General features: G+C 36.2%; 6 protein-coding genes across 6 annotated transcripts in view; all 6 read right to left on the bottom strand.

The window, feature by feature from the left end:
* Window positions 1-10,618: 10,618 nt before the first annotated feature.
* LOC100024712 (olfactory receptor 1013) lies at window positions 10,619-11,726 on the bottom strand. Its single transcript, XM_001375859.3, has one exon. The coding sequence runs from the start codon at window positions 11,724-11,726 to the stop codon at window positions 10,797-10,799; it is 930 nt and encodes a 309-aa protein (XP_001375896.3). The 3' UTR covers window positions 10,619-10,796.
* Window positions 11,727-23,658: 11,932 nt separating this feature from the next.
* LOC100618138 (olfactory receptor 1013) lies at window positions 23,659-24,588 on the bottom strand. The gene has a single exon (XM_007497679.2). It carries the CDS (start codon window positions 24,586-24,588, stop codon window positions 23,659-23,661), a length of 930 nt encoding a protein of 309 aa, XP_007497741.2.
* Window positions 24,589-33,426: 8,838 nt separating this feature from the next.
* On the bottom strand, window positions 33,427-34,579 carry LOC103101087 (olfactory receptor 1013-like). The gene has a single exon (XM_007497460.3). The coding sequence runs from the start codon at window positions 34,442-34,444 to the stop codon at window positions 33,515-33,517; it is 930 nt and encodes a 309-aa protein (XP_007497522.2). The 5' UTR covers window positions 34,445-34,579; the 3' UTR covers window positions 33,427-33,514.
* Window positions 34,580-48,161: 13,582 nt separating this feature from the next.
* Window positions 48,162-49,249, bottom strand: LOC100618174 (olfactory receptor 1013-like). The gene has a single exon (XM_056801751.1). It carries the CDS (start codon window positions 49,224-49,226, stop codon window positions 48,303-48,305), a length of 924 nt encoding a protein of 307 aa, XP_056657729.1. The 5' UTR covers window positions 49,227-49,249; the 3' UTR covers window positions 48,162-48,302.
* A 15,054-nt stretch (window positions 49,250-64,303) lies between these two features.
* On the bottom strand, window positions 64,304-65,242 carry LOC100618211 (olfactory receptor 1013-like). The gene has a single exon (XM_007497680.2). It carries the CDS (start codon window positions 65,225-65,227, stop codon window positions 64,304-64,306), a length of 924 nt encoding a protein of 307 aa, XP_007497742.2. The 5' UTR covers window positions 65,228-65,242.
* A 6,038-nt stretch (window positions 65,243-71,280) lies between these two features.
* Window positions 71,281-72,089, bottom strand: part of LOC100024791 (olfactory receptor 1013-like) — a 933-nt gene continuing 124 nt past the window's right edge. Inside the window, exon 1 of the mRNA XM_001375901.3 lies at window positions 71,281-72,089. This exon is cut by the window's right edge and continues 124 nt beyond it. Within this exon, the coding sequence (XP_001375938.2) occupies window positions 71,281-72,089 (809 nt within the window).

Raw genomic sequence — 72,089 nt, 5'->3', positions numbered from 1 at the left:
TGTAAATCCACAGTTGCAGTTCTTAATCTGCTCCTAAATATCTGTGTGATCTTGGGAAAGAAACTACTCCTTTCTGGACAAAGAGTATGTGGATGTGTGAAATAACAAGATTAGACTAGATCTGAGATTCCTAACCCTTCTTCTGGAATGGAACCTCATCTTATGGTCTGGAGGGGCTTATGAACCCCTTCTAACAATGTTTTGAATTTATAAAAAAATCATTAGATAAAAAAATCAAATACATGGAAATATAATTGATGAAGTATTTAAAAGTGATATTTTAATGTATTTAGCAATTATTCATTTAGTAATGAATTTAATGAGTATAATTTAAGGGTAGTGATGAATGTAAATGGGATTTTGAGAAAATTGCTACAACTGTAATGTGATATAAAAATATCTATGATTTATTTTAGTGACAAATTATGTTTTTTGTTGCCTAAAGAAATAGCTGAAGGAAATTAAGCTTCAATTATACATTCGTGCACATGTAAAACCCAGTGGAATTGCACATCAGCTACGGGAGGGGGTTAGTGAGGAAAAGAGCATGAATATTGTAACCAAGAAAAACTATTTTAAATTAATTAAATATAATTTTCCGAATTCAATTACACATTAATAAAAATAAAAATGCATTTTCCTTCAAATTAAGGGACCCCTAATATTTATTAACAGACTTAGTCATCAAAATCCCTTTTAGAAGAAACTCTATGTACTCTAACATTTTATGTCCTGTCATCTCAGTACCACTCCCAGTTCAAGCATTTTTCCCTTCTTCCATCATTCTCTCTGTTCTATCTTCTAGGAGTCTCAGTTTTTAGATTTTAAGTCATCAAGTTCAGTCTGTGTCAGATATTATGTATTCTAAGATATCTTACAAATGTTACATTCTATCTTCATTAAAATATGTATTATTTTACTGAATGTTATTATAAAAATATAACCTTGTGGAGAGAAGATCAATTAAACTGAGTAAAATTTCTTCTCCCTCTGAAAAATTACCCAACTTAATAGGATTTGTGCATTTGCTTGCTTTTTCATAGTTTTATTATTTTTTCTTCCATCCTTCATTCCTTCCTTTCTTCTTTTCTTCCTTCCTTCCTTCTTTCTTTCCTTCCTTCTTTCCTTCCTTGCTTCCTTCCTTCTTTCCTTTCATCCTTCCTTCTTTCCTTCCTTCCTTCCTTCCTTCCTTCTTTCCTTCCATCCTTCCTTCTTTCCTTCCCTCCTTCCTTCCTTCCTTCCTTCTTTCTTTCCTTCCTTCTTTCCTTCCTTTCTTCCTTCTTTCCTTCCTTCCTTCCTTCCTTTTTTCCTTCCATCCTTCCTTCTTTCCTTCCTTGCTTCCTTCCTTGCTTCCTTCCTTCCTTCCTTCTTTCCTTCCTTCCTTCCTTCTTTCTTTCCTTCCTTCTTTCCTTCCTTCCTTCCTTCCTTCCTTCCTTCCTTCCTTCCTCTCTTCTTTGCATTCATTTTATGAGTATTCCTGTTTCTCTGGTTATTTATCCTCACTGTCAATGTGAAATAAAATGCTGCCCCAATTTTACTTTTCAACTGTGGACACCATTCCATTTTCTATTTTTAACTTCCTCTAGCTCAGAAACCAAAAGCTCGATGCAGTTAGAATTATACATAAACTAGATCAAAACTCTTTGAGCTAAAATCTAAGAACATTAGTGCATAGGGTTTGATACAGAATGTTCGTCCCTTAACATACCCCTTTCACCAATCTCTTCTGAGTTTGTAACAATATCTAAGGGTGAAAATTCTATTTCCAGGAAGATGAGAGGAAACTGCAAGATTTCCCTCTCAGCAGAAACTGCAAAGTGGAAAAAAATTACATCTGAAATCAGAAGACCTTACTTGGCCACTTGCTTATTGTTTCATGTGGTTTTCTTCTCTGTAAAATGAAAGGCTTAGATGAGATGACTTCTAAGATCCCTTACAAGCTAAATCTCATGCATTTTCCAGACAATTTTTCAATACAAATAAAAATATATTATGTGAGGGATTTCAAGCATGGTCAGAATTCTTCATGAAATAGCTGGGGACAGCTGTGTGGGAACTGAGCACATTGTAGGGAAAGTCACACATTACAGGCATCCACATATATGTACCACAAAACAGACTATCAGCTTATTTGTGAGGATAAAAAAATCTAGTTCATCACCATTTCTATATCATAAAACTTACCAAAAAAACCAGGAGTGCTATCATCTCAATTGAGTTCTGTTCACTCAGCTGATCCTGGAATCTTTAGTACCTGCTTTGGGCTCTCCTGGGTCTCCAGTACAAAGAAGAATCACTTGACCAGGGAAATTTCCAATATAGCAATTAAATCCATTTTTTCTGTAGATTGTTTTGGTCTTGTTTAGTTCCATAGGAAGATGGAATCACACCAGGGAATCATGCTTTCCAAATTAATTCATCCATGACTCTCTTCTTTAATTAGACATAGAGAATACAGGGGGAAAATAATAATGATAAGCTTCCTTTTCACTGAAACCCATTAGAATCTGTAGCTGGGGATTGAGATGTGGAAGACTTTTCCTTAAATGCAGGGGACACAGCTTTCCAATCGGTTTCATAAAAAGGTGGAAAATTTTAATGTATTTGAGAACTAAATGGCCTCTCTCCACTGAATAAACTGTCCATAATTAATGTGCAAGAAGAGTTACTAAAGTAACAAGGTCTATTTCTATATCTCTTTAAAGTTTCTAATGCATTTGCAATTCTATTCCCCAACACTTATTAGTATTTACTATGTGCAAGGCACTGTACAAGGTACAGTGTACACACTGTACATTTTGTACACACGTTCAAAAATAAAGAATCCTCTGATCTCTAGAGGTTTCTATTCTACAATAGGGTAATAACACAACACAGGTAAGTAAATCCCATATAAATTTCACCTGGAAAGGACTCAAGGCCTGAGGTATGTGCCATGCCATGTTCTGTTGGCCATTGTGATTTGTGGACCAATTCATTGCTAGTAAGTGTTGGTTCTGGTGAGATCAAGTTCCATCTTTTCACACTTATTGGCTCATGAACAAATCATAGCTCAGGGATAAAGTGGATAGAGCACAGGGCACATAGTAACTGTGTGATATTGGCAAGCCACCTGCCTTCAGATGCATTATATATAAAAGAAGTAAAGTAGTGGAACTCAATGATCCTTCCCCAATAATAATCAGTCTCATTTGGTCCAGGTATATCTACCTATGTCAAAAGTAGGGAGTCAGAGGGTCAATCAACAACATTTAATAAGTACATACTGTATCTCAAACATTATGCTAAGTGCTGGGAAATAAAAATAAAACAAAATCCCTGCCCTCAAGATGCTTTGAAAAAAGAAAACATGTAAATAGAAAGTTTTTAGATAATAGATTATCTATCTCTCTATCTCTCTACATATTTATGTGTGTATATATATGGAGCTACATATATATGCATGTACATGCATATGTAAGTATGAAAATGCTTGTGTAATTTATACATGTATTACATAGATACACACACACATATATATATATGCACATATATATATACACACATATATATATATATACATATATATGGAGTAGATAGGTCATCCAGAAGAGGAGACAGTAGTAGCTGAATCACATCCTATAGAAGTTGAGCTTTGAGGCAAGCTTTGAAGGAATCCATGAAAACTAAGAGGGAGAGTTGGAAGTAGTGGCATGAGGTAATCGTTTCAGTGCCTACTCTGTGCCAGGAACTAAGCTAAGCCCTGTACAACCATCATCCCAGCCTTGAGGTAAGTGTTATTCTACTAGTAAGGTAGAAACTATGATGATCTCTCTTTAGCAGATGAGCAGACTGAGGCAATGGTTGGATAAATAATTTTCACAGGATCACATAGTTACTAAATATATGAACCAGGAGTTGACTCAGGACTTCAGGTCTTCAGGGCCAGAGCTCTACACACAGCATCACTCAGCTGCTATTCACTGTCAAAGGTCAAAGAGACACTACTTTCTTCCTCTTCTATTTGTGCAGTTGTTTTGCTAATGGTTGGACAGGTGTGTCTGGGGACAAGATGAGTGAATTCCCCTCCCTGGAGATCTTCAAACAAATACTGGATAGTGACTCCGCAGATATAAGAGAGTATTATTGTTCAGGTGTGGGTGGAACTGACTTTTTTTTCTAGTTCTTCCATTCAGGCCCAGGGACAATGGACAATGCTAGTGTGTATCTTCTTAAGGTCATTGCTTTCATGGTTTCAGGTGTTCCTTCCACTGGCCTGAATCACTACCCCTTCATAATTGAGTAGATTGATCTTCCAGAGATGAATGTCATCACACTTAAGCATTCTGCTCTTTGGGCAATAGGTAAGACAATATGGAGAAAGTACTCCAAAATTTCCTGACTTGTTCTCTCTGTCTATAGCTTGTATACAAGTCTTCCAACTTTCAAAAACCCATATGCCTTTAGGAGATTTGAAGTAGGATATTTATGGAGTATATTCTTATTTAGGTATCCCAACAAAAATTTATCTGGCCCTTTGAGCAATGGGAGTTACTTGGGAGACAGGGGAAGAGATTCACCTGTCCTCCAGGAGCCTTTACCCAGAATTCTACAAGTTCCAATGATCTTTAACTATTAAATGGAATGTATTTATATGAATAAGAAGGAGAAGAAGGGCAAAAAGCCTTTTCAATTGTGGCCAGCATGCCAGGAGTTATGGCCATTCTTCATCAAAGATGTCATTAGAGGTTACAGGGGTTATTCAAGCATGTTGCAATGTGATGAACAAACAGGAGACAGAATGACCTGTGACGAAAAGCCGTAATAGAGCTCAGCTTATCTGAAGCCTACTTTATGCTCATGGGCAGAATGAATTAAAATAATAAAAATGACAATCCTACCCAAATTAATTTGCTTATTCAGTGCCATAACTATCAAACTACAAAGAAATTGTTTTCCTGAATTAGAAAAAATATTATAAGTAAATTCATTTGGAAGAACAAAAGATCAAGAACATCAAGAGAAATAATGAAAAAAAATGTGAAGGAAGGTGGCCTAGCAGTACCAGATCTTAAACTATACTGTAAAGCAGTGGTCATCAAAATAATATGATACTGGATAAGCGACAGAAGGGAAGATCAGTGGAATAGAGTTTGGGTAAAAGACCTCAGCAAGACAGTGTACAATAAACAAGAACCCAGTATTTGACAACAACTGCTGGGAAAACTGGAAAACAGTATGGGAGAGCTTCAGTTTAGATCTACATCTCACACCCTACACCAAGATAAATTCAGAATAGGTGAATGACAAATATAAAGAAGGAAATTATAAGTAAATTAGGTGAACATAGAAGAGTATAGTTGTGTAAAAATGGAAATTTGAAACCCAGACTTCAATCTCCAGAAGCCCTTGGTACTTCCCAGAATTCCCTATAATCTCACCTGAGTCCCAACCTCGTGGAGAACAGAATTTGTATTTAAACTGGCTCTAATGCCTACTTCCTTCTCTTCCTCTACTCAGAGATTGCAAGGATGTAGGGAGTAGACTAAGCATGGGGCTTCTGAATTTGTCTGAATCAGTCATGGGCACAAGGTTTATTATTTTGTATCCTTGATTTCTAATAATCTTAATAAACCTCATAAAAATATAATACTTTTTTTTACTAGAGACTAAATTAACTGTTACAGTTGTAAGATTTGTGGGAAAGGAAAGATTTTAATACCAAGCAAGAGAAAGATGATATTACAAAATATAAAATGAACAATTCTGATTACATTAAAAGTGTTTATAGAAACAAAACCAATGCAATCAGAATTAGAAGGGAAGCAACAAATTGGGGAAAAATTCTTTATAACAAAAACCTCTGACAAAGTTCTAATTATTCATATTTATAAGGAGCTAAATTATTTCTACAAAAAATCAAGTCATTCCCCAATTGACAAATGGGCAAGGAATATGAATATGCAATTATCAGATAAAGAAATCCAAACTCTCAACAAGCACTTGAAAATGTGTTCTAAATCTCTTGTAATTAGAGAAATGAAGATCAAAACAACTATCAGGTACTACCTCACACCTAGCAGATTGGCTAATATGAGAGCAAGGGAAAGTAATAAATGTTGGAGGGGATATATCAAAATGGGGGGCACTAATGCACTGCTGGTGGAGTTGTGAATTGATCCAACCATTCTGAATGGCAATTTGGAACTATGCCCAGAGCTTTAAAAGACTGTCTGCCCTTTGATACAGCCATACCACTGCTGGGTTTATACCTCAAATAGATAATAAGAAAAAAGACTTGTACAGAAATATTTATGGACATGCTCTTTATGGTGGCAAAAATTGGAAAATGAGGGAATGCCCTTCAATTGGGGAATGGCTGAACAAATTGTGGTATATGTTGATGATGGAATACTGTTGTGCTAAAAAGAATAATGAACGGGAGGAATTACATGTGAATTGGAAAGACCTCCAGGAACTGATGCAGAGTGAAAGGAGCAGAACCAGGAAAACATTATAAACAGAGACTGATACCCTGTGGCACAATCAAATGTAATGGACTTCTGTACTAGCAACAATGCAATGACACAGGACAATTCTGAGGGACTTATGAGAAAGAACAATATCCACAGCCAGAGGAAGAACCATGGGAGTGGAAACACAGAAGAAAAACAATTGATTCATCATATGATTCAATGGACATATGATTGGGGATATAGACTCTAAATGATGATCCTAGTGCAAATATTAATAATATGGAAATAGGTCTTGATCAATGACACTTATAAAACCCAGTGGATTTGCTCATTGGCTACAAGAGGAGTTTGGGAGGATGGGAGAGAAAGGATATGAATCATATAACCATGAAAAATATTCTAAATTAATTAAATGAATAAATAAAATTTAAATTAAAAAATAAGAAAAGACAAGGTACTGTGAAGAACAATTGTTACTGCATGACTGATTAATAACCCTGACTGTTACCTGAAATCAAACAGTTTTATAATTTTTCCCTGCTTTTTCCTTTCAAAGCAAATCTCTATAATCAAAACAAAAAAGTGAGTTTGTAATTGAATTCCCTGAAATTTGAATGTGCATAGCAATTAAATATGTTCCACTACTTAAGAAACTGAACCCCACCCCAAGTTTTTGTTTCAGTTAGCGTACAATGAATCTTTTATAAGTTAATTCATATGAATAATTACTGAATATGAGTTGGAGATACCTATCTACAGGAACCATTAAAAAAAGGGAATACCATGCCATATTTATATTATACGATATTTGAAACAAACATGATGACCCCAACCTATCAACTTTTTATAGAATTATAGCATGAGGGTCGAGGTTCTGCTTTATTTACACGAGAAATGAACAATCCTGTATCTAAACCAGGACCAGGAGTAGAAATCAAAATGCTGGGAAACACACAGCTAGTAATCATAACTCTGAATGTGAATGGAATGAACTCACCCATAAAACGCAAGTGAATAGCAGAGTGGATTAGAATCCAAAACCCTACCATATGCTGTCTGCAAGAAACACACATGAGGAAGGTAGATACACATAGGGTGAAAGTAAGAGGATGGAGCCAAATTTATTGGGCATCAAATGATAAAAAGAAGGCAGGAGTAGCAATCATGATATCAGACAAAGCCAAAGTAAAAATAAATCTAGTTAAAAGAGAGAGGGAAGGTAATTACATCCTGATACAAGGCAGTATAGACAACGAGGAAATATCTGTACTCAATATGTATGCACCAAATGGCAGAGCATCCAAATTTTTAAAGGAGAAACTAGAGGAGCTTAAGGACGAAATAGATAGAAAAACTATACTAGGGGGAGATCTGAACCTTCCCCTATCCAAACTAGATAAATCAAATAAAAAAAAATAAACAAGAAAGAGGTGAGAGAAGCAAATGAAATCTTAGAAGAACTAGAGTTAGTAGACATATGGAGAAAAATAAATAGGGACAAAAAGGAATACACCTTCTTTTCAGCAGCACATGGTACATTCACAAAAATTGACCATATACTAGGGCACAAAATCATTGCAAACAAGTGCAAAAGGGCAGAAATAATAAATGCAACCTTCTCAGACCACAATGCATTAAAATAATAATTAGTAAGGGTACATGGAGAGATAAATCAAAAATTAATTGGAAATTAAACAATATGATTCTCCAAAACCAGCTAGTTAAAGAACAAATCGTAGAAACAATTAATAACTTCATTGAAGAAAATGACAATGGTGAGACATCCTTTCAAAACCTATGGGATGCAGTCAAAGCAGTACTCAGGGGGAAATTTATATCCTTGAGTTCATATATAAACAAATTAAGAAGGGCAGAGGTCAATGAATTGGGCATGCAAATTAAAAAACTAGAAAGTGAACAAATTAAAAATCCTCAGATGAAGACTAAATTAGAGATCCTAAAACTCAAAGGAGAAATTAATAAAATTGAAAGTCAAAGAACTATTTATTTAATAAATATGCCAAAAGAATAGTTCATGTGGCAGAATAATCCCTGGAGGTAGGAAGTCTCCCCAGGATTCATCAATCTTAACTAAGTCACTTCTCCAAAACACATTTCCCAATTTTATGTTAAGAAGTGGTTGTCTCACCCTTTGTTCTAACCCCAGTCCAACTATTCCAAAGATCCCCATCCATTGCATCTGTAACTGGTTGTATCATTCCCCTTTCCACAGCCCCTTCTCTTGTCATTCTTCCAGTATATGCTCCCAGGCCCTGGTAGTCAGATCCAAATATCAATACTCTACTTCTACTTCAGAAAACAAAAATTGATATCAAACATTTATTTACTTTAGCTTCATTCATCTGATTTAAATAATAAAGGAGCAGATATGAAGACAGCCTAAGACCTCCACTGAGCAAAGCTCTGGAGAAATGGAAGTCAAAGCCTAAAGGCCCCCAAAAGCAAAGCTCTGGAGGTAGCCATGGTTCAGCTCAAGTCAGACACATAACCCATTTCTCACCTGAGGTTTCAAACCTCTCATTTTTCACCCCTCCCACTGAAACTGAATGTTCCTACAAAACCTACTGATACATGCATTCTCTGGGAATCTGGGGTAGATGGTTACACACTGACATATTGATTTATTAACCTGTAGAATACTCTATCTAGATTCAATGAGGTAAACCAAATGCATTGCACCACCCTGTAAATCATTAGTTGATCATTACTTTTCATTGTGTATGTGAAAGCTTACCTAAGCTCTCAACTTGATTCCCCCCCCTATAAAAATAGATGTAACTTTCAATTAAGTGCTTCTGATTGCTTTCAGCTCTGCTAGTTCTCCTGCCCTCCCCCCAGTGGTGTCTGTGTCATTTTCCTTGCCACCTTTTGGGGACCCTTACTGATTATGTCATGATGGTCATTGATAGACTTGAAACCATAATGCCAGGGTTCCGGCTCCCTAACTAACGAGACTATTAGAAGGGAAATACTTCATAAATCTTGAAAGTCATCTATGTGTGTGCATATATCTGTGTGCATCTGTGACATGCACATATATATACACATGTATGTACATATATGTATATGGATGGACAAAGAATTTGTGACAACTATTTTAAGGTGATGATTCTATAGGAATTTATTGCGCTAATGAATATCACAACCTATCTCTGCTTTTGATAAACTTTGATGGGTTGTCTTGTAATCCTTGATAGTGTGTTAGACTTGAAGGAAAAAAGATATAGGTTCAAATCCAGTAGTTGATGCTTAACTATCTGCCTGACTGGGCAATTCATTTTACCTCTCTGTTGATCAAGCAATTCCTTAAAATTCATCTACTTATAATAGAGAAATGAAATCCAGTTATTCATGTATATGCAAAAAATGATATGGAGATGATATGTTCATCAAAGGATATGTATGAGCACTAAACTTAAATAACTAGCAGGAATTTCAACATTTCTTAATATTATGACGCTTTTGTGTTGTTCATGCTCTTGTTTTTTATTTATTGTTTTTTATTTTTATTCATTTATTTGTATGTTGGTTATATTAAAATTTCCAGTTTTCCCCCTTCCTTCCCTTCCATCACAGAAGGCAATACCTGACTTTAAAATGTAAAAATAAATTATGTCTTTTCATTTTTTAATCTTTTCTTTCTCTGGAGGGAGACATGAATTATTCCTCACATATGAATTCTATAGCATTATATAAATATAATGTTCTCTTGGTTCAACTCATTTTGCTTTTCATAATTTATCGTAGGTATTTCCCAGCTTTTTAAATTAAACTGCTCTTTATTTCTTATGATGCAGAAGCATTGCAACACAATTATTTAGCACAACTTGTTCAGACATTCTCTAGCTGATGGACTTCTCCCTCGTTTCCAAGATGCCAACACAAAGACACCTGCTATAAATGTTTTGGAAGAAACAGGTGTTTATTGCTTCTTTTTTTGCTCTTTCCCTGATCCCCTTGGGAAACAGATCCAACAGTGATATTATTAGGAATGATGGACTCTTTTCAAGAGATACCTACTCTCCTACAATTTAGAATTATAGCATGACTACAATTCCTGTGAAATAACATGGTCATAGACAAAAAGAGATACTTCTCAAGTGGATATTGAATGGTGTTTCCTTAATAGCACCTAATTAGACAATTTTTCTTTTTTAAAATTTCTATTCCTATTTCATTCTCTGCTATATACAAGACTTTATTTCACTACCTAAGTTTACAATAGGTAGTCAATGTAAAGAACATTACAAATTAGTTTTAACTTTTAAAAATTGAAATGAATCACTATGAGTTTTTGGTGACATAAAGTTTTCCTTTAAATCATGAAGTCATCTTCATGAAAAGCTTCTTCAGAGCTTCTTTCACATCCTTGTTCCTCAGGCTATAGATCATGGGATTCAACATGGGGAAAACCACAGTGTAAAATGAGGAGACAATTTTGTCACGATTTAGAGAATAACTAGAACTTGGGCGAGAATAAATGTAAAGAATAGAGCCATAGTATAAGGTAACAGAAATCAAGTGAGAGGAACAGGTAGAAAAGGCTTTTTGTCGGCCCTGGGTAGAGCGTATCCTCAAGATAGCAGAAATGATGAAGAGATATGAAGCCAGAATGAATACAGTGGGTGTTATGACATTAGAAGCCAAGAGGAAATAGAGCAAAATATGGTAACTATCCTTCACATCACATGCCAACTTCACAAGGGGTGGTAGATCACAGAAGAAGTCATCAATCACATTATCCCCACAAAAAGTCATGATGAATGTTTCACGTGTAATGATGGCACAGTTAGTGAAGGCTCCAAGGTATGAAGCTGCCACAAGACCTATGCAGACCCTTGGTGACATGGCCTGGGTATAGAGTAATGGTTGGGAAATGGCCATATAACGGTCATATGCCATGGCAGCCAACAGGTAGCATTCACTATATGCCAGTGCACCTGAGAAGAAGAACTGAGCCACACACCCAGCAAAGGAGATACTCTTGTCCTTAGATACACAAGTTACCATGATTTTGGGAGTATAAACAGTGGAATACCAGAGATCCAAAAAAGATAGGTTCCCAATGAAGAAATACATGGGGGTGTGCAGCTGGGAGTCTGTACAGATTAAGACTAACAGAGTTATGTTCCCCACCACTGTCATAGAGTATACCATAAGGAAAAACACAAAGAGCACCAGCTGCATTGCAGGGTCCTGGGTGAAGCCCACCAGGATGAACTCAGTCACAGTATTATTAAACTTTTCCATTACTTCAGCTCATCTTGTCTATGTTTGATGTGAAGTAACTATAAGTAAGCATTTCAGAAGTGCAATGACCTGTATGGCTTGGAAAAAAATGAAAAACCAGAGTTGATCACTAGATAATTCATCATCAGCATAGTGGTGAACACTTTTTACTTCTATGTCTAAATTAATTTATATTTATTCATTAATTCAAAAATTTTATTTAGTGTTTACCATGTCCTAGACATATAGAAGGCTACCATGCTATAGAAATAAGAACAAAGTAGTCAATAATTTCAGACATTTAAATGCTAATATCTGCCATGAAATCTGTAATCATCATATAAGTCAGTCAACTGGTATAATTAAGCATTTCCTATGTTCTAGGCAATTCACCAGGTAACTACTGAGAATACAAAGAAATAAATGAAAAAGTCTTTGATGATAAGGAATAGCTTATTTATATAAATAAGTAGATATGTAGGGGTTTATATAATATTTTTAATAAAAAGTATGCATAAAATACATTCAAGCTAAATATAAGTTAATATGTGGGTATCACATATGAACTGGGGGCACAGATAGAAGGTGTTGATTGTATTGAGTTGTAAGAGAAACTAGGGATTTGGGGAAAGAGAACAGTGGAAGCTATAGAAGGGAACTCTGTGGAAAGATAGGCATATAGGTGATGCAGATTCAAATGAGCCCAATTGATAAATGGGCAAGTTCCCCCAAAGGGCTTTAAAAGAGTGCATGCCCTTTGATCCAGCAATTTCACTACTAGCTTTGTATCCTAAAGAGCTAAAAATGAAAAAAAAATATTTGCACAAAAATATTCATAGCTGAGCTCTTTGTGGTGGCAAAAAATAGAAAATGAGGGAGTGTCTCTTATTTGGGAAATGGCTGAATAAATTGTGGTATATGCTGGTAATAAAAATACTACCATGTCATAAGGAATGATGAACTGGAGGATTTCTATATGAATTGGAAGAACCTCCAGAAACTGATGCAGAGTGAAATGAGCAGAACCAAGAGCACATTATACACAGAAAGTGTAACATTTTGGAACAATCCAATGTAATGGACTTTGCAAATACAAGACAATCCCAAAGGACTTATGAAAAAGAACACTTGCCACATCGAGAGAAAGAACCATGGGAACAGAAACACAAAAGAAAAACAAATGATTTATCACTTGTTTATATGGATATATGACTTGGGATTTTTATTTTAAATGATTGATGTATTGCAAAATGAATAATATGGAAACAGGTATAAGTGATAACATTTGTATAACCCAGTTGACTTGCTTGTTGGATCCAGGAGGGGAGAGGGAAGAGGGGAGGGAAAGAAAATGAAATATTTAAACATGGAAAAATATTTTAAAATTTAAAAATTAAAAAAGAAAGGACTACCTGAATACTCTTGGGTTATAATTATTTTTGCTCACACCTACACACACACACACACACACACACACACACACACACACACACACACACACACACACACACACAAATTCTTAATAGCTCCATATTGCCTCAACATATAACTCCTCTGCATGGCATATATGACCCCTTACAATCTAGAAACAAGTTATATTTCCAGCCTTTGCCTAAGATCACAAAAGTAGTCCCTGTCAAAGGCTGGTTTGTATTATTAGGATTTGTAATACTTGCTTCCATATATTCTGTGCATTAATCAAATGGGTCTGATCTCTCTATGCTCTCCAAATACGTGATAACTTGATACCCCTGTGCCTTTGTTCCAATTTTCCCCTATGCTTGTAGTTCCTCCTTCTGCCCTCCTGAATTCCTCTCTTTTAATGTCCATTTCAGAATGTGATCTCCCCTCATCCTCTTAGTACTAAAGACTTTCCTATTAGACCACATTAACATTATATTTAGTAAAAATAAACATTTGGATTTATATCTTTCTGTACACATGTCTTAACGATGTTGCTTGAATATAAGCTTCTTGGATGCAAAAGTTTAGCTAACCTTCTCTCTCCTAGTGCTGAGCATCATAATAGTTGAATAAAAATTACTTTCTGTACGGCATTTATTGTCTATTTTAGAAGAATCATTGAAACAGTAACAAAAGCCTTTGAACAGTGAATTGAGGAATCATCATGAGCTCAGGCAAGACTGAATTCAAGTCTTACATCTTACTCATAGTAATTGTATACAACTGTAGACAAGTGACTTAACTTTTTAGTTACCTAGGAAATCTTTAAGCATCCTAACTGCATCAATGGAAAGCATGTGCCTGTTCTATGTCTAGAGCCACCTATTGAGAGTTAAAATATATATTAAGTCAAACAGTTTAAGGCAGATGATGAAGAACAATCATGAATTAAGCCAATAATCTGTTTTGCTTGCTATAGACTAGCTCAAAACCCAACTTTACCAATTATAGAAGGTTGAAATTATTCTTAAACCTGGAAAAGAAATCTAACCATCCCCTGGCTTAGGAAATCTCCCTGTATTTCCTGAAAGTCAGACAGAAGAAAATCATAGAGTGTGATAGATATCTATCTGTTCGGCATAGAACAAGTAATCTGTTAATATTTAACAATTTATTTTTAACAGTTAATGTATAAAATTAATATAAAACAATGAAGAATAATTCTGGGTTCATTTCACTTTTAAAATCAAATTCCTAATTTGTTTTACCTCATGTCAAAAGTGGTGAATTCAATATAGCCTCAGGTAAAGTCCTTGTAAAGCCTTCTAAGGAAACAAAGAGTGAAAAGTGTAGTCTGTTTTCTCATCTGATGACACAGAATTTCTGCTTAATAATTGTAATAAAGAAATACCTAATGATCCTTAGAGCTGGACAATCCCCTAGGCAGGCTCAGAGTTCATTTCACTCTCTAAAGGTCCAATGGATTTCTGAAGCCAAAAAAGATCAAGACAAAATTCAGATTCTTAAAGCAAGCACCTCATCTTGATCTGCTTCATGGATAGAAGAGACAGCCTGAGGTGATGGAAATAGAAAATGGGAGGCCAGATAGATGCCTTATAGTCCTTGCCCTGCTTTTAGATTGTTATCTGACTTTGGGTGAATCTCTTCTCCTTTCTAGGCCACCATATCCTCATAAATAAAATTGTAATATTGGAATAGATGGTCCTATCCTTTAATGTTCTAAGTTCCTTTCAATTTACTACTCTATATCCTAAATACTCAATTATCTAGATTATTTATACATTATCTAATTATCTAGAGAATGTAGATTCCAGGTTCCCTTCATCTCTAACATTTTATTAGCAAAATTTCTTACCGTCTAACATTATGAATTCTAGCTTCTAAAAATCCTTCTGACTTTGTCCTTTATGTCCTAAAATTAATTCTTTGTCAAGCATCCTATATTATATTATTGTTGGAATCTTGATCATAGGATCTTTATCAAATATGTTAACTATCTCACTGGATTATAATATCCTTTTTATTAGCACAGGATCCATTAAAATGTATAAGATTGTTTGACTTGAAATGTTTAAAGATAGCAAACATGTTTTCATTCTATTCCAGCTTTATTTTTGTTTTAATTTTTCACTTCCTCTTTAGTATTAGCTGTACTTTCTCAGAACTCTCAGTGAGAAGTCAGTTATCTCTTCTCTCCATTAATTGTTGTCACCTATTAATTGTGTCTGTTTAAGCTATGTAATGGGGAACCAAATAGTTGGAATTGCATTTCAAACAGGTAGCATTGCCCCTGTGTAGAAGTAATTCCATGTGCCAGTTTTAAGGTAGATCAGAATTTATAGGACTCTTCTCTTCCCCATCTACTCATTTTCTGATTTCTTGAATAAGTTCCAGAGTTAACATCCTACAGCTCAGATCTCAGGGAATATAGGATGTAGCTGCACTATTTTATTCAGTGGATTCCTTTCTGCTTTACCCCTTGTTAGCACCGTGCCCTTGTATAAGTCACTTAATAAACTCCCAACATCTCAATTACAAAACTATGTGGCCAAAGTAGATGTTTTTAAGGTCCTTTCCATCATTTAAAAGTTAAATCCCAATGAGTTTAATGCCTTACTGTAAAAGCAATTACTCAATGGTGAGACGTCAGGCTTTGTAGCAGCATGGTACATGAGCAAATTGGATTCAGAGAGACCTCTGTTGGACTGCTACATTCCATCATTCAGGCAGCTACCTGCTTCACTTAATCAGACCATTCATCCCACTGTGAGAAAGGCTTCAATCATACAACTTACCAATACTTCCAGAACCACAATCATCCCAAAGAAGCCCAAGTCAATTAATCTTGGAGTCTTTTCTATCTGCTGTGGACTCCCCAGGGTACACAATAACACTGGGCTCTCATGGCCTGGGAGATTTCTCTCTGAGTGATTAATTGTACAAGGGGCTCATGAGCCACTCTAGGGAATCATTCTCTCCAAAACTGGTCTCCCTATGATTTTCCTTCTCTTATTGAAATCACGAGAACTCAAAATAAATTAACTCTTTTACTTTACAATCCAATTAACGTGGTAATTCTGGTGTGGGAGAATAGATTCTCTGTGTACTAAAGGAATTCTTAAAACTTAAAGTGTTATCACCCCCTACAAATTTATTTCTCCAAGTAACAACCATGGAAAAGGGATGTTGAAAAAGTGAACAATTTCACCTCTTTGAGTTTCTTTGGACCTCTTTTGATTTTATATGTACCCAAATATGAATAAACCAAGTTTCTCTCTTGAAATGGTTTCCATTTCTATATCGCAGAGAAGCAGTGTTTATAAAGAGAACTAAACTTAAGAGACCTAGGACCTAAGTTCAAATGATGATTCCACATTTTATTACCTGTGTGACTTTTGGTCATTTGCTCATACTCTCTGTCTCGACTTCCTCATCCATAAATGAAGGAATTGGCCTTAGTGGGCTATTAGGTCCCTTCAAACTCAACATCTATAATGCTACAATTCTTCACTTTTAGTTCAATAAAAAGCACCAAATTTAAGTCTCTATTTTGTGTGCTAGGCACTGAGATTATGGACACAGAAATAAAGCTGGAAACACCCTCAAGGGGTTTACATTCTAATGGCAGGTTACAACATGTACATCAATCAATAAATAAAATGTATATACAACATATTACAAAATCAGTAAATAATATAGAGGAAAAAATATTTCCTCAGGCCCAAGGAAGTTAAATCACTTGGCCAAGGTCATATAGGCAAAATAGTAAATCTTCCACTGAGACACAAGTATTCGGTACAATTACATGTTAATTTCCACAAGATCAGAACTGTGGGACCCCAAAGCCCACTGGAAATGTCTTATGTAGAAGTGGCACTTGTGCTTGAAGTCAGTGAGGGGTTATGTGAAATAGAGAAAAAGGGGAAATAAATTCCAAATATATATGTGTCTGGGGGAGAGGGTACATCCCTTTGCAAAGGCATAAAGACAAAGAGATGGAATGCCTGGTTTATATATGAGAAAGAGCTTTCCTTAAATCCCTAATGAAATCATTTTATCTCTATAAATCTCAGTTTCTTCATTCATAATATGGGGAAGATAATAGTATTTATTTCCTATAATCATTGTGAATGCTGAAACTATATGATATAGCTAAATAATGATGAAATTTCAAAGTTATATAAATGTTAGTTACTGTTATTACTATTTAGCTTCTTTAATAGAAAATATGAGAATGATGAGAAGTGATTTAAGAGATAATACAAGCCAACCTCTCTCTTGGTAGACACACCTTCACTCCATCCTACCCTTTGTCTAAGGACCACCATATATGAGAAACTCAAAAACTCATATAAAAGACAGTAACCTGAGAGCCAGAGAGATATTCTTTGGTTCTTTATTTCACCAAAGTCACATAGGTAGCAAGGATCAGAGATGGAAATTAAAATAAATAAAACCTGTAGTCCTTTCATACTTACACAGTACCTAATGGTGGAGGCGTCCTGTGTGTGTATTTGTTTGGATATTTACGTGTAATTAAGGAGAAAGATATGGAATTAGTGGAAACTCAAAAGAGCAGAATGGAGAAAAAGGGAATAAGAAAGTACACAAAGAGATGATGAAAAGATCCAGAATAAGCTACAGTCATGGCTAGTTGAGGATATAATGTAGATATGTTCTCTCATTCTCTTAAGTGTCTCATTGAAGTTCTTCAAGAATGCATATTATTATCACTTTCAGTTAGAGTATGTAATAGAACTTGATATGGGTTTGCCCCTGACAACCCTTTCAACTGTAAAATTATGTGATTCTGTGATGATTTGACTTTTTTGAGTGAATATATGCATGTATTCATTAATAAATAAATGAATGAATTCAATAAAAGTTCAGAAGAAAGAAGTATATTTTGAAAGAGAAAGGTAAGGGTTTCCATTTTGGACTTGTTGACTTTGACATGCCTATTGGGGTCATCCAGTCTGAGACTTTGAAGAAACAATTGGAGAGGTGTGACTGTATCTCATCAGAGACAGTATGGCTAGATTCAATGATCTAGCAATCTTTCATAAAGCTAATAATTTAACCAAGGAGAGCTACAGAGATGCCCAAGTGAGATAGTATAGAGCTGTGATGGTAAACCTATGGCACATATGCCAAAGATGGCATGCAGAGAGCTCTCTATTGGTACATGCTCTGTGGCCCACCAGAGTTAGTTACTAGAAAGGCAAAGAGACTCAGATGGAACTGCTCCCTTCCCCCTCTCCACTGTTCCTCCTCTTCTCTCTGCCCAGCAACCCAATGGAAGTGTGTATGTTGGAGCACCTGGGCCACCCCACCCCACATTTCTCCCTCCCCTGTTTGGGATAACATGGCAAGGGAGGGTCTGGGATACATGGCACACATTATTGGGGGTAGGTCATGGAACAGCATACAGTCTGGGGGCAGGGCAAGGCAAGCAGTCTCTAAAAGATTTGTCAACACTAGCACTCATTAATTGTATTTGTTACATGGACAGAAAATCAGTTAATAAGACTGGGGAAAAAAGGCATCAGAGAGAAGAGGAGAAAAGAGTGTCATGACAACCTAGTTTGAGGAGAATATATTGTATGGGAATGAACTCTATTCTTGTATACAAAAGACTTCACATTTCACCTCTGATACATATTGCCTGAGTGATCATGTCTTATTTTAGCTGAGCTTTAGGCTCTTTATCTCTAAAATGGAGCTAATAGTGTTTATGTTGCCTAATCCCTAAGGATATTGTGAGAATGTTTTGTAAAATTTGAAATTATAATGTTTAAATGCATATACATTCATATGTAGATGTAGAAATATTTACATTATTTCAAGTTTTTATATATAGATTATATGCAAATATCTATATATAAAAAATATAGTCATACATGTGTATATCAATAATATATTGATATATGTCTGCATGAATGATACATACATTTGCATGTGTGTATATTAATACAATATGAATGTTAATAAATAATGCATACTTTATATATGAATAACACACATGTTTATGCGTATACTAATAATATATGAATGGTTGTATCTGAAAGATACATGTATAATCTACATATATATGAATTACATGTGTTTATATTTATGATATATGTATGTTTATATATGATAACATGTGTGTTTGTTTATGTGTATAAGCATATATACATATTTATATGTGTATATGAATAATATATGTACACAATTTATCTACATGGGTGAACATATTTGTATATTATATAATAAATATGAATAAGATATAATTTATGCACATGAATATATATAATATTTATACATGTAAACAAATTGTGCCCAATTATATGCATACATATGTTATGGTATGTTTCTATATGAGTGTTCATTTATTACATGTGACTGATGTGTTTATGTGTATATGTGTGACATGTGTATTTACATATATGTGTATAATGTACACAAGTATACTTTCTACATCATAGGGAGTTAGGAACTCAGTATTCCCGATATCTGGAAAATCTGTGTAAAATATTTTGGCCCTGTCTTTAGACCAGAGAATAAACCTTTCTCTTTTCTTCTTCTTTTTCTTTTACGTAGTGTTTACAGTACCTTATTGTAAAATTTGGGTATTTGATCATAGAGTATATGGAAGCTGATGTTGAGGTAGCTCTACATCCATTGCCTTCTTGGGTCATTTTCTGCTTTTTGCATCCTTTTTTCAAACTTTAACATGTTACTCCTCTTAACTTTAAAAAGTAAATGATATATATTAATGGCATTCTTGTCTTGGCTGCAGCTTTCACAAAACTCTCCAAAAAAGTCTCCATTTAATTTCTAATGTCAACTTGTGATATATCAAAACCACAATGGGGAAAGTTGAACTGGGAAGAGATGCCTGTACATATATATATATATATATGTATATATATATATGTGTATATATGTATATATATTAATATATTAATATATATGAAAATACAAAAGGGAGCTGTGATTTCACCAATGTAAGAAAGCCCTTTTTTAAGAAATTATTCCACCAATGCATATTGAAATTGTATTGTATGACTAGAAATAGGTGACACACACACACACACACACACACACACTGGGGAACTGGAGAGAGGGGGTGAAAGAGCTGAAGAAATGGAGAGAGAGAGAGAAAAGATTGATCTTCCCCTCTCTTCCCTTTGGGGAAAATAGTACAATTAGTCTTCCAGAGAGACAGAATATTCCTCCTCAGAGATTGGATTTGGGAGGTGGAGGTTAAGGACTTGAGGAGAAGGGTTTAGAGAAATAGCCCATGGCCTCCCTTCTTGATATTAGCTGTTGTTGAAAGGCAGGGTAAATTTCCTGCTTCTGGATCCTCCCAATATCCCAACTGCCACTATTCCCTTTTGAGACTTGAGTTCAATCCTCAGCCCTGGTCTCGAGCTAGTTCTCCTCTTTGGGGAAAGGTATAGTTCTCCCAAAATCATTAGTCACCTTCTTTGGGGACAGAAAGCAGGCAAACCTGATCTAAATGGTAACACATTAATTTTGAGGTCACACAAGTCAGGGAGTGTGAGGGTGTTGGATGAGGAAAGTGGGAAACAGGAATCCCTACAGATTTGCAACTTACCTTCCCCCAAAAAAATCCTGAGGGGTTCAGGCTATCAGCCTGACCCTCCTTCCAGTCAGTTGCTAGTTGTTCTTCCTCCTAAGCTAATCTGCCTATAAGTTGAAGTTCAGGATAATTTGGGGAAAGAGACATCTTCTCAGTAGATGGCTTCCTATAAAATCCCAGTCTACTTTTGTCTTCAGCTTGAACCAGAGAGATGTGGGGGTTCACTGAAAGGCAATCAATGTCTAGAGGGATCCTCCACCTCAGAGGTCCTCCTCTCAGACCACCCACTCCAGCAGTGAGCTGACCAGAAGTAAGCTGGCAGTTTTGAATTCTCTCAGCTCCTCTTTTCCTTTCTAGAATCTTGAGACTTCCTTGCCCTTCCCCCACTTGGGCTCTTCCTTTGCATTACTGGATCTGATTTTTTCTCTTCTTTTGTAACTTCTATCTTACAAAACCAATATAGCACTTAAAATAAGTGGCCATTGGAGTGGCAAGAAAATTCTATATGATTATGAAATATTTTAGTAAAGTGGAAAGATAGTTTCATGAAGAGATCGATAGACATGAAACCAGAATGATCTAGATTCAAATATGTCTGGTCAAGTCATTTTACTTCTATGGATTTCAATCAATCATCTGAGACTTCTCTATTGGAAAGTCAGAGATGGAGGCAATCTGCTGGGTGTGGATTAATTGCCTGATTATTGACATTAATATTGGATATCATTATTGATATTCATCAAGTGGCCTATGTGGTCAATAAAGTTATGAAAGAAACCAGAAGGAATTTTAATATTTCATTGGCCTTAATAATCAACTCTTTTTGGAGGCACCCATATATCACACAATATAAATGAATATGCATGTAAATAAAAGAGATTTACACAAGATGGAATGAAATAATTTGTATTTAGAGCGCGTGATCCTACCATTCTGTTTTGCTACAAATACCATTCATGTTTCACTTTCTCGTAGACACCAGACTTCATATTATAACCTGACCCACCTCAAAGCTTCTCTTAAACAGTAAGATAATCACCACATGATTAAAGTCACAGGACTGATGACATGCATCAGTAATTGTTCTTTTTCTGTCGTATTGGTTTGTCCTAGATTCACTGAATTCAAGTAACAGATCTTCTTCACAGGGGATTAGGGCCCCAAGTGTTTCATTCAAATTTCCACATCTCAATTTCCAAAAGGAAGTTGTCATTTATAGAATTGCAATATGAGAGAAAATAATAATTTAATAATTAGAAAATGTATACCACTTTAAGATTTACAAAGAGATTTATAATTATTTCATATTTATCCGTACAATAACCTGGAAGGAAGGTGTTATTATTATATTTATTTTACAGGAAAGAAAGCTGAGGCAGACAGAGGTTATGACTTGCCCAAGGTCACATCATTGGTAAGTGACTAGGGATGTATTTAATTCAGATCTTTTTGACTATTGGTCCAGTGCTCTGTCCACTGTCACTTTGCCTTGAATCTAGGGTTTTTCTTCAGAAGGAAATGAGAAAAAAATTAACTTCTACACAGAAGAAAAGGATGCCAAGAATCATGGAATGATGAAAACAGTCTGATTGCTTATCATTTCTAGTACAGTTGGAGGGAGGCTAATATTGAAGCATTGATGGAGCAGTATCTTTGCAAGACCACTATGCTAATTAATCAAATGACAATACATCTACTGAGCAGAGTCCAATCAAACACCAATAAATATTCTCTATTTCAAGTGACCTCACTTTATTTCTAAGGGAGATGATTTACTTAATAACAAATGCTAATATTAGTAATTACTTTATTTATAATATATCAAGATAGATATAGTATATCATTCATTTATAATATTATAAACATTGATCTTTAGTAATATCAATAATTTATGTTAATAATAATTAATAAAAGGTAATCTACTCATATCTTCCACAGATATAGATGTGTCTATAATTATTCCAGTAATTACTATCAGCCAAGATTAATTTATTAATCAACTACTATGTGTCAGACATTGAATATTAGGAAAACAAAGAGGCAAAAGATAAGCCCTTCCCTCAAAGAGCTCACAATCTTGTCAGAGAGACAACATGCAAATAACTCTAAGCAAACAAAAAATACATAGAACAAATTGAAGGTAAGCAACAGAAAAAAAGGCATTAGAATTAAGGAAAATTGGAAAATACTTCCAAAAGGAAGAAAGATTCAGGGTGGGGCTTCAAGTAGACCAGAGAAGCCAGAAACGAGATGAGGAAGGAGAATATATCAGGCATAGGGAATAATGAGTAAAGATTCTTTTATTTTTTAAACCCTTACCTTCCATCTTAGAATCAATGCAAGGCAGAAGAGTGGTAAGGGCTAAGCAAGGGGGCCAAGTGACTTACTCAAGGTGACACAGTTAGGAAGTGTCTATGGTCAGATTTGAACCCAGGATCTCCCATCTCTGGGCCTGGCTCTCAATCCACTCAGCCACCCAGCTGCCCCCAAAGATTCTTTTTATTATCAGTGACAGACTTTTTCAGACCTTCCACTGCTCTTTGGGTCAATATTACAGGAGACATACACACATACAGGAACAAGGTAAAGGCAGCCATTAATCTTAATAGTGGCCAAACTAGTTGTGTCCCTGCTTTATATGGGAATTGGTGGCCTCTTAAATGGAAGAAGAGAATATCTCTATATGATTAAGTTTCTGCCTAGTTGGTCATAGTCAGGTAGAGAATATGTGTACATGTTGGAGATGGTGAAAGGATGGACATCTTATAATCTTAACTGCATACTAGAGCAAACTAAAAGAGTCAAAGAAAAATACATTCAATATCTCTTTTTAGTAGAAACTGTTCGCCAGGGTATAAATTACTTCTTCATGTGACTGTCACATCAAACATAAGCATGATTACATAGAAAATAAAAAGGCCAACAACCTCTCCCTTAAATTCAAGAAGCTGTCTTTTTGAAGAGTTTCTTCATGGCTTCTTTCACATCCTTGTTCCTCAGGCTGTAGATCATGGGATTCAACATAGGGAAGACCACAGTATAAAACAAGGAAACAATTTTATCTTGCTGCAGAGAGTAGCTAGAACTGGGACGGTAGTAAATGTAGAGAATGGAGCCATAGTACAAGGTGACAGATATCAAATGAGAGGAGCAAGTAGAGAAGGCTTTGAGTTGACCCTGAGTGGAGCGAATCCTCAAGATGGCAGCAATGATAAAGATGTAGGAGGTCAGGATTAAGACAATAGGTGTGAGGACATTGGAAGCCAAAAGGAAATAGAGCACAATGTGGTAACTGTCTTTGACATTACATGCCAGTTTCACTAGGGGGGGTAGGTCACAGAAGAAGTCATCAATGACATTATCCCCACAGAAAGTCAGGGTGAATGTTTCAGTCGTAATGATAGTGGAATTAATGAAACCCCCAAGATATGAAGCTACCACCATACCTACACATAGCCTTGAAGACATGACCTGAGCATAGAGAAGTGGATTAGAGATAGCCATGTAACGGTCATAAGCCATTGCAGTCAATAAGTAACATTCACTATATCCTAACCCAGCTGAAAAAAAGAATTGAGTTAAGCAACCAGCAAAGGAGATACTTCTGTCTTCAGAGATGTAGGTCACTATGTTGTTAGGAGTATAAACAGAGGAATACCAAAGATCCAGAAAAGACAGGTTGCCAATGAAGAAGTACATGGGGGTGTGCAAGAGGGAGTCCATGCAGATTAAGACTACCAGAGTGATGTTGCCCACCACTGTCACAGAGTACACCAGAAGGAAAAGCAGGAAGAGGACCAGCTGCATCAGAGGGTCTTGGGTAAAACCCAACAGGATGAATTCAGTCACAGTGTGGTTAACTCTCTCCATCATTTTTGAGGATCTCATCTATACTTCATAGTGGAGAATGAGCATTTCAGAAATAACATGGTCCATACCTTGGTAAGGTTACTGAGAAAAAAGTATTAATCACTACATAACCCAGAACAATATAAAAATGAAGACTTTGCATTCTATACCCCAGTTACATATCTTCTCGTTCATTAATTAAACCAATAATTTATTAAATGTAGTAACCTTCCCGACTAGGATTTGTGTATTCAGAAACCAAAACAAAATTGTATCTGAACTCAAAAGACCTTCTTTCTGTCTTAGTCTGTTGACTTTTTTTCCCTTCATTTTTCCTATTTCTCTTTTAAGTAGTTTTCATGTCTCCAGTGAAATCTCAACTCTGCTAGATTTCAACATTTATATCCATTTACTGCATCCATCGACATGTATTTATTAAGAATCTGGCTATGTGCTAAAGAGCTTACTAAATCTTGGAGACACAAAGACACCAACGAGAGATTTCATGCCTTTACATACATGCATACAGACATGTCTCCACACACATAATAGGATTCCACCTGTTTTAGGAATAGCATCATGATAGTGACTATGAGGAGAAGGTTGTAGAAAAGAAAGGGTCTCGAGGCTGATATGATGACTTCTATAATAGCCGAGATGAGTGACAGAGAATGAAGAACAGAACATTAACCAAATGAGAGAAGTTGAAAAAGTAAGAAATTTTGCAAATACTGAATAAAGAAGATTTCATAAGACATCTAAGTGGCTCAGTGGATAGAGGCAAGCCTAGAGGCAGTAGGTCCTGTGTTCAAATCTGACCTCAGATACTTCCTTAGCTGTTTGATTCTGAGCAAGCCATTTAGCCCCAATTATCTAGACCTTACTCCTCTTCTATCTTGGAGCCAATAATTAGTATCAATTCTAAGATGGAAAGGAAGGTTTAAAAAAAAGATTTGATATCTGATTAGATTTGTGGGATAAGGGAAGTCAAGAATAATATCAAGCTTCTACATCTCAGTATCCAAAAGGATTGGGATTCCTCATACAGAAATGCGGGAGTTCATTGCAAATTTCTCTGCTTGCCAAGCCAGATCTTCTATACTCTGACATCAGTTTACCTTTCTTATTTTATCTACTATTATTCATCTACATTTGCTCTAAGCATAAGCCAGACCTGACAAAGCTGTTAACGAAACACTCACTAGTCTCATTCCCTCTGTTCCTTTGCTCCTAGCTTTCTCTACATGTGGAATTTGCTCCTTTTTCTCTCCTTTATATTCCTGCCCTTCCTTCAATGTCACCTCCTCCAGAAAGTTTATTCTAATGCCCCAAGATGGCTAAATCTTTTTTCCCTTTTCTGGTCTCACTCAACACCTGATTTGGCAACTCTCTTATTCCTCTTGGATTGAGCATTGACTATGATTATGCCTTTGTCACTTGACTTCAGGCTTGTGGAATACAGGTTATTTCTATAGTGCCTGTCCCAGCATATCCAGTAGGGTTATAATGTTTACTCTATCATATTTGTGGAGTTTTATATAAAGATGGTCCAATGGGACTTGAAGAGGCATCATGAACTAGTAGATAGAGGAGTGACTGTGGACTTGGAAAGACCAGAATTCAAGTCCTGAATCTGATATATACTAACTATATGAGTAGAAGGAAGTCATTAAATTCCCTGGGACTCAGACAATTCTGTTAGATTATAAGTTAAAAGAAAATTTGCCAGTCTGCCTTCAGGGAGGTTATTTCTCTATTGTCTGATGAAGTAAAGTTCAAGTCAAGACTTCCCTCCTCCCTTCCCCATGAAGTTAAATAGCTTTAAGGCAATGAATGAATATTGTACTATCCCTTACTGAGCCAGAAAAAAAGTTTCGGTCATTATCATGTCTTTTCCTCCATGTCTAGATATTGTGTCCTCAATTCTGGAAGGTAGACATCAGTCACAAGTCTAGAAATAAAGTCTCACTCTGATTTTGTTTTTGTGGCCTCGAATTCTCGTCCAGCTTCCCCAAAGTCAGAAGGAAGAAGAAAACTGGATATGATAAAGACATTTCCAATTGGGAATAGAGAAATCAAATGGTTGAATGATATTCATTCTAGCTTTTGAATATGTTTGACTTTTAAGAAGCAGCCTCAATTTTCTCTCTTCATCTGAGTTTCTTGAATTCCCTTGAAGAGTGGACCTCTATGCACTGTGGTAGGCATGAAGAGGAGTTAAAAGACTCAAGAGGCACAGAGGTCATCTCATTCCTGTGAAGACCTCAGAATTTTTGAGGCCACATAAGTTCAAGGCTTTGTTAAGTAAGCACTCACCAGTCTTGTCCCCTCCATGCCTTAGATTTGAGTCTTCCCTAATTCTGGAATTTCCCCCTTCCTTCTCTTCTATTGAATCTCTATTCCATTTTCCTCTTTCAACTTAAATACCCAACTTAATTGCCATCTCCTTCACACAGCCTTCCCTGATGCCCCTACTTGGTACCGGAACTGTAGTCCAGAGACCAAAAAATTCATCTCGACCCTGAGAAGAAGAGGTAGCCTGATGTGGAGGAAAGCACAAAAGAATGGAGAAAAGGACAGCTCAGTTAATGTCTTGGTTCTGCTACTAAATTGCTGGATACCTTAGAACAGTCTTTTTACCTCCATAGATGTCAATTTCCTGAATGTTAAGTCTGGAGTTGACAGGCAGATGCCTTTTTGCTACCCCAATCTTTTCTCTGTGTTCTAAATTCCTCTCTAATTCCAATACCCTCTATTCTGAAATCTTTGTTAACCCTATATTTCATGTTACTGAATATTAAACGTAGTCACTATATTTTATTTTCAAATGCCCTTTTTAACAAACATTTTACATTGTAAAGTTTTACATTCTAAGATTCCTTAAAATTTGACAATTATAAGTTTTAGGTTCTAAAATTCCTTCTAGTATTGGTATTCTATGTCCTAAGATTCCTTCCCTGTCATATATTGTATAACAAAGATTCTTAACCTGGGGGGGGGCCTGGGGGTCTATGAACATTTTTAACATTTTAATAACTATATTTCAATTTAATTCATTTCCTTTGTAATTCACATGCACTTCATTTTAAAATGTTATTGAGAAAAAGTTCATAGACTTTGCTGGACTTCCAAAGGGGTCCACGAGCTAATAATTTTTAGGAATCTTTAAGAATTCATTCTTTTTTTCTTTTTCCCTCTCCCGTTCACATTCCCAAAGCTAAATATAATGCCTGGAACTTGGTAAGCTCTTTAAAAAAATTCTTCCCTAATATCCCTTGAAATTCTAATATTTAAAAACAAACAAAAAGAAATTCTAATATTTTATATTCATTAAAATCACTTAGTGTAGTTCACTTCCTATTTAGATACAATTCATACCTAAGGGTATATGAGAGGGGCTGGGATAATCAACCTTATTATAAATGTCATAAGAGAGAACAAAAGGTTTTGCTCTCTTCTGTGGTTTCTTTCTTTTTGCAGTATTAGCTGGTACTTGTCAACACCATCAGTGGGAAGTATTATTTATTTCCTTTGGCTGGCCATGGCTGTTGCCTTCTAATTTTCTCCATTGGCTTATAAAGGGAACTACGTAATCAGATTAAGTAGACATTAATGTCAGAGACATTCTTAAAACTCTGAGCTGGAGAATTTAATTCATAGTTTTTAAGATAAATAAAAATTCATAGAAACTTTACAATCTTCTGGTTTCATGACTAGATTCCAAGGGCTTCAGGTCCAAAATCTCTCACTCTGGGAAAAATAGATTGTGATTTGAATCTTTACATTTCAATGGAATCTTTTCTCCTTCTCTGGAAAGCATCCTTAGGGAGTTAGAGGACCCACCTTCAAATTCCTCCTCTGCCACTTGCTAGCTGTATGACCTTAGACAAGTCACCTAGCTTCCTTAGTCCTCAGTCTCCCTATCTGTAAAATGATGGTATGACTTCTAAATCCCTTCTAACTTAAGTCTATGATACTTCTGGATTTAATACCTTAACCTCAAAAACAATGGTAAGTATTCAGATATTATGGCAGATGGGTACAGGACACATTTGGGCTCATGTAGACTTTTCCTTGCCCCTCATATCACATATTACAAATTGCCTTTTCACGTAGTGAGGTCTCTAGCTTTCACTGTAAGAAGGGAACACTTCTACCTCTCCAGAAATCCTGAGACATCCAACTTACCACCATCCTCAATAGCACTGTTATCTTCATTAAGTTCATGTTTCCAAATATTGAAAATGTTTTTATGCTTTCTGCACTCCCCAGGGAATCAAACATTACTTAGCTTTCCTGGCACAGAGTAATTAATTACATAGAAAAACAAGGGCCACACAAGGGAGCCTTGGTCTCCAAAGCTGATCGCTCCCTGAATTTTCACCTCTTGAAGCCCAGAGAATTCAGAATAACATAACTCAACTCCTTTTGTTTTGCATCCCAATAGATTTTGAGATGCTGGGGTGAGATGCCGGGCTCTGTACCCAAATGGAATCAGCATGACTTCCCAAACTGGCTTAGGGTCCTATTACCCCACCCCTACCCCCACATACACACATAAAGTTGTTTCTATAAGCAACAATGGAGAAACCATTTTCCAGGAGAAAACAAACAAAAATGGAGACACTTTATCCCATTTAGATTCATTTGACCTATTTCAGTACCACTGTGTCCAACACATGGATAAACCAAGAGTTGCTCTAAGAATAACATCCATGTCTATAGTGTGAGGTTGTGATGTATATTATATCTTACATTTTATATCTTACAGTCTTAGAAGGAAGACTGAACTGAGTTTGAATCTTGACTCATTTACTATTTGTGTGACCACTGTGAGAGTAACTCAAGGTCTTGGCCTCAGTTTCCTCATGTAGAAAGTGAGAAGGTCTGTGTATAGTTGGGAAATATTGAACCCCAGGACTGCATTCCCCAGAATTCCTTTTCTATTTCCTAGCATTCTTTTCCCTTTGTTTATGTGCATCTTTACATAATTGTTTATAACTTTCTGAGACTCCTCCCTCTTTCCCTTCTTTCTTGAGATCATGGTTGCAGTTAATTAGTTCCCTTTTGACTCCAGTTTTTATTTTAATAAATCTCATAAATATAATACTTGAGTTATTATGTATTAGTTTTAATTCTTGCATCTGATTAGGTGAACCATGAGTTAACTTACAATTCTCTATATATTTTATTATAATCTTTAAGTTTACAAAATATTTTCAGTTCAATAAGAAGCATGTATTATGTTGGAAGCACAATGCTAGGCATGGAGAAACAAAAAAAATCAGATTTGGTCCTTAAGAGAAGTCTATATTCCAAGGTAAAAGGAACATATTAGTGAGTAGGTAAATTAAATATGGATGACAGTTAATTAAAAAAAATTAAATACTTTCAAGAAAGAACACAAACATTTTGGGATTAGGGGTCAGGAAAACATTTATATTGGTGTTCAGTTATTTTTCAGTTGTGTCCAATTCTCTGTGATCCCATTTAAGGTTTTCTTGACAAAGATACTGGAGTGGTTTCTTTCTCTAGCACATTTTACACATTAAGAAATTAAGGCAAACATGGTTAAGGGACTTGATTAAGGTCTGTAGGATTTTTAACAACAATTTAAGGAGAGGGGAAAGGAAAAAACAGATTCTTTCAGTCAAGTGCGCAGAGCAAAGAGAGGCAGAGACTCACACCTGCAGCACTTTACCAAAAGCACAAGCTCTGAAAGAAGAGCCCTGCAGCATGGGTCTCCGCCAAATTTATCTCCCAAGCATCCTTATATAAAATGAGGAGGTAATTTAAAAGGATGCTGGGAATGTAGTTCAGGTGCTGCAAATTTTCCATTTGCACAGGTCACACAGCTAATACATATCAGAATCAAGATTTGAACTCATATCTTCCTGACTCCTCCTGGCCTGGCACTCTATCTATTGTGTCACCTAGCTACTCACATAAGAAGTGCATTTGAACTCTGCTTTGGAAAAAGAAGTAAAGGTTCTAGGAGTTAACACTGACTAGAATAAGAAAGAGACAGAGAAATGAAATGCTGGACACGTGGATGGAATATTTCTCACATTGATCCTCTGAGGAATAAATGATTACCATACCAGAGAAGAAAACTTAAGGTTTGAAAAATAATGGGATTTTCCTAAAGCCATGCATCGCCACAGATGGAACTCTTCAGTCTGAAATCTCTACTTAATGGATTTTTAAAAAGAAATTTCCAAGAAGAGTCTTTTGATGTTTATGTCTGTAGGTAAACTGAACTATGAATAAACAAAGAAAAACAAGTGGCAGGCACTGTGGTTTAGTGCAAAAAATAAATAAAAGAAAGATGAGTTTCAATTTTATCTCTGACACTTAGAAACTTTGTGACTTTTGACAAGTCACTTTTCCTCTCCGGGTTTCAATTTCCTTTTTTCTGGAATAAGTAGTTAAATTTAGTCATCTTCAAAGACTTGTTGAGTTCAACCATTTCCAATCCATGGCATCTCACACTTTTGATCTAGATATACACAACTGCATAGAAAACAAACAGTAGAGTGTAACCAGGATCCATGAAATTGAAGATCCATGGTTAGAATCCATGTATTTGGGTACCAAATCTAATGATTCACTTTATACTGCAGAAATCCATCAAACACTTATTTCTCCTGCCATAGTTTGTCTCTCTACACTGTTTCTTTCCCAGTGAACAACCAAATCTTTTGGGCAGACTGAAATTAATCACTACGAGTTGATTCTGAAAAGATAAAATTGAAGAAATCAAATCATACCAGTGCAAGAGTGAGGGTAGCCAGAAGATTCTTGTAGAAATGGAAAAAAATCTGGGAGAAGCTACGATGTTTTAGGATGAAGAATCATCTTGCCCTAAAATATCCCTACTAAAATTTGCCTGGATCTTAGATTATAACCATTTTTATAAACCCTTTCCTACTATCTTAGCTTTCATATTAAGCATCATTTCAAAGACAGGAGAGTGGTAAGGCCTACACAACTGAGTTTTAATAACTTGTCCAGATCACATAGCTAGGAAGTGTCAACATTTGAAGTTAAGTCCTCCTGACTCCAGGCCTGGAGCTCTATTTACTATGTTAGCTTCACGTTACAGTCATCTTCTTAGGTAGCACACACTCTTCCTACTCCTTAACAAAATATAAGCTCCTTGAGAAAAAGAACAATTACATTTAAAAAAGGCTTTGTATAACCAAGTATCCAGGTATTGTTGATTGAAATGAAATGAAATGTAAGAATTATCTTATGAATGAAGTACTCATATAGCTTCTACCTCCAATTCTCACTTTGACTCAGACTCCCTTCTTTTACATGCTGCCCATTCCCAACACATATACCATTATGGGTTACACCACTAGCCAATAGGATAAAAAAAATGCAACCACTCAACTTGAATCCTTATGAAATCTCATAGCAAAGTAAGATGGTTATTCCATAGTGGAAAATTAAGGAATAGATTCATGTTGGTGGGGATGGACAGGAAGAAACTATTCTAACAATGATTGCTCTTAAGAAACAAAACAGGATGCTTGGGATTGATTTAATGGATATCATGTTATAATCATTCTTTCTTTAATGTTGCCATTGAATAAACGCTTCCTGCTGAAGAATTCAGGTGTCATTGTGAACAGAGTTGTTTAAATGGGAAGTATAATGTCAGAAGCCTAAAAGTTAACCCCAAAGCTCTCAAAAGGCATTGAATAGCAGGGGTATGACTTGACAGACACACCAGCATCAGAGACAGGACAATGAGAGTGAACGAGCACATATCGCTGTCGATGACCATTCCTTCTGATATGCTTCCACTTGCCCTGATACTATGAGTGTAGATTAGGAGGAACAAAGTTAGTCAAGAATAGAGACAAGGGGATTTGGAGCTATATTAGACGAGTCGACTCTTCTACCCTGCTACAATATGTGTATGAATGAATAAATTCAATCAAATCCTGAGGATTAAATGTAGTTCGTGGAAATCTGTACAATAAATGGCAAGCTTGTTTTAAGGACTGAGTTTAAGACTTCCATCTTAGTAGCCAAAGACAATGATACAATCAATAAACAAATGAAACCAGCCACCAACAATGATTTAACTTTCTGATGAAACAGAATTTTAGGTAAAAATGTATATTATGATATAGAAAAATCATGTTCCCTTACACATTTCTAAAATCAATTTTTGAATATGCACTTCTTTATTTATACTATTCTAAATGATTATCTTAAAACCAAGATGATGTTCCTGACCCCCCAAAAAAGGACAAAGAAGCATCAAGGACTTGGGGACAAGGTAACATCTTGTTTCACCACTTATATAAGTTGTAGAATCTCTGAACTCCTTGAGAGTCTTTCTTTAAACGGGAATGTTATTGTTATTTTTTTTTAATTTGTTTCTAAGAATATGTGCTTATCACCCAGTTTGGGAATAGAAGAAAAGCAAAATACATGTGTGTGAGAGAGAGAAACAGAGAGAGAAAGAGATAGAGACAGAAAAAAGAGATAGAGGTAGTGAAAATTTATTGTGTGAATTTACTATGCACTATGCAAACAAAGGGGCAATTAGACAGTGCAGAGTATAGAATACAGAAGCTGGAATCAGGAAAACCTGATATCAAATAACATTAATATTAACAAAGCAATCTTCTATAAGGAGGAATTAAATAATTTGTAATGATAGCACCCAAATATTCAATTATGGTTTTCTCCAAAGACCATTTCAATTTAATGGTCTGATTGATATGATACCTTCAATTCTGTCAATGGTGATGCTTCCATTCTACAACAAAAGAAAAGATGGCAGGCCATTGTATAGAAGAGAAAACATTTTCCAGAACAATCTTAACTTCACATGAAAGTCTAACCACATATTTATGTGATTGTAAAAGAAAGGCAAAAACAGGGTTTTGGTTTGTTTTATTTTTCTTCTGCATTGTTATCAAGATCAGGAAGCTGACATCTTTAAAAGTTTCTTCAGAGCTTCTTTCACGTCCTTGTTCCTCAGGCTGTAGATCATGGGATTTAACATGGGGAAGACCACAGTGTAAGATAAGGCAATAATTTTATCCTGCTGCAGGGAGTAGCTGGAACTGGGACGATAATAAATATAAAGAAGGGACCCAAAGTACAATGTGACAGAAATTAAGTGGGAAGAACAAGTAGAGAAGGCTTTAAGCTGACCCTGAGTGGAGCGAATCCTCAAGATGGCAAGAATGATGAAAAGATAAGAGGCCAAGATGAACACGATGGGTGTAAGGACATTTAAAGTTAATGCAATATAAAGGAAAATGTGGTAATTGGCCTGCACATCACATGCCAACTTTACCAGGGGTGGTAGATCACAAAAGAAGTGGTTAATAACATTATCCCCACAGAAAGTCATGGTGAATGTTTTGTGTGTAAAGATGCCACAGATAACAAAAGCTCCAAGATATGAAGCTGCTACAAGACCCACACAGATCCCTCCAGTCATGACTTGAGCATAGAGTAGTGGTTTGGAGATGGCCATATAGCGGTCATATGCCATGGCAGCCAACAAGTAGCATTCACTGTAAGCCAGCCCACCTGAGAATAAAAATTGAGCCACACACCCAGCAAAGGAGATGCTCTTATCCTCAGACACACAATTCACCATGATTTTGGGAGTATAAACAGTGGAATACCAGAGATCCAAAAAAGACAGGTTCCCAATGAAGAAATACATGGGGGTGTGCAATCGGGTGTCTGTACAGATTAGCACTATCAGAGTGATGTTTCCCACCACTGTTACAGAGTACACCATGAGAAAAAGGAAAAAGAGTACCAGCTGCATCACAGGATCCTGGGTGAAACCAACCAGGATGAATTCAGTCACAGTGTGGTTAAACTTCTCCATGACTTCACCTCATCTCATCTCTGTATGATTGGGTGAGTATACATTTCAAATGTACGATGATGGCTCATACCTTGGAAAGAGGAATAAGAAATTAAAACCAGCTAAATGGGCAACCCAGAGCATCAGTATGGAAATTAACCCATTGAAATCCTATTTCCCCAATTGAAAAAAAAATCATTCAAACATGAAGTGGTTAATCAATCCTTCACTCATTTATGATTTATGTATTTATCTATTCATTCAATAAGTTTCATTAAATTCCAACCATAGGTCAAAAAATCCTGTTCTAAATTCTGTGGATTCAAAGACAAAAAATGAAATCATGCATCAACTCAAGGAACTTACACTTGAACATTTGCCTTTCCATTGGGTAGCTGTGATGACTCTTGCAAAATCTCATGACCTAAAAAAAGAAAGATTTTCCCATCACTTAGTTAAGTACTGAACAACATTATTAAATATTCACTTTGTGCCAAACATTGGGCTATTCAATGACACAAATGCAGCCAAACTATCCTCAATACCAAAGAATTTAAATTCTTTCAGAAGACATCTCTGTATTCCTAAGCATTAACAACTTGATATATAGATATAGATTCTTGGTGGTACATGGAATAGAATACCACACCTGGAGTCAAGAAGACTCAACCCCCTGAATTCAACTCTTGCCTTAGACACATATTAGATACATGACCCTAAGAAAGTCACTTCAGGGTGTTTGCCTCGATTTTCTCATCTGTAAAATGAGTTGGAAAAACCACCCCAGTATCTCTATGAAAAAACCCCAAAAGGAGTCACAAAGAATCTGACACAGTTCAGACTGAATAAAAAATATGTTTTGTAATACACACACACACTCATATATACATATATATATATATATATATACATATGTTTTTAATTCAATTTTGTTTCCAATTCTGAATTCTTTCCTTCCCTCACCCTTCTTCTCTCCCATTTATTAAAAAAAAGAACAAAAACAAAACCCATTATAAATATATAGATATATGTATACGCATTCAAAATTTCCCCATCTTAATTGGGAATGGTCATGGGAGGACCTCCGCCAGTTTAGAGAATCAAGAAACAAACAGGTGGGCAAAGTGACTGAGCTGCACTTCAATGAAACCAGGAATTCTTAAAGTTAGAGTTAGGGAAGGAGACAGTGCATTTCAGTAATAGGACATGGAATATTGGAGATGGAGTGTCATGAGAGGAACAGCAGCCAGTTCAGTGACCATATGGTATATGAGGCACTGGACTTGGGAATGGGGACTAGGTCCTTTCCCTTGTGGAGTTTATAGGAAAAGGGAAGAATAAGAGCAGAGGCAGAGGAATTGAGCCTACAGTCAGGGCTCTTATTCTTCCCCATGGATGCAATAGTCTCTCCAATGTTGAATTTCTTTCCTATCTTTAATAAACAACTCAAATCCTCTATGAAATCTCCCTAAATCTCCCTGATTTGTAAAGCTTTTCCTCTTCAGATCTCACATCATTCTTCCTTCATCATTCTGTGATGTAGTATATTATATTTTTCTCTATGTCTTATCCTTTTTGATAGATTACAAACTGCACGAGTGCAAAGTTCTTGTCTTATCTCCCAAGTCCTGGGCTTTGCTTCCACTTCTAGTTGGATCATAATAAACCCCTTCCTTATCACATCTGTTATGTTTTGAAGATGACTTGTGGCTTGAAGATACAGTATGCCAAAGTGAATAGATGGCTAAACTTAGCCTCTAGAAGAACTCAGCTAAAATCCAGCATCTGCCACATCTGGAATATAAAATGAGAAGAAAGAAAACTCAACTTCTCTCAACTGGCAGAGGACCTCTCTCAACCACAAAAGATAGATAATCGTTCATAAGCCTAAAATGGAAGCCCAACAGCACTCTTTGCCTGGCCAGCCTAGGAATTAGGGACCCAGATCCCATAGAATAAGAAGGAAGAAATCTGAAAGTAATAAACATACCTTCAATAGGAATAGAGCAAATTGTTCATCAAATAATATCTTTGGGAGGGTTTTAGATGTCCTCTCTATTAAAATGCAGCCTCTCATTTTTTTGGTCTGAAGTGTTCATTGGAATAATTTGAAGACCTCAGCTGACTATGCTTTACTATATATATATGGAGGGAACTCTTTCATAACCTCAGATGGCAGGATTAACAATTCCTTCTCAGGAAAAAAAAAGCACGTGTAAAGCATGAAATGGCAAATTTAATTCTTCCTAATACAGAATTTCTGCTTAGTGTTAATAATAAAGAATAACAAAATGTTCTAATAGTTAGTGAAGTATTTTGATGTCCCCTTTGAAGTACAGAGTTTGAAAACAGTCACTTTCTCTCTTGCAGTGCTCTGAAATAAGGAGGTCTGGGAAGATAAGGACTAAACTTGGATTCGTAGGACAATTCTCTCAAATTGACCTTTACCCTCTGAGATAGGCAGTTTAGCCTGGTGAAAAGAACTAAGAAATATGGGGCAGGAAAGCTGAATTATATTCAAAGAAGCATGATTTTAGAACATTAAGGCAAGTTCCCATCAACTTCCTCATTTTACAGATGAGAAATTGAGGTCCAGAGTAATTAAGTGATTTTTCTGAAATCTCACAGCTATGAAATGACTAAAGTAAGATTTGAATCCATATATTTTCTATCTATTATTTTATTTTTCCTGAAAATATCATGCTTTAATTCCCTTCTCTGTAATTTCAAATCTTCAAATCTATAATCTAAAATATTTTCTTCTGTTTTCTTGAAATTCTAACATTATAAATTGTAGGTTTTAAGACTCTTCCCAGTTGTGACATTGTATACTCAAAGTTCTATTCCCAATTAGACAGTCTTTGGAATAGCATCCCCTGTAGATTTAACATTCTAAGGTCGTTGTTCTTGTTTAGTCATGTTTTGACTATTTGTGACACAATTGTAGTTTTCTTTGCAAAGATACTGCAGAAGTATTACATTTCCTTCTCCAGCTCATTTTACAGATGGAAAAAAATGAGGCAAATAGGGTTAAGTGATTTTCTCAGCATTTCATAACTCATTAGTGTCAGAGGTCAGAATTGAACTCAGGAAAATGACTGTCTTTACCATCAAACTTCCTATTCTATTATTATGAACAATTAATTATATCAAGTTATCATAATGTATATTTCTACTCTAATTAAGGATCATAGGACTACTTGTTCCTGAAACAAATTGGTCAAAACATCAGTTTTTTTTCTTTCTTTCTTTCTCACTTCATTCTCCCACCTCCCCCCATTTTTTTCTTCATGGCTTGATAACTGCTTTTTCTCAGGATTATCACTGTAAAGTGATGGCCATCACTTCCTGCTGCCAATTACTGTTACCTTCTAATTTCCCTCTTTTTATCTGCTAACTGCTGAGGATCCAGAAAATTGAGGTTATTTTTACCTTTAAAATTGATAAAAGATTTGTAGCTGGAGGGCTTTTATTCCTAGCTTTTGAGCCAGATTTGCCCTTTATGGATCACTTCCATCCACTTGTGGGTTCATGATTATCTCCCAGTGATTCCAAAAATCTGACTGTAGGGAAGGGAGAGAAAGGAGGAGGATATTGCTGTGTATTCCAACCGGTGTATTTCAAATACTGGGAAGAGCTCTGGACTTGGAGACAAGGGCTTTCAATCTTTGCTGTGACTTACTATGGATAAATTGCCCAACACTCCTGCTCTTTCCAATCATCCCTTGCCTGTGAAATAATGGAGTTAAAGTCAGGAACTTTGAGGGTCCCTTTCAGCTTTATAGTTTCTATACCAGATCTCCAAAGGAATGGCTCTAGTGGTTGGATTACAGACATTGAGGCAGACTGTAGTTGGACTTGGGTAAAAATTTGATTGACAATCATTTTATCCCTTGTAAGCAGCTGCCTGCTTCACCTAATCAGACTCCCAGCAGCCATTGGAAGAATGAAAAACAAATACTTCAAAGCAGCCCTAGACCATGCAACTTACCTGAACACTCAAGCGCTGTCATCTTGGTATATCCTCATTCTGCTCACCTTGGAACCTTTTCTATCTACTCTGGTTTCCTTGGGGTATCAGACACCATCAAATGTTTTTTTTTTTCTTATGACCTGAAAAGTTTCTCCCATAGCAATTAGTGCCTAAGAGGACATGGCTACCCCCGGGAATTATGGTCTCCAAAGCTGATCAATTTATGACTTCCTTTCTCTTACTGAGACCTGGAGAATTCAGAAGCATATGAACAACATGATCCCTTTCGGCATTGGAGTCCCAAAGATTCTGGGATTCCGGGGTGTAGTATAGAATAATTGGGTTCAAGTGGATCTGAAACAGCTCCACAAGGTTAATTCTACCACAGCTAACAGAGGCAGAATAATTTTCCAGGAGTGAACAGGAAGAAAAAAAGGAATTCTTAGGCTAAGATGAGATATTCTTGGTCAATCTCAGATGAACTAATTGTCCATTATATTCATAAGCCAAGTCACACTAAAGAACCTCAATTTCTATGATTCTTAGTAATATGTACGGGCATGGAAGAGGATTAAACTTTGAATAATTATATATGCTAGACTTGGAATCAGGGTGATTTGAGTTCAAAGCTAGTCTCATAGTAGCTATGCAAACCTGGTTAAGTCATTTTACCTCTGAATGCCTCATGTTCTTCATAAAAGATATTAATAGTTAACATTTATGTAGCATTTACTATGCCCCTGACATTTAGCTAGGCACTTTCACAAATAGTATCTATCTTTTATTTATCTTCACAAGAATCCTGAGAGGGAGGTGTCAGTATAATTATTATTTGTTTTTTACATTTTACAAATGAAGGCACTAAGGAAAATGGATTAAATGACTTGCCCAATGTCACTTAGCAGGTAAGTGTCTGAGACTAGATTTGACCTCAGGACTTTATTTTTTTTATATATTTCAATCAAAGACTTTTTTAAAAATTTATTTAATTAAATAATTTAGAATATTTTTCCATAGTTACATGATTCATATTCTTTCCCTCCCCTCCTTACAGCCTAACCTGCCATAGCCAATGAGCAATTCTGCTGGGTTTTACATGTATCATTGATCAAGACCTATTTCCATCTTATTAGCATTTGTACTACGGTGATCACTTAGAGTCTACATTCCCAATCATATCTCCATTGAAACATATAATCAAGCAGTTGTTTTTATTCTATGTTTCTACTCCCATAGTTCTTCCTCTGGATATGGATAGTGTTCTTTCTCATAAATCCCTCTGAAATGTTCTGGATCACTGTATTGCTACTAGTAGAGAAGTCTATTATATTTGATTGTGCCACAGTGTATCAGTCTCTGTGTACAATGTTCTCCTAGTTCTTCTCCTTTCACTCTGCATCAATTCCTAGAAGTCTTTCCAGTTCACATGGAAACTCTTCAGTTCATTATTCCTTTGAGCACAATAGTGTTCCATCACCAACAGATACCACAATGTGTTCAGCCATTCCCCAATTGAAGGGCATCCTCTCATCTTCCAATTTTTTTCCCACCACAAAAAGCTCAGCTATGAATATTTTGGTATAGGTCTTTTTCCATATTATCTTCAGAACTTTCTATCTGAAGGCCCATGACTCTCTCCACTATACCATCTAATTGGTCACCCAATTAGGGATCATAATAACACAAATTCCCAACCTGTACTAAAGAGATCAAATAATATGCATAAAGTGCCTTCAAAGTGCCAGGTACATAATAGGTGCTTTTAAATAAATGGTTCCAGGGGCACCTATGTGGCTTAGAGGATTAGGAGCCAGGCCTATAAGTGGGAGGTTCTGGGTTCAAATATGATCTTAGACACTTCCTAGTTGTGTGACCCTGGGCAAGTCATTTAACTCCAATTGCCTAATTCTTGCTGCATTTCAGCTTGACCCAGTAGCTGCTGGAACACCACCATGCCTTAGAGGAGTGGCTGTCACAGCTGTATCAGTAACCAAATCTGATAATCTGGCATTGGATCCCCTCTGACCATAATGTGCCCACAAGAGGTTGAGGCATTGTTAGTAAGACATAGGACACAGGCACTGACTGACCAAAGGATAATTGGGTATGAGATAACCCTATTGAATAATAAACATATCACACTAAAATGTTGTGGAGTTCTTAATACTTCAGCCTTGCTCTGTCATTTGCCAACTTCCAGAGAACCTTCACACAATTGTACATGTTTAGTTTTTCATTGTTGATAAACCTCGCTTATTAGACATCCCTATGGATAATTTGGATTTAAAATTATTTACAGATGGTTCTTCATTTATGAGGGATGGTATGCACTATACAGCAGCTGTGGTGGTTACCAAATTTGATGCTCTATGGTCAGCTTCTTTACCCTCAAATGTAAGCTCACAGGGTTCAGAACTTAGAGCTTTGAAACATGCCTGTATCATTGCAAAAGATAAGAGTCAAAATCTACACAGACTCTCGTTATATCTTTGGCATATGCCATGCCATTGGTATGCTATGGCTTCAGAAGGGATTCTTAACATTAGCTGGAAAATGTGTTGCCAATGCAAACCTTATTACTGGCCTTCTTTCTGCCATCTAGCTCCCTGAAGCCATTGCTGTCATTCACTGCTTTGCACAAATAGGTGGCACAGACCCTGTCTCCAAGGGAAATGACCAAGCAGATATGGCAGCAAAACTATCAGCCTTAGAAGGCCCTGAATTAATTATGCAAATCACAATTATTGATGACTTTGATCTATCCCATTCTTATAATGACCACAAAGTGGAAAAATGGAAGCAGAAATTTAAGGCAAAAGAGATAAATGGAGTATGGGTATCATCAGATGGCAAATCTTCGCTTCCTGGAGCTTTATATAACCAGATTTGTCTCTCCATTGATAACATGGTCATTTTGGCACCAAAGGCATAGTAGATTCTGTTAAAAGAGTATGGATAGCACCTGGAATAGCTATAATTGCCCCCAAATTACGTACAGCTTGTCCTACCTGCCAGGCTTTTAATCAACATGCCTTTCAAGGAAAAGCCTTTGGTGGATGTCCTCTTGCTTACACACATTTGACTACCTACAAATTTACTTTATATATCTCTATGCTAAAAGTTGGTCATAGATGATCAACTGACCATTTAGCCTGAAGAGTTTCTTACTGCTCATTCCACAGCGGCTTTTGTTGCCAAAGTCTTTTTGAAAGAAATTATTCCTTGTTTTGGCCTGCAAGCAGATATTGATTTGGATAAAGGAACCCATTTTACTGATTCTTTCTTATTTCAAGTTTATTCATGTTGGCAATAACACCTAAATTCCATATACCATAACAACCCCAGAGCTCCGGCCAAGTTGAATGAATGAATAAGGAACTTAAGACCATGATTGTCAAATTGTGCACAGAGACTCATTTAAAATGACCCAAGATTCTACCTCTGGCCCTATTTTATCTCAGACACAGACCCAGAGGTTATTTACATATCTCACCATTTGAGATGCTATTTGGATATCCACCTCTTTAGGCACAATCATTTACCCCTGCCTATATCTCATTGTTAAGAGGGGATACAACCATTTCTACTTGTATCAGACAATTACAAACAAAATTGTGAGAACTCCACAACTCTGGAGCTCCTGTTCAAGCAGGCCCCATAGAGATTTCTGCCTTCAAAATTGAAACCATGGTGAGAATATGTACATAAAGAATTTCAAATGTTCTGGGTCAACTGAACCTGCTTATGATGGACCTTTCCAGATCGTACTAACTACATCAACAGCCATAAAAATTGGAGAGAGGGACTCATGGATTCATTGTAGTCATGTAAAATGTGTACCTTCTGTTGATGATAAATAATTGCTTACACTGATTGTATTTGACTATTATTTATAATTAGACTTATTTATTGCTGGATTTGTACTTTTTTTCTGCACTTTATTTGGTTGATCCTTGTATTTGCATGAATTGCCTTGTAGGGCAATACAAATAATACCTCAAAGAAGAAAATCTGTATTAGCGTACTATTTTCACCTGATGGGCCTTTTGTAACATTTTGTGCCTTTTCTATTTTTTGGTACTTTCTTGTATGTATTATTGCTTTATCTACCTCATTTACACTCACATTGTTTTATCTACCTCATTTGCACTCACATTGTGAATCATGGCAAGTCAAAGAGGAAATGAACCTTATTTTTTTTAAAAACTAGCCTCTCTAATTTACCTCTGTAATTGTGAAATATATGTAATTGTAATATTTTGTTTTCTTCCTACATTTTTCATACAGTATTTAGATTTTTCGTTTCTCATTTTTTTATTTTGAAAGACATGTTACTAATATTGAAAAGATTTTAAATATTATTTTTTACTTTTTGCAAAAGAATAACCTAAAATTTCCACTTACCTAGCATATAAAAGCATACCCAAAAGGGCTCTGACCTATGTCAACCTGCCACTAATTATTTAAATATTCTGAGACTTCTGCTTGATGACTATGTCTAATCAAAGGAGAAATGGACCAAAAAGGAGCATAGAATTTAACATGCAAAATGCCATACAAGTCCAAAAAAGATAAAAGGAACTAAGAAGATCCTTCGGGGACTGATGACATTATGAACAAAAAGAAAAATAACATGATCATGTGTGAGACTCAAGGTTTTGGCTATTTAACATGTGATAAATGCAAGACTTCCTTATATCACACTTTATATCAAGCATATAACATCAATTGTTCTGGTTCCATTATCCCAAAAAAGTGAAGAAAAAGAGTTGAACTGGGGAATTCTATATCCCATTTGTCTTGAGATCTATTCCCTTTTTCTATTTTCTCTTATGATGTAACAACTTGAGGCAGTCTAGACTGCTAAATTGGATTAGTGAGTAATTTTTATTGCACGCTTATGGGACATAGATTAATTCAAGAACCTGTTGTGATTTGTGAATTTTTTTTCATTTTTTCCTTCTTCCTAGAACTTTTTCAAGTTTTCTTTTTATATTCTATATTTCACTCAGAGGGGTTTTTAAAACTTCTTTGATATTTTTGATACTTGATTCATATGCCTTATGTCTCAACCATGTGTCCCTTTTTAATTCCTATGTGTATCCCTGTATCCTACTCATGGGGCATGTATTATTATTATTTTCCTCAGGGGAGACTATATTATTGTTGTGAAATTTGACTTGAATTTGAGCCTAACTTAGAACAAGAGACTACCCCTCCCAGAATCAAGAAGGCACCATGAAGATGCCTGCAGAGACCACACGCTGCACCAAAAGATCCAGATTGAACTTTGAGATATGGTGGATTTAAACTTAGGGGTGGGGATTGAAATGCTTTTGTTTTGAATGTGCACTCTTATGCCAAAGGGGACTGCCCCCTAATTGGCTTTTTGTCAATGCAACTATTTTTTGTTTTTGTTTTTTTGTTTGTTTTTGTGTTTGTTTTTGTATTTTTTGCTTTGTTTCTTTTCTCTTTTTTCTTATTCTCAAATTATTGTAATTTCCCTTTAAAAATTGTGATATTTGTCTATACCACTAGTTTAAGTTATAACTTAGTTATGTTTTCATAATCCATTGGAAGACTGGTTTCCCAGAGGATCACAGGTGGAATGTATTGATCTAGAATGTATATCCCAAACTACATTTCCCACAGTCCCCTCTTCATTTTCCTGTAAGATACTTCATTGGATAATTTGGTATTCAGTTTCAGCTTCCTCCACACTAGTGCTATGCCTTGGAATCTCTCTTTGGTTTGGACCAGTATGGAAGAATGTAGTGGCTTTTCATTATCTGGAGTTACTTTCCCTTTGATCTAAGCTGATTTTAATAAAAAGTATTAAAATGATACTTGAAGTATCAGATATTTATTTTAATCTTTACAGTTGCACAGCATTTCATTTATCTGAATTGACTTAAATTCAATTCAATATAATTCAATTCAATTCATAAACTATTGTGATTAAAAAGCAACATCATCTGAGGCTAGCCTTTTGAAGGTGACTATCTTCACACTTAGCCTGTCCTTTAGACAAACATAATCTATTATTAAGTTTACATGCAAGGATTGGTCCAAATTTGGATAATTTTTGAGAGACTGTGGTCTTCTGTCATAACCTTGGAGAATGCAAGGACCTGGGGGCAGCAGAGTGGCTCAGTATATTGAGAGCCAGACCTAGAAATTGGAAGTCCTGGATTCAAATCTGGCCTCAGACAATTCTTAGCTATGTGACTTTGGGGAAGTGATTTAATTCCCTTTGCCTAGTCCTTAATACTCTTCTGTCTGGGAATCAACAGTTTTGATTCCAAAACAGAAAGTAAGGGTTTAAAATAGACATAGACAGACACACACACACACCAACAAACACATGGGGAGAGAGGGAGAGAGACTGAAAGAAACAGAAACAGAAATACATACAGAAAGAGAGATACCAATAATATGCAGGGACAAATCTTTAGCATAGTAAGGCATTGTAGCACAACATTAGTGGAGGAATATCAATGTTATAAATATAAATGTTAATAGATACATGAACACATATATAATTAAATCAACACTATCATATTCAAAAAATAATATTGTCTGAGGGAATTTCAGAGATTCTGAATTTTGGAAATGTTGCTTATGAAGTTTAATACATGATCAGAGGAATGGATGAATCTAGTCAAATTCTTGAATAATATTTGTGCCTTATGAGATTCCCTAAAATGAGAAACATACATTTATTAAGGAATTGCCAAATACAGAACACTGAAGAGGGCAACTGATGGCAGTGATTTCATTTACATAAAAATATTAGAATCCATTCTGACCTATTTGGTTTCCTATTGAAAAATCAACTTAGATTCATTTTAGAAAGTGAAGAAGACAATGGGACTTATTTTTTTTATAATGTTTGCTTCTCTATAGGAATATGCTAGAAAATGGCTCTATTATTAATGTTCCAGGAACTCAGTAAAATGTTAGGGACACAAAGAAAAGCTTAAAAGAAAATGTTGCTAGGAAGTGTTATAATTAAAATGGTTGACGTCTTATTAAACTGTAGTGATTTAAATAGTGGAAGATATAAATTGTGATAGATATAAGAGAGGGTGAGTAAATTTGACCAAAGGAAATATGTTTCACTACAGTGTCTTGGGTTTTAAATCAAATATAAGGTGGTCACCAGGGAAATATTCCAAATTATTCAAATACCCAAGTCAACTGGGTTTATAGAGATTTTAATTAATACAAATGTGGAATTAAAGAAAAGAAAGAGAGAAAAAGGAAATAAGTATGAAGGGCCTTAAGCCAACATGGCCTAGACCTGAGTCTTAAGAGAGAGAGATCAGTCAGTCAGGCTTTTAACACTCACCACAAGGTCTGTCTAAGCAAGGATTCTAGTGATACCAGGCCAGCTCCATCTCAGCTGACTTCACCAGAGAGAGTTCCAAAGGGCCTCTATCCAGAGCCTCCAGAGGAACAGAGTCCCCTCAGAGGAGCTCCAGCTAGATCTCCTTAGAGATTGTCCTCCAAGAGCTTCCCTTCTCCAGAATCTCTCTCAAGATATTCTTCCCAAGCGATCCTCATCAGAGATCCTCCAAAAGGATTTTTTTCTCTCAAGAGATTCTGCTTTTTCTTATATAGGGGTTTTTCTCCTATGTCACCTCCCCTAATTCCTTACATCTACCAATCACTGTAGACGTTTTCCAAAGGACTGCCCATCTGAATTTTTGCTGAGTTGACAAATATCCTCAGTAAGTCTGAACCAGTGAAAACACAGCTGAGTCAACTAATCTCCTTAAGAGAAAACTTGCCCGACCCTTTTAGGTACCTAGCATCTCATTGTATCAATTCTAAAAAACAGGCATGGCTCAAAGAACTCCTTGCCTTATTATAAGCATAGGTCCAACTACTTTCTTTGTTTAGCAAGGAGTTTTCTCCCCTAAAGCAGTCTTAAGTATGGGTGGAGTAGAGGTCCTCCCATAGCAAGGAGTTTTCTCATCAAAATGGGGAATGTTCCCAGTCCAATGGGGAAATTTTTAACATTCACAAGTCTGAGAAATTTCAAGGTTTACAGAACCCAAGGGGGAAAAACTGAACCAAAAAGTGATTGTTCTTGAAGGCCAATAGGAAAGGAGATCAGTGAGGAAGAAAGAAGGAAACCATTTAGTTTTGTCCATTGTAGATCTCAAAATTACAGTAGGTTTGGACATCCTAAGATGACTTATTTAGGGGAAAAATGTGCAAATAGGTGACAACCTTAACCTGAAGTAGTATGGACGATGTCTTTCACTCCCCTGCCCTCAGCAGCATCAGAGACAAGACAATGAGAGTGAAAGAGCACATATGGCTGTCGATGACCATTCCTTCTGATATGCTTCCACTTGCCCTGATAGTATGAGTGTAGATTAGGGGGAATAAAGTTAGTTAAGAAAAGAGACAAGGGGACATTATGCTATATCAGATGAGTCAACTCTTCTATCCTGCTACAATATGTGAATACATGAATAAATGTGATCAAAATACTTAGGATTAAATGTAGTTTACAGAATTCTGTACAATAAATGGCAAGCTTGTTTTAAGTACTGAGTCTAAAACTTCTGTCTTAGTAGCTAAAGACAATGATACAATCAATAAACAAATGAAACCAGCCACCAACAAAGATTCAACTTTCTGATGAAATAGAATTTTAGGTAAAAATGTATATTATGATATGGAAAAATCATGTTCCCTTACACATTTTTAAAATCTATTTTTGAATATGCACTGCCATATTTAAAATATTCTAAATGAATTATCTTTATACCAAGATGATGCCCCTGCCCCCTCCCCCAAAGAAAAGAACCAATAAGGAAGCATCAAGGACTCGGGGACAAGGTAACATCTTCTTTTACCAATTATATAACTTGTAGAATTTCTTAGCAACATGAGAGATTTTCATTAAGGGAGGATGTTATTGATATTTATTATCAATTTGTTTCTAAGAATACCTGCTTATCACACAGTTTTGGAATATAATAAAAGCCAAATAGATGTTTGTGAGAGAGAAAAAAAGAGAGAGAGAAAGATAGACAGACAAAAAAAGTGAGATAGACAGAAATAATTTATTAAGTAAGAATTTACTATGCACTATGCAAACAAAGGGGCAGTTAGAGGCACAGAGTATACAAGACAGAAGCTGGAATCAGGAAAACATGATTTCAAAAGTCTCATTAGACACTTACTAGCTATGTGTCCCAGGGCAAGTTACTTAACCTCTCTTTTCCTCAGTTGCTAATTTGTAAAATGGGAACACAATGTGGAAGAAAATGACAAACCATTCAATAACTTAGCCAAGAATAACGCAAGGATGATGCATATTTGATAGGTAGACTGATGGAGTTTTATGAGGTCAAGTTTCTGGAAATAAAGGGAGGAAGGTCTATATGTCATGGCCAAGGATCAAGGAATAGAGTCCAATTTTCCACAGAGATAGACATTTCAGAAACTTTAGTTAGAGAGAGAGACTATAGGTAATGACATCGAAGCCTTGGTCCTGTGGAGATTAATATAAATGTTAACTTCAAAGAGCTAGGGTCAAAAGAGAGACTAATAGCATTCTTATCAAATAATATTAATATTAAAACAGCAATCTTCTCCAACGAGGCACTAAATAATTTGTAATGATAGCACCCAAATATTCAATTATGGTTTTCTCCAAAGACTAATTCAATTTCTTGGTCTGATCGAAACGATAGCCTCAATTATGTCAATGGTGATGCTTCTATTCTACAGCAAAAGAAAAGATGGCAGGCCATTGTATAGAAGAGAAAACATTTTCCAGAATAATCTTAACTTCACATGAAAGTCTAAACACATATTCTTGTGGTTACAATAGAATGGAGAAAATAGAGTTTTTACCTGTTTTATTTTTCTTATTCATTGTTATTAAGACATCTTTAAAAGTTTCTTCAGAGCTTCTTTCACATCCTTGTTCCTCAGGCTGTAGATCATGGGATTCAACATGGGGAAGACCACAGTGTAAAATAAGGAAACAATTTTATCCTGCTGCAGGGAATAGCTGGAACTGGGACGATAATAAATATAAAGAATGGACCCAAAGTACAATGTGACAGAAATTAAGTGGGAAGAACAAGTAGAGAAGGCTTTGAGTTGACCCTGAGTGGAGCGAATCCTCAAGATGGCAAGAATGATAAAAAGATAAGAGGCCAAGATGAACACGATGGGTGTAAGGACATTGGAAGCCAACACAAAATAAAGCAAAATTTGGTAATTGGCCTTCACATCACATGCCAGCTTTACCAGGGGTGGTAGATCACAAAAGAAGTCATTAATAACATTATCCCCACAGAAAGTCATGGTGAATGTTTTGTGTGTAAAGATGCCACAGATAACAAAAGCTCCAAGATATGAAGCTGCTACAAGACCCACACAGATCCCTCCAGTCATGACTTGAGCATAGAGTAGTGGTTTGGAGATGGCCATATAGCGATCATATGCCATGGCAGCCAACAAGTAGCATTCACTGTAAGCCAGCCCACCCGAGAAGAAGAATTGAGCCACACACCCAGCAAAGGAGATGCTCTTATCCTCAGACACACAATTCACCATGATTTTGGGAGTATAAACAGTGGAATACCAGAGATCCAAAAAAGACAGGTTCCCAATAAAGAAATACATGGGGGTGTGCAGTCGGGAGTCTGTCCAGATTAACACCATAAGAGTGATGTTTCCCACCACTGTTACAGAGTACACCATGAGAAAAAGGAAAAAAAGTACCAGCTGCATCACAGGATCCTGGGTGAAACCAACCAGGATGAATTCAGTCACAGTGTGGTTAAACTTCTCCATGACTTCACCTCATCTCATCTCTGTATGATTGAGCGAGTATACATTTCAAATGTATGATAATGGCTCATACCTTGGAAAGAGGAATAAGAAATTAAAACCAGCTAAATGGGCAACCCAGAGCATCAGTATGGAAATTAACCCATTGAAATCCTATTTTCCCAATTGAAAAAAAATAATTCAAACATGAAGTGGTTAATCAATCCTTCACTCATTTATGATTTATACATTTATTCATTCATTCAATAAGTTTTATTAAATTCCAACCATAGGTCAAAACATCCTGTTCTAATTTCTGTGGATTCAGAGAAAAAACATAAAATCATCCATCAACTCAAGGAATTTACACTTGAACATTTGCCTTTCCATTGGGTAGCTGAGATGTCTCTTGCAAAATCTCATGACCTAAAAATAAATCATATTGTCCAATCATCTAGTTAAGTAATGAACAAGCATTATTAAATATTTATTTGTGCCAAACTTTGGGCTATACAAAGACACAAATGCAACCAAACCTTCCTCAATTTCAAAAAACTTTAATTGTCAGAAGATAATCATCTTTCAAAATTCAACTTTTTCCTTAGACACATATTAGATGCATGACCCTGAGAAAGCCACTTCACCTTATTTTCATCAATTTCCTCATCTGTAAAATGAGCTGGAAAAACCACTCCAGTATCCCTACCATGAAAACCCCAAAATTGGTCACAAAGAATATGACACAACTGAAATGACTGCATGACATAAATGTTTGTAATATATACACATAATAAATATATATGCATATGTTTTTAATTCAATTTTGTTTTCAATTCTGAATTCTCTCCCTCCCTCTCTCCCACTTATTGTTAAAAATAAGAAAAGCAAAACCCATTATAAATATATAGATATACGTATAGCCATTCAAAACAATTTCCCCACCTTATTTGGGAATGGTCAGAGGAGGACCACCAGGGTGGGAGAGTCAGGAAAAACCTCAAATAAACATAGTGACTGAGTTGCACTTAAAATGAAACCAGGAATCCTTTTTTTTAGTTTTATTTAATTGGTCAGTTTAGAATATATTTCCTTGATTACAAGAATAATATTCTTTCCCTCCCCTGCCCTCAACTCTTCCCATAACTGAATCCCAGTTCCACTGGATTTTACATGTGGTCTTTCATCAAAAACATTTTTCATGTTGTTGTGAAACCAAGAATTCTTAAAGTCAGAGGTAGCGAAGGTGACAGTGTATTCCAGTGAAAGGACATGGAATATTAGTGATGGAGTGTCATGAGAGGAACAGCAGTAGGATCAGTGACTGAATGGTATAAGTGGCACTGGACTTGAGAATGGGGACTTGGTTCTTGCCCTTGTGGAGTTTATAGGATTAGGGAAGAATAAGAGCAGAAGCAGAGGGACTGAGCCTGCAGTCGGGGCTCTTATTCTTCCCTATGCTAGCAATAATGTCTCCAATGTTGAATTACTTTCCTTTCATTAATAAACAACTCAAATCCTCCATGATATCTCCCTAAATCTCCCTGTTTTGTAAAGCTCTTCCTCCTCAGATCTCACATCGTTCTTCCTTCATCATTCTGTGATGTAGTATACTATATTTATTTTGATAGACTACAAACTCCATGAGGGCAAAGTTCTTTTCTTATCTCCCAAGTCCTTTGCCTTGCTTCCAGTTGGATCATAATAAACCCCTTCCTTATCACATCTGTTATGTTTTGAAGATGACTTGTGGCTTGAAGATACAGTATGCCATAGTGAATAGATGGCTAAACTTAGCCTCTAGAAGAACTCAGCTAAAATCCAGCATCTGCCACATCTGGAACATGAAATGATACGAAAGACAACTCAACGTTTCAAGGATGCAGGTAACTGATCAAGGCTGAAAGTCAGAGAGGTCTTTCAATCTACATCACTGGACAGAGTCCCTCTCCTCCATGATACCTGCACTGATGAAATCACTGATCCTGACTCCCCTGAGGTGAATATGAATAAATACACATCAGGCTTTAGACTGGCTGACTGAGAGAGATCTGTTGTACTTGCTATTATCATTCCCCTCCAACTTGAATCTCTCATTTTCAACTACAAAAGATAGATAGTCATTTATAAGCCTAAAATGGAAGCCCAACAGCACTCTTTGCCTGAGCAGGCTAGGAATTAGGGGCCCAGATCCCATAGAATAAGAAGGAAGAAAGCTGAGAGTAATAAATATACCTTCAATAGGAATAGAGCAAATTGTTTATCAAATAATACCTTCAGGGAGTTTTGATGTCTTCTCTCTTAAAATGCAGCCTCTCATTTTTTCCTTTGTCTGACATGCTTATTGAATTCCTCTGAAGACCTCAACTGACTACCCTTTACTATATAAGGAGGGAACTCTTTCATAACCTCAGATGGCAGGCCTAACAATTCCTTCTCAGGAAAAAAAAAACAAGCATAAAGCCTGAAATGTTGAATTTCATTCATCCTATTACAGAATTTCTGCTTAGTGTAAATAATAAAGAATAACAAAATGTTCTAATAGTTAGTGAACTATTTTGATATCCCCTTTGAAGTACACAGTTTGAAAACAGTCACTTTGTCTCTTGCTGTGCTCTGAAATATGGAGGTCTGGGAAGATAAGGACTAAACTTGGATTGGTAGGACAAATCTCTCAAATTGACCTTCACCCTCTGAGATAGGCTGCTTAGTCTGGTGAAAAGAACTAAGAAATATGGGACAGGAAGGCTGAAGTATGTTCAAAGAAGCATGATTTTAGAACTGTAAGCAAGTTCCCATCAACATACTCATTTTGCAGATGGAGAAATTGAGGTACAGAGTAGTTAAGTGACTTGTCCAAGATCACACAGCTATGAAATGCCTAAAGTAAGATTTTAACCCACATTTTTTCTATCCATTATGTCATTTGTCCTGAAAATATCATGCTTTAATTCCTTTCTGGGTAACTGCTATAGAGTTTTGACTGAGTCTTTTATTTCTGTGAACCTCAATGCCTTTATGCAAAATGGCACCATTATTGCATAATTACATTCTACTGATGTCATTCTATATGCTATCTTGCAAAAAATTCCCTCATTTTATAACAAACTATATAAATATATACAAATGTATATGTATGCATATATATATATATTAAACCCTTACCTTCCATCTTGGAATCAATACAGTATATTGTTTTCAAGGCAGAAGAGTGCTAAGGACTAGACAATGGGGGGTTAAATGACTTGCTCAGGGTCACACAAGTGGGAAGTGTCTGAGGCCAGATTTGAACCCAGAATGTCCTGTCTCTAGGCCTGGCTCTCAATCCACTAGGCTACCCAGCTGCCCCCTAATAAACTATATTCTAAAGACTTTGTTTCTTGTAAATTTCAAATGTTAAGATCTATAATCTCAAACATTTTGTTCTGTTTTCTTGAAATTCTAACATTATAAATTGTAGGTTTTAAGACCCTTCCCAGTTGTGACATTCTATACTCAAAGTTCTATTCCCAATTAGACATCTCTGGAATAGCATCCCCTGTAGATTTAACTTTCTAAAGTCATTTTTCCTGTTTAGTCATGTTTTGACTATTTGTGACCCCAATTGCAGTTTTCTTTGCAAAGATACTGAAGTAGTATAGCATTTCTTTTTCCAGATCATTTTACAGATACAAAACAACTGAGGCAAATAGAGTTAAGTAACTTTCTCAGCATTTCATAGCTCATTAGTGTCAGAGGCCAGATTTGAACTCAGGAAAATTACTTCCTATTCTATTATTATGAACATTAATTATATCATAATGTATATTTCTAATCTCATCAAGGATCATAGGACTACTTGTTCCTGAATCAAATTGGCCAAAAAATCAGATATTTATTCTTTCTTTCTTTCCCACTTTATTCTCCAACCTCCCCCATTTTTTTTTTCTTCATGACTTGGTAACTAATTTTTCTCAGGATTATCAGTATAAATTGATGGCCATCACTTCCTGCTGCCAATTGCTGTTACCTTCTAATATCCATCTTTCTGCCTGCTAATTGTTGAGGATCCAGAAAGCCAAGTTTAACTTTGCCTGTAAAACTGATTAAAGATTTGTATCTGGAGGGCTTTTATTCCTAGCTTTTGAGCCAGATTTGCCCTTTATGGATCACTTCCATCCACTTGTGGGTTCATGATTATCTCCCAGTGATTCCAAAAATCTGATGTAGGAAAGGGAGAGAAAGGAGGAGGATATTGCTGTGTATTCCAACTGGTATTTCAAATAGTGGAAAGAGCTCTGGACTTGGAGACAAGGGACCAGACTTTAAATCTTTGCTGTGACTTACTATGGATGAATTGCCCAACACTCCTGCTCTTTCCAATCATCCCTTGCCTGTGAAATAATGGAGTTAAAGTCAGGAACTTTGAGGGTCCCTTTCAGCTTTATAGTTTCTAAGCCAGATCTCCAAAGGAATGTCTCTAGCGGTTAGATTAGAGGCATTGAGGCAGATGGTAGTTGGACTTGGGTAAAACTTTGACCCTCATTTTATTCCTTATGAGCAGCCACCTGATTCACCTAATCAGACTCCTAGCAGCCCCTGGGAGAATGCAAACTCCCAAGTACTTCAAAGCAGCCCTGCATCATGCAACTTACCTGTACACTCAAGCGCTATCATCTTGGTTTAACCTGATTCTGCTCATCTTGGAACCTTTTCTATCTACTCTGGTTTCCTTGGGGTATCAGACACCATCAAATGATTTCTTTCTCATGACCTGAAAAGTTTCTCCCATAGCAATTAGTGCCTAAGAGGACATGGCTACTCCCGGGAATTATGGTCTCCAAAACTCATCAGTTTATGACTTCCTTTCTCTCACTGAGACCTGGAGAATTCAGGAGCATAAGAATAATATGATTCCTTTCTGCATTGGAGTCCCAAAGATTCTGGGATTCTGGGGTGTAGTATAGAGTAACTGGGTTCAAGTGGATCTGATACAGCTCCACATAGTTAATTCTATAAGAGCTAACAGGCTAAATAATTTTCCAGGAGAGAACAGGAAGAAAAAAAGAATTCTTGGGCTAAGATGAGATATGCTTGGCCAATCTCGGATGAACTAATTGTCCATTGTATTCATAAGCCAAGTCACACTAAAGATATAACCTTAAAGAATAATAATAGCTAACATTTATGTAGCATTTACTATGTCCCAGACACTTAACAAAGCACTTTATTATCTATCTTCTTTTATCTTCACAAGAATCCTGAGAGGTAGGTGTTATTATAATTATTGTTTGTTTTTAAATTTTACAAAAGAGGTCATTAAGAAAAATGGATTAAATGACTTGCCTAAGGTCACTTAGCAGGTAAGTGTCTGAGTCTAGATTTGACCTCAGGACTTTCTTTTTTTTTATATTTCTAACAAAGACTTTTATAAAATTTATTTAATTAAATAATTTAGAATATGTTTCTATGGTTACATGATTCATGTCCTTTCCCTCCCCTCATTACAACCTACCCTGCCATAGCCAATGAACAATTCCTCTGGGTTTTACATGATTGATCATTGATCAAGATCTTTTTCCACCTTATTGATATTTGGATTAGGGTGATCACTTAGAGTCTACATTCCCAATCATATCTCCATTGGAACATGTAATCAAGAAGTTGTTTTTATTCTGTGTTTCTACTCCCACAGTTCTTCCTCTGGATGTAGATAGCATCTTTCTCATAAATCTCTCTTAAATTGTTCTGGATCACTGCATTGCTAATAGTAGAGAAGTCCATTATATTTGATTGTGCCACAGTGTATCAGTCTCTGTGTACAATGTTCTCCTGGTTATTCTCTTTTCACTCTGCATCAATATCTGGAAATCTTTACAGTTCACATGGAATCCCTCCAGTTCATTATTTCTTTGAGCAGAAAAAATATTCCATCACCAACAGATACCACAATTTGTTCAGCTATTCCCCAATCAATGAGGGCATACCCTCATTTTCCAATTTTTTTCCACCAAAAAGAGTGCAGCTATGAATATTTTGGTATGGGTCTTTTTCCTTATTATCATCAGAACTTTCTAACTGAAGGCCCACAGCTCTACTCACTGTGCCATCTAATTGGACACCCATTTAGAGATCATAATAACACACATTTCCAGTCTGTACTAAAGAGATCAAATAATATGCATTATGTGCCCTTCAAAGTGCCAGGTACATAACAGATGATTTAAAACAAATGTTTCCAGGGGCACCTAAGTGGCTCAGTGGATTGAGAGCCAGGACTATAACTGGGAGGCTGTGGGTTCAAATGTGAACATAGACATTTCCTAGTTGTGTGACCCTGGGAAAATCATTTAAACCCAATTGCCTAATTCTTACTGCACTTCTGCTTTGGAACCAATACTTAATAATGATTTCAAGTTGTAAAGTACAGGAATTTTTTTCAAAATAAGTGTTCCCTCCCTATCTTCTGAAAAAAAATACAATAATATTATGTATGTCACATAATTGTTTTGAGAATGAAATAAAATACATTTCCAACCTAAAGTGCTATAGAAATGCCAGCTTAATATTACCAGCTTAGAAATTTGGCATCCTTGACAAAATGGCAGACATTGTTCCTGCTAAGTAACCAGATGTTGAACTAGATAGAGTGCTTGTTGTTTCTTCTCAAACAAGATATTTCATATTCCATCTCCTGATTCCATCTCTCTGCCCAGGCTGATGCCCTGCCTAGAAAGCTCCCCCTATTTACTTCTGCCTCTAGTTCTGGTCAAGGCACTGCTCATGTGTCACCTTCTATATAGGATGCCTTCCTAAACTTCTTCATTACTACTCTCTGTAATTATATATATATATATATATATATATATATATATATATATAATTTATTGTACATGACACATATCCCCCTATGGGAAATGTAATGTTCTTGAAGTCAGAGATAGTTTTTTTTTTACTCTATTTTCCCTTTGTTTCCCCAGTTTTGGGCAAACATACCTGAAGCATAAGTAAGAGATTATTGAGTTGTGTATTGATTAGAATGTGTACCCCAAACTAAATTTCCCACAATCCCCTTTCATTAATTTGGAGTTCAGTTTCAGCTTCTTCTAGGATGGTGCTCTGCCCAGGAAGCTCTCTGTGACTTGGACCTACATGGAGGAAGGGAGCGGCTTTTCTTTCCCTGGGGTTGCTTTTCCTTTGCTCTAAGTTCATTTTAATAAACTGTATGAAAATAATATTTGAAGTATCAAATATTGAGTTTAATCTTGACATCTGGCTGAACACAAAGGGACACAAATTCTGACTGTGCTCTTGCTTAAACCACTGCTAGCTGCTCGCGGTCTCCCTGCCCTCTGCTCCTGCCAGTGGCCAAACCCCTGGACAAGAAGCCATGCTGCTGGCAGCCTCAGTACCCCATGCCCAACCCCACGCTGCTATTGCCTCAGTCACTACCTCCTGCGACTGCTAGACCCTGTCCTTCTTAGTTTCTCCAGCAGCAGCCACACCCTGTGCTTCTGCCTCCTTCCCAGAGCACACTGTCGCCTCCACTCTCTATCAGCTTCAATGCCCAGCCCAGGGTGCTGCTACCTCTTCTGCATATCCCTGCTGGTGTAACAGCTGGTGAGTATAACCTCCTTACCCAGGTCCAGCCAGCTCTAAAGGTAAGCCCCTTTCCCTGACCGACAGCTGGTTGCCTCTTAGGCTTGACCAGGCTCTTTTCTTGGGCTGGAATGGTCCTAGAACTCTTTCACCCATCCCAACCTACCCCCAACCCCCCACATGCCATGTTTTTCTTCTTTCCTCTGAACCACTTTTACTTTTTTGGGGAAAAAAAAAACAATCTCAATCTCTGCTCATTTTTGTTGTAATATCCTCCATTTTTGTTTTCTGGCAGTCCCTAAGTACACCCTTTCCCCCAAAACTCACCCCCTAGTCACACCCCAACCCCTCCCAATTGTAGTACTGCCTCTTGACCAATAGAGGTCAATATTGAGCACTGATTTCTTTCCTAATTTTTTTCTTACTCTTTTCTTCTTCCTTTTTTTATCTCCTTTCTTTTTTATTTCTTCTTCTGCTTAGCTACAGTTTTTGTTTGCTGACACTTAAAGGAAGCAATAGAGAAATAAATATTTTCACTTTTATTAACAAATAAAAATCCAATAAAATAATTAAAATAAATAAAATATGCTAAATACCCTTACCTTACTCTAGCCCGACCACTTATTATAATAATAATTTAAAATAAATAAATAATATACATTATTTTTATCAAAATGCTAAGCCACATAAATTTTACTTTGCATGAAAGCCTTCCGCTTTTTGCCCAATTAGAGACATTTAATAATCTGAATTACATCCTTCTCCTTCTAATCCTAGGAAATTTTATTTTTCTGATCCTCGATTTTAAGACAAAATATGCTACTATATGAGAGATTAAAACAGAAATGCAGGCCAACAGGCAAATTCAATATGAAAATTTCAAACACTACTTATATGATGTAATGAACAATACTGATCCCATCTAAAAAAATATTAATTTTATGAGCCTGTTCATGAAACACGAATAGAGGAAAATGCTATTGTTCCCAAAATTGAGATGAGACACAACTCTCATATATGTCATGTACAAACCCTTCTCTCTTGTATTTTGCAACATCTCTCTCATGATATGCAACTCCTGAATGATTTTACCTCTCCTGATCGTTCTTCTAATGCCCTATGCTCTCCTTTCCCTATTTCCACCCTACAACCAGTTCCAGACCTAAAGAAATCTCGTCCTCCTACTGTACCTGTTCCTACCCATGTTATCTCAGTAACCCCATAGTCACCTTCTAAGGAACCACAGCCAAAGAATGATTCCCATAAAGGTTTTTCCCCCTTAAGGGAAGTGCCCAAAATAGGATGCAAATGGGATGTGGTAATCTTAAGACACCATATACTTTTCACTCTTCAACAAATTAGAGAACTAATTGGAAAATGAGGGGATGCCCTTTAATTGGGGAATGGATAAACAAATTGTGGTATATATTGGTGATGGAATACTATTACACTCAAAGGAATAATGAAGTAGACAAATTCCATATGAACTTGAATAATCTCCAGGAATTGATACAGATTGAAAGGACTAGAAACAAGAGAACAATGTACACAGAGACTGATACTCTGTGGTACAATTGAATGTAATGGACTTCTCCATTAGTGGCAATGCTGTGATCCAGAAAAACTTGGAGGGATTTATGAGAAAGAAAACTATCCACATTGAGAGGAAAAACTGTGGGATTAGAAACACAAAAGAAAAACAAGTCCTTGATTACATGGGTTGATAGGGATATTATTAGGGATATAAACTCTAAATGACCACCCTAGTGCAAACACAATCATGAAAATAGGTTTTGATCAAAGGCACATATAAAACCCAGTGGAATTGTGCATTGGCTATGGGAAGGCATGGGGGAGGGGAGGGAGAAATATAATTTTTGTAAACAAGGGGAAATATTGTGAATTTACTAACTAAAAAAAATATTTAAAAAGAAATAAATTAGAGAACTAAAACATAATATTCCTCATTTTGAATTCCAAACTCTAGTGGTGATGAAGAAGATGACTGATATTTTTTATCAATATGACCCATCCTATATGGATGTTGAGAATTTGCTCAATGCTTTTCTAATGGAATGTGAGAAAAATAAGATCATCTCTCATGTTAAGAAGGTCTGGGGATATGGTGGAGCAAACTGGTCAGCTCTGAATCCTGAATGGGATCATAACAGTCCCAAGGACCAGTTGCAATTAAATTTTAGGGAGGCCATTATAACAGCTATCCAAGAATGTTCCAAAGATACGGAAGCAGGGTCATAATTTGAAAACCTTACAAAATCCAATAGTGAGACACCCTCACAATTCATGGATAACTTCATTGAGCCTGGGGGTTGGTACCTATATCTTGATATTTATAAAGACAATGACATTTAGAAAATAAAGAAACATTTTATCAACAACTCTTACATGGTCATTCACAATGATTTTACGATGAATTGCCCATGGCGGGCTCAGATGGACCTTGAAGAGTTCAGGAAAACTGCTGCTTATGTGTTTAAAAGCCCAAAAGAAAAACAGGAAAGGGCTGATCATTTCATAGAAACCTTAAAAAAAGATATCAAACATTTAAAGGATAGGTTTGATGAATAAGAAAAAGAGTATATTTCTCAACCAATGTCACTAGACCTCTCCAAGAAGCTAACTATTGGTCACTTATATTCCACTTCTGTCAGAAGGGCCACATAATGATGAACTGTGAGAATTTTTTTTCCATGGCAATGAGGAACTATACCCACTGGAGAAATTCTGATAGGAACAATTACAGGAATAATCATTATAATGATGGTTTCAGAAATTGTAACTTTAGGATTGATAATAATAATTCCAGGTACATTAATCAGGCACCTGAAAACTATTACCAAATGACCCCACAGCAGTATATTTTTAGTGGAGCTTGTCCCTTAATTCTCCAGGGTGCTACTGCCTCTCAGAGAAGAAGCCAAGTACCTACCCAAAGATTATGAAAGTGTATAGGAGCAGGTGGGGTTGAGGCACAGGAATCAGAGTGTATAATCTTTGATTTTCCAGAATCCGAGGTCTTACTGCCCATTGTCTCTATACAGTGCCCACTGATACTGATAACCTCCATGTAACATTAATGGTTGGTAACAACTATTATGATTGTCTAGGTTGAGGCATTTATATTAAGACATAGGTCACAGGCATTTACTGACCAAAGGATTACTAGGTGTGAAATAACCCTATTGAATAATAAATATATCACACTAAAATGCTGTGGATTCTTAATCCTGCAGCCTTGCTCCCTCATTTCCCAACTTCCGGAGAACCTTCACACGATTGTTTGCCTTTAGTTTCCATTGCTGATAAACCTTGAAATGCTTTACTAGACACCCTTTTGGATAATTTGAATTTAATATAATTTACACATTTCTTTATTTGTGAGGGATGGTATGCACTATACAGGAGCTGTGGTGGTTACCGAATTTGATACTTAATGGTTAGCTTCCTTACCCTCAAATGTAAGCTCACAGGGTTCAGAATTTAGAGCTTTGAAACATGCCTGTATCATTGCAAAAGATAAAAGAGTCAAAATCTACAGACTCTCATTATGCCTTTGGCATATGACTTACCATTGTTGTGCTATGGCTTCAGATGGGATTCTTAATATTAGCTGGAAAATATATTGCCAATGCAAACCTTATTACTGACCTTCTTTCTGCCATCTAGCTCCCTGAAGGCATAGCTGTCATTCACTGCTCTGCACAAACAGATGGCACGGAATCTGGATCCAAGGGAAATGACCAAGCAGATATGGAAGCAAAACTATCAGCCTTAGAAAGCCCTGAATTAATTATGCCACTCACAATTATTGATGACTTTGATCTATCCCTTTCTTATAATGACAAGGAAGTGGAAAATGGAATCAGAAATTTAAAGCAAAACAGATAAATGGAGTATGGGTATCGTTAGATGGGAAATCCTGGTTCCTGGAGCTTTTAATAACCATATTTGTCACTCCATTCATAAACATGGTCATTCTGGCAACCAGAGTATAGTAGACTGTATTGAAAGAGTATGGATAACACATGGAATAAGTATAATTGCCCCCAAAGTATTACAGCTTGTCCTTTCTGCCAGGCTATTAACCAATATGCCTTTCAAGGAAAAGACTTTGGACATCTTCTTGCTTAAACACCATTTGAGCACCTACCAATTGACTTTATCTCTATGCCAAAAGCTGGTCATAATCAATCAAATGGCCAGGTAGCCTGAAGCTTTTCCTACTGCTAATGCCACAGTGGCTTTTTTGCCAAAGTCCTTTTGAAAGAAATTATAACTTCTTTTGGCCTGCCAGCATGTATTGATTTGGATAAAGGAACCCATTTTACTGATTCTTTCTTATTTCAAGTTTTTTCATGTTGGGGATTACTCCTAAATTCCATATACCATATCATCCCTAGAGTTCCGACCATGTTGCATGAATGAATAAAGAACTTAAGACCATGATTGTCAAATTGTGCACAGAGACTCATTTAAAATGACCCAAGATTCTACCTCTGGCCCTATTTTATCTCAGACACAGACACAGAGGTTATTTACATATCTCATCATTTGAGATGCTATTTGGATATCCACCTCTTTAGGCACAATCATTTACCCCTGCCTATATCTCACTGTTAAGAGGGGATACAACCATTTCTACTTGTATCAGACAATTACAAACAAAATTGTGAGAACTCCACAACTCTGGAGCTGCTGTTCAAGCAGGACCCATAGAGATTTCTCCCTTCAAAATTTAAACCATGGTGAGAATATGTACATAAAGAATTTCAAATGTTCTGGGTCAACTGAACCTGCTTATGATGGACCTTTCCAGATCGTACTAACTACATCAACAGCCATAAAAATTGGAGAGAGGGACTCATGGATTCATTGTAGCCATGTAAAATGTATACTTTCTGTAGATGATAAATAATTGCTTACACTGATTGTATTGAACTATTTATTATGATTACACTCATTTATTGCTGGATTTGTACAATTTTCTGCACTTTATTTGGTTGATCCTTGTACTTGCACAAATTGTCTTGAAGGGCAATACATATACTATCTCAAAGAAGAAAATCTATTTTAGTAATCTATATTGATCTGATCTGCCTTTTGTAACATTTTCTCCCTTCTCTTTTTTTTTTTTTGGTACTTTCTTGTATGTATTATTCCTTTATCTACCTCATTTGCACTCACATTGTTTTATCTACCATATTTCCAGTCACATTGTGGATCATGGTAAGTCAAAGAGGAAATGAACCTTATTTTTTGAAAACTAGCCTCTGTATTTTACCTCTGCAATTGCAGTATGTACACAATTTTAATATTTTGTTTTCTTCCTATATGTGTCATACAGTATTTGATTTTTTTCTTTTCTCATTTTTAATCATTTAAACACATGTCACTAGTTTTGAAAATATTTAACTATTTTTACTTTTTGCAATAGAATATCTAATATGTCCATTTACCTAGGATATAAAATGTACCCAAAAAGGATCTGACCTATGTCAACCTGCCAGTAATTATTTAAATATTTTGAGCTTTTTTTGATGACTATGTCTAATTGAAGGAGAAATGGACCACAAAGGAGCGCAGAACATAACTTGAAAAGTGCCAAACAAGCCCCCAAAAGGTAAAAGCAACCAAGCCAATCCTACAGGGATTGATGACATTATACACAAAAAGCAAAAGGACTAGATCATATGTGAGATCATAGGAAAGGAGATCAGTGAGGAAGAAAGAAGGAAACCATCTAGTTTTGTCCATTGTAGATCTCAAAATTATAGATCTTTCATCATCCTAAGATGACTTATTTAGGGGAATAATGTGCAAATAGATGACAAACTTAACGTGAAGTAGAATGGACCATTTCCCTCCCCTGCCCTCAGCAGCATCAGAGACAGGACAATGAGAATGAAAGAGCACATATCGCTGTCAATGACCATTCCTTCTGATATGCTTCCACTTGCCCTGATAGCATGAGTGTAGATTAGGAGGAACAAAGTTAGTCAAGAAAAGAGACAAGGGGACATTATGCTATATCAGATGAGTCAACTCTTCTATCCTGCTACAATATGTGAATACATGAATTAATTTGATCAAATCCTGAATTTTAAATGTAGTTTATGGAATTCGGTACAATAAATGGCAAGCTGGTTTTAAGGACTGAGTCTAAAACTTCCATCTTAGTAGCCAAAGACAATGATACAATCGATAAACAAATAAAAGCAGCCACCAGCAATGATTCAACATTCTGCTGAAACAGAATTTTAGGTAAAAATGTATATTATGATGTGGAAAAATCATGCCCCCTTACACATTTTTAAAATATATTTTTGAATATGCACTGCCATATTTAAAATATTATAAATGAATTATCTTTATACCAAGATGATGTCCCTGCCCCCCCCAAAGAAAGGAAAAAATAAGGAAGCATCAAGGACTCAGGGACAAGGTAACATCTTCTTTTACCAGTTATATAACTTGAAGAATCTCTTAGCAACATGAGAGATTTTCATTAAGGGAGGATGTTATTGGTATTTATTATCAATTTGTTTCTAAGAATACCTACGTATCACATAGTTTGGGAATATAATAAAAGCCAAATAGATGAGTGTGAGAGAGAAAAAAAGAGAGAGACAAAGATAGACAGACAGACAGACAGATAAAAAAGTGAGATAGAGACAGCAATAATTTATTAAGTAGGATTTTATTGTGCACTATGCAAACAAAAGGGCAGTTAGAGGCACAGAGTACGCAAGACAGAAGCTGGAATCAGGAAAACCTGAGTTCAAAAGTGTCATTAGACACTTACTAGCTATGTGTCCCAGGGCAAGTTATTTAACCTCTCTTTTCCTCAGTTGCTAATTTGTAAAATGGGAACACAATGTGGAAGAAAATGACAAAGCATTCCAATCACATAGCCAAGAAAAATGTAAGGGCAATGTATATTTAATAGGTAGACAGAGGGAGTTTTATGAGGTCAAGTTTCTGGCAATATAGGGGGCAAAGTCTATATGCCATGGCTAAGGATCCAGGAATAGAATCCAATTTTCCACAGAGATAGACATTTCAGAAACTTTAGTCAGAAAAAAACTATTGGTAATGACATCGAAGCCTTGGTCCTGTGAAGATAAATATAAAAAGTTAACTTCTAAGAGCTAGGGTCAAAAGAGACACTAATATCATTCTTATCAAATAATATTAATATTAAAACAGCAATCTTCTCCAAGGAGGCACTAAATAATTTGTAATGATAGCACCCAAATATTCAATTATGGTTTTCTCCAAAGATCATTTCAATTTCATGGTCTGATCGAAACGATAGCCTCAATTATGTCAATGGTGATGCTTCCATTCTACAGCAAAAGAAAAGATGGCAGGCCGTTGTATATAAGAGAAAACATTTTCCACAATAATCTTAACTTCACATGAAAGTCTAAACACATATTCTTGTGGTTACAATAGAATGGAGAAAATAGAGTTTTTACCTGTTTTATTTTTCTTCTTTATTGTTATCAAGACATCTTTAAAAGTTTCTTCAGAGCTTCTTTCACATCCTTGTTCCTCAGGCTGTAGATCAAGGGATTCAACATGGGGAAGACCACAGTGTAAAATAAGGAAACAATTTTATCCTGCTGCAGGGAATAGCTGGAACTAGGATGATAATAAATATAAAGAATGGACCCAAAGTTCAATGTGACAGAAATTAAGTGGGAAGAACAAGTAGAGAAGGCTTTGAGCTGACCCTGAGTGGAGCGAATCCTCAAGATGGCAAGAATGATGAAAAGATAAAAGGCCAAGATGAACACGATGGGTGTAAGGACATTGGAAGCCAACACAAAATAAAGCAAAATGTGGTAATTGGCCTGCACATCACATGCCAGCTTTACCAGGGGTGGTAGATCACAAAAGAAGTCATTAATAACATTATCCCCACAGAAAGTCATGGTGAATGTTTTGTGTGTAAAGATGCCACAGATAACAAAAGCTCCAAGATATGAAGCTGCTACAAGACCCACACAGATCCCTCCAGTCATGACTTGAGCATAGAGTAGTGGTTTGGAGATGGCCATATAGCGGTCATATGCCATGGCAGCCAACAAGTAGCATTCACTGTAAGCCAGCCCACCTGAGAATAAAAATTGAGCCACACACCCAGCAAAGGAGATGCTCTTGTCCTCAGACACACAATTCACCATGATTTTGGGAGTATAAACAGTGGAATACCAGAGATCCAAAAAAGACAGGTTCCCAATAAAGAAATACATGGGGGTGTGCAGTCGGGAGTCTGTCCAGATTAGCACTATCAGAGTGATGTTTCCCACCACTGTTACAGAGTACACCATGAGAAAAAGGAAAAAGAGTACCAGCTGCATCACAGGATCCTGGGTGAAACCAACCAGGATGAATTCAGTCACAGTGTGGTTAAACTTCTCCATGACTTCACCTCATCTCATCTCTGTATGATTGGGTGAGTATACATTTCAAATGTATGATAATGGCTCATACCTTGGAAAGAGGAATAAGAAATTAAAACCAGCTAAATGGGCAACCCAGAGCATCAGTATGGAAATTAACCCATTGAAATCCTATTTCCCCAATTGAAAAAAAAATCAATTACATGGTTGATAGTAGAGAAGTCCATTACTTTCGGCTGTACCACAGTTTATCAGTCTCTGTGTACACTGTTTTCCTGGTTCTTCTCCTCTCACTCTGCATCATTTCCTGGAGGTTGTTCCCGTCCCCATGGAATCTTTACACTTTATTATTACATTTAGCACAATAGTATTCCATCACCAACAGATACCACAATTTGTTCAGCAATTCCCACATTGAAGGGCATCCCCTCATTTTCCAATTATTTTTTGCCACCACAAAGTGCAGCTATGAATATTTTTGTATACATCTTTTTCCTTATTATCCTCAGAACTTTTTAACTGCAGGTCCACAGCTCTATCCACTGTGCCATCTAGTTGGCCACTCAATTAGGGATCATAATAACACCCATATTCCCAGAGATCAGATAATATGCATAAAGTTCCCTTCAAATTGCCAGGTACATAGTACAAGGTAATGTTCCCTGGGCAACCTCAGTGTCTCAGTGGACTGGGAGCCAGGCCTATAGATGGGAGGTCCTGGGTTCAAATATCACCTTAGACACTTCCTAGTTGTCTGACCGTGGGCAAGTCATATAACCCCAATTGCCTAATTCTTATTGCATTTCTGCTTCGGAACCAATACTTTATAATGATTTCTAGTAGGATAGTAAAGGACTTTTTTCAAAAGAAGTGTTCCCTCCCTATGTTCTGAAAAATCAAAACAATAATATTATGTATATCACATGATTGTTTTGAGAATCAAATGGAATGCATTTCCAACCTAAGGTGCTATAGAAATGCCAGCTTAATATTACCAGCTTAGAAATTTGGCATTCTTGACAAAATGGCAGACACTCTTCTTTCTAAGTAAGTAGATGTTGAGCTAGATAGAGTGCTTGTTGTTTCTTCACAAACATAATATTTCATATTCCGTCTCCAGCTTCCATCTTTCTGCCCAGGCTGATGCCATGCCTAGAAAGCACCCCCTCTTTACTTCTGCCTCCAGTTCTGGTCTAGGAACTGCTCAGGTGTCACCTTCTACACAGGATGGCTTCCTAAACCCCTAATTAATATTCTCTGTAATTATAAATATATATTATATATATTTAATTTTTGTACGTGATGTATCCCCATCACCACCACCACCACCCCTGCAGGGGGAATGTAAACTCCTTGAAGGCAAAGACATCTTTTTTTGTACTCTAGTTTCTCTTTGCATCTCCAGCCCTTCACTAAATACCTGAAGCATAATAAAGAGATTATTGAGTTGCACAACATTTCATTGATCTGAATTGACTCAAATTCAGTTCAATATAATTTAATTCAATGGATGATCGTGATTGAAAAACATCATCATCTGCAGCCAACTTTTTAAGGTGACTCTCCTCACCCTTAGCCTGGCTATTAGATAAACATAATCTATTATTAAACCTACATGAAAGGGTCATTAAAACTTTGGATAGTTTTTGAGAGATTCGGGTCCGCTGTCATAGCCTTTGATAATGCAAAAACTTGGGGGCAGCTGGGCAACCCAGTGGATTGAGAGTCAGACCCAGAAAGTGGAAGTCCTGGATTCAAATCTCGCCTCAGACACTTCTTAGCTATGTGACTTTGGGTAAGTGACTTAATTCCCATTGCCTCATTTAAAAGATACAGAGACAGAAACAGACAGAGAGGGAGAAAGACATAAAGAAACAGAAACAGAGATACATACAGAAAGCAGATACAAAGAGAATGCGGGGACAAATCTTTACCACAATGAGGCAGTGTAGCACAACATTAGTGGAGGAATATGAATGTTATAAATATAAACATTTATAGAGAGATAAGCACATATATTTATAATTAAATCAACCCCATCATATTCAAAACAATAATATAGTCTGAGGGAATTTCAGAGATTTTGAATTTTGAAAATGTTGCTTATGAAGTTTAACACATGACCAGAGGAATGAATGAATCTAGTCAAATTCTTGAATAATATTTGTGCCTTATGAGATTCCCTAAAAAGAGAAACATACATTTATTAAGGAACTGCCAAGTACAGAACACTGCAGAGGGCAATTGATGGCAGGATTTTCATTTACATAAAAATATAACAAGTAATTCTGAGCTACTTGGTTTCCTATTGAAAAACCAACTTAGATTCCTTTCAGAAAGTAAAGAAGACAATAAGACATTTTTAAAATATTTTTTTGCTGCTCTAGAGGAATTTGCTAGAGCATGGCTCTATCAGTAATGTTCCAGAAACTCTGCCAAACACTGTAGACAGAAAGAAAAACTTGAAAGAAAATGACTATAGGAGATTAAAGGGGGAAAAGTGAACCAAAAAGTGATTTTCATGAGGGCCAATAGGAAAGGAGATCAGTAAAGAAGAAAGAAGGAAGCCATTTAGTTCTGTCCATTTTAGATCTCAAAATTACAGTAGGTTTGGCCATCCTAGGAGGACATATTTAGGAAAAAATGTGCAAATAAATGACAACCTTAACCTGAAGTAGAATGGACCATTTCCCAAGTTGAAGGGCTTTTGGAATTGAGTTGAAGTCTTCCCACAATTATGGACTCTTACTATATCACCAAAGCAGTTGTTGAAGGCAAGTATAAGGTAGCAGAGAATAAGACAATTGGAGCCAGAAGGTCTACATCATGGTTTCAACTCTGATGCTCTGATGCTTATTAGCTGTGAAAATGAATGAAGTTATTTACCTTTCTGAGTTTCTTTGTGAAGACTTGACGATGGTGACTATCGTCTACCTTACAGGGTTGTTGTGAAGGAAATACTCTGTAGGCTGTGAAGTTCTATCTATATGGTAGAACTGAGATTTTCCTCCATGTGATAATTCTTTTCAACAATGCAATTTGTAAATTGTTTGTGATTTATGCAGAAAAATTCCAAATCACACAATTTGAGTGATTGAAAGAACCTTGGTGACCACCTACTCCAAAACCTGCCCCAAAGGATCCAATAGTCATGATTATTTGCCTGAGGAATTTCAACTAGGGAGAACCCACCACCTCTGCACAAAACCCCTTCAATCCACTTTGGGACAGTTCTCATTGTTGGGGAGGGTTTCCCAGGTATCAAATCTAACCTGAACCCTTTGTGGTGTTGACCTATAATTGTCTTGTGCTAAACAGAACAGCATAAGCCCTTCTCCACAAGACAATCTCCAAATGCCTGAATGCAACTACCATCTTCATCTTCTCATTACTTCTCTAAAAACTCAATCTGTCCACAATCATGTACTTTAAGTACTTACTCCCTTTCAGGTTCTGTGATAAGTACCAAGGATGGAAAGAAAAAGCAAAACAGACCTCGCTCAAAAGGAGTTTATATTCTTTCAGGAAAGGCAACATATTCATTAACTGGAATATAAAAACTACATGCAGTAGATAGTCTTGGAGGATAAATTATTAATAACTATTAGTCAAGTAAAAGACTCCAGTAGGAGCAGGTACTTAAGCTGGGTCTTAAAGGAAGTCAATAAGGCATGGGTGAAGAGAGAAAGCATATCAAGTATGATGAAAAGTCTATGCAAATGCATGAAGTTGGAGCATCATTTATGAAACAACAAGATGCACAATCCTCATGTTTTTCAACTTCTTTGTAACCCCGATCATCCTCTTCTCTTGAATATTATCTCCTCACAAGGATTTGTATATTGTAATTAGAATTTTGTACCCCAGGACTCCATTTCCCAGAATCCTACTTTCATACTTATGTTACATCCTCATATTTTAGAGATAAGTTTCTGTAAGCTGGCCCCCTCTCTCTTCTTCTCCCACATATGTAGTCAGGGAAATCTTTACTCTTTACTCAGGTTCTTTCTATTTCCTCTACTTCAAGTGATTATTAATAACTATTATAAAATAAAATACTTTGAGTTATTCGATATTAATTTCAATCTTACAATATCTATTATCTCCTGGTTCTATTTCTTCATGTCTTATTTTTCATTCTGTTTCCTTTGTTGTAACTTCATTCAAATCAGACTTACAAACTAAAGGTGTTCTCCAAGGTTCTACTCTGTGCCCTCTTTCCTTCTTACTCTAAGTCATTGTTTTGTGACTGTATCAGCTATAAAACATTAAATTATATCTATGAATTAATATTATGATTATGAATTAATGTAATATCTATGCAGATGACTCCCAGATCCAGATAGCAAAACTTATTCTTCTCCTGGGTTGGTTTGTTTTTCTCACATCATCATCTACCTTTTGAACATCTTGAATTGGATGTCTATAGCCATCTTAAACTCAGAACAGAAGTTATCAACATTCCCCTCCCTATACTTGCCAACTTTCTACTCTTACCAAATTGCCTATTCCAGGCAAGGTCAATAACCTCTTCTCAGTAACTCAGACTCACAACCTCTGTACCATTCTCACAGTTACTTTCTTGGATTTCCCCTAATTATTCAATCTGTTGCCAATTTTTGTCATTTATACCCAACACAATATCTTTTAAGAATGTCAGGACAAAAGAAGGAAGCAAAAAAGAAAGAAAAAAAAGAGGGAGAGAGAGACAGACAGAAGGAGACAGAGAGAGAGGAAAGGAAAGAAGAGAATCTGTATTCTTTGGAAGGGATTTTAAAAGAAGAAAATGGGAAAATTCAGAAGATAATATGAACCAAAACTATTTTGTTCTATTTAAAATACACGTCTTAAAGACAATCTATGGAATATTATTTCACCATATGGAATTATGAAAATGATTACTCCATTAAAAAAGGGAAAGGTTTATATGAAATTGTGCAATGTGAAATGAGAAGAACCAGAGGAACAATGTACACAGTAATAGAAATAGTATATAATGATCAATTGTGAAGGACTCAACCATTATAAGCAAAGCAAGTCTCCAAGACAACCACAAGGGACTCATGAGGAAAATGTTCTTAACAGACAAAGAAAGAACTAGCAGAGTCTGAGTGAAGATCAAAGCAGGTCATCTTCCACTTTATTTCCTTCATGAGATTTCTGTTGTATATGTTAGTGATGTGTGTCTTCTAGTATGACATGAGTAATTTAGAAATATGTATTACATATAGGTATGAGTATAACCTATATCACACCATTCATCACTTTGGGGAAGGTGGGGGAAGGTGAGAGAAAATCTGAATTTTTAAAATATAAAAAATTTTGGCAAAAATTGTTTTTAATTGGAAAAAAAGAATTAATAGGTAGGAAGGAGGTATCTAGGCAGCTCAGTGGATTAAGAACCCTCCTAGAGAAACATATAATATAGCCAAATGATTAAAATATTAGTAAACTCATATTTGAAGGAAACCAAAATATTGAATTAATTATTCTGGAATGATGATGAGCATATAAAATAATACTGGCACTCTTTTCTCATTGGTGGAGGTCAGTCAACAAGCAGAATTAATTACAATGACTGATCTTGGTCCTGAGGGACAGAAAATGAAAAGACCTTCTTTCTCTTCATTCAGTGGGTTGGAAAATCATAAATAAAAGTACCATGTATTCTAGTCACTGTAAAAGCTAGATTTACTGAATTATTTTTTTCTTAGTTTTATGAGGAATTATTTGATTGAGAAGTAAATAGCTGGCTTAAGCATAAGAAGCATTATGTTTATTACTATTATTTTAATAAATGGGTAAGTAGATAGCAATTAAGATCCTATTTACTTTGAAATAGTGAAGACCACAACAAGAAAAAGAGGAATCAACATCTTTTGATTATAACATTAAGAAAAGCATGCAAATGGACATGTTAACATCATATAAAGTTTTAAAATTAGAGATGCAAAGTGATTTCTCCACCTCAAAAATGATTTAAAAATTTATATTTAACAAAAAATTTTGAAAAGAACACTATAATGATGAAGAAATATATTTCTTTACTTCATTTTTGCCTTTAAAACTTCTATTTAGGAAACTCTTATTCGATCTCGCATTTTTTTCAAAGCATCTTTAACATCTTTATTCCTGAAGCTATAGATCATTGGATTTAACATGGGCATCGCCACAGTGTAGAACAGAGACACCATTTTATCCCTTTCCAAAGAGTAGCTAGAACTAGGACGGGAATAAATAAAGAGAATTGAACCATAGTAAAGGGTCACAGCTGTCAGATGGGAGCCACAAGTAGAGAAGGCTTTGAGTCTGCCCTGGTTAGATTGAATCCTCAAAATGGCAGCAATGATGAAGAGGTAGGAGGCCAGGATGAGCAGAGTAGGAGTGATAACATTGGAGGCAAGGATAAAATAGAGCACAGTCTGGTAACTGTCCTTGACACCGCAAGCCAGCTTCACAAGGGGTGGAAGGTCACAGAAGAAGTCATCAATGACATTATCCCCACAGAAATTCAGGGTGAATGTTTCACTCGTAATGATGATGGAGTTAATGAAGCCTCCAGTATAAGAAGCTGCTACCAGATATGACGATAATCTTGGGGACATAGACTGAGCATAGAGCAGTGGCTTAGAGATGGCAACATAACGGTCATATGCCATGGCAGCCAACAGATAACATTCACTATATGCCAGCCCAGCTGAGAAGAAGAACTGAGCTAGGCAACCAGCAAAGGAGATACTCTTGTCATCAGAGATACATGTCAACATGATTTTAGGGGTATACACTGTAGAATACCAGATATCCAGAAAAGACAGGTTCCCAATGAAGAAATACATGGCTGTGTAGAGCCTGGAGTCTGTACAGATCAATGTAATCAGAGTGA

Source organism: Monodelphis domestica, chromosome 6, assembly GCF_027887165.1.
Source record: "Monodelphis domestica isolate mMonDom1 chromosome 6, mMonDom1.pri, whole genome shotgun sequence".
NCBI classification, from domain to species: domain Eukaryota; kingdom Metazoa; phylum Chordata; class Mammalia; order Didelphimorphia; family Didelphidae; genus Monodelphis; species Monodelphis domestica.
Note: the sequence above shows the minus strand (reverse complement) of the source record. Positions and strands in the feature narration are given on the sequence as shown.

Bases quoted from the DNA above. Each gene is read 5' to 3' on its own strand.
- LOC100024712 (XM_001375859.3), bottom strand. From the start codon at position 11,726: ATGGAAAAGTTTAATAATACTGTGACTGAGTTCATCCTGGTGGGCTTC.
- LOC100618174 (XM_056801751.1), bottom strand. From the start codon at position 49,226: ATGGAGAAGTTTAACCACACTGTGACTGAATTCATCCTGGTTGGTTTC.
- LOC100618211 (XM_007497680.2), bottom strand. From the start codon at position 65,227: ATGGAGAAGTTTAACCACACTGTGACTGAATTCATCCTGGTTGGTTTC.
- LOC100618138 (XM_007497679.2), bottom strand. From the start codon at position 24,588: ATGGAGAGAGTTAACCACACTGTGACTGAATTCATCCTGTTGGGTTTT.
- LOC103101087 (XM_007497460.3), bottom strand. From the start codon at position 34,444: ATGGAGAAGTTTAACCACACTGTGACTGAATTCATCCTGGTTGGTTTC.